Source organism: Bos indicus, chromosome 2 (assembly GCF_029378745.1).
Source record: "Bos indicus isolate NIAB-ARS_2022 breed Sahiwal x Tharparkar chromosome 2, NIAB-ARS_B.indTharparkar_mat_pri_1.0, whole genome shotgun sequence".
NCBI classification, from domain to species: domain Eukaryota; kingdom Metazoa; phylum Chordata; class Mammalia; order Artiodactyla; family Bovidae; genus Bos; species Bos indicus.
This window is the reverse complement of record NC_091761.1, coordinates 1,376,857-1,448,945: the sequence shown is the minus strand read 5'-3', so window position 1 is coordinate 1,448,945 and position 72,089 is coordinate 1,376,857. Positions and strand designations below refer to the sequence as shown.

General features: G+C 42.2%; 1 protein-coding gene across 1 annotated transcript; it reads right to left on the bottom strand.

Annotated features, from left to right (window-relative positions):
• Window positions 1-40,436: 40,436 nt before the first annotated feature.
• Window positions 40,437-48,436, bottom strand: AMER3 (APC membrane recruitment protein 3). The gene is made up of 2 exons (XM_019984819.2): window positions 48,041-48,436; window positions 40,437-43,472 (listed from the first exon to the last, which is right to left on the bottom strand). Exon 2 carries the CDS (start codon window positions 43,452-43,454, stop codon window positions 41,031-41,033), a length of 2,424 nt encoding a protein of 807 aa, XP_019840378.2. The 5' UTR covers window positions 43,455-43,472; window positions 48,041-48,436; the 3' UTR covers window positions 40,437-41,030.
• Between the last annotated feature and the right edge of the window lie 23,653 nt (window positions 48,437-72,089).

Sequence of the window (72,089 nt, the reverse complement as noted above, 5' to 3'; positions counted from 1 at the left end):
TTGACACTGTGTTCACAAGAACCTTTAGATTCAGGTGAAGAAATAACATGGAGGGTCATGCTGTTCCTGTCTGTGTGGGTGTGTGATGGTCCCTGGCTCATGGCCCTGGGGACCTGTCCATGTCCACACAGACAGGATTAGGGCCAGCCCTATTGGCCTTCTACCAGCCACTCTCCCCAGCGCCCAGACCCATACCAAGCTGCACTTGACCTGCGTCAGTAGCCCATTTCACAGATGAGGAAACAGAGGCTCAGAAGTAAAAATCATCCCCTCTGTTGTAGGAGTGATAGGCTTAATATTTCATCCCAGGTAAGACTGACTTTCTACTGCATGAATAGAGGATGAGGGTTGTATTGTGAACCTACTGGGCTCAGCTCATGAAGAGGGGGCTTCCCTGGGGATGCAGTCAAGTCAAGGGGCATGGCAGGGCCTCAGCATGCATGTGCTGCCAGAAAAAAGGCCCAGGGCAGGTCCTCTCCCCTCACCACTGGAAAGGCTGCCAGATAGAACAGAAGGGATGTCAGGGCTGGGGTCAGTGTGTGCTTCAACCCCAAGTCTCTTGTGGCCTCAGGAAGATTCCAGCCTCTGTGGGATCAGGTTTCTCACCAGGGACCTGTAGGTGGAGGGGGGCCTGAATGAGTGTATGAGGGAACAGACATGAAATAGGGCCCCTGGGTGCTTGACCAGTCACTGCCCTGACACTGTGCCCAGGCAGTCATCCCGGGAGACTGGCTGATCAGCACAGTCCACACAGCTTTGCCTGGTGAGGCAGGCATACACCACACAGCATGGAGGCCATGGGCGGACCCACAGGCAGCCACTGTCTGGCCAAGAGGTGACAGCAGGGGCTCCATCCTCAGGACTACTGTAAGTCCTGCACAGGAACAGCCCAGGGAAGGTCCAGTGAGGATGTTTCCTTGGTCCCTCAACAGCCAGACCCCAGACTTCTTTGGGGGCAGGATGGCCCAGGAGCCTGCCCATCAGAAGCTCCAGTGGCTTTCATCAGTGGGCAGCCTCTTTCCCTGGTTACATTCTTCCCCTACACTCCTCCCACCCTTCCCTCACCACAGCAACTGCTCCCAGGTGTGGAGAGTGTCCCTGGAACCAGATGTGAACAAATACTTACTGTAGTTGTTGAGTTTCTTGGGTTTCTTATCAGGTGGCCAAGGGCACATTCCAGAGTGTGGTCTAGGAAAACTGCTCCAGTGTTAACTTTACTCACACAGTCAAAATATTTTTGAACCATGCATGTAAGTGTTCACATACCAAGCAAGTCTCTGCAAAACCAGGTGGTGTCCCAGTTTAATTCAGTCCAGACACTCAGTTCACTTCAGTTCAGTTCAGTCACTCAGTCATGTCCGACTCTTTGCAATCCCATAGACTGCAGCACACCAGGCCTCCCTGTCCATCATCAACTGCCAGAGTTTACTCAAACTCATGTCCATTGAGTCAGTGATACCATCCAACCATCTCATCCTGTCATCCCCTTCTCCTCCCACCTTTAATCTTTCCAAGCATCAGGGTCTTTTCAAATGAGTCAGTTCTTCATATCAGGTGGCCAACATATTGGAGTTTCAGCTTCAACATCAGTCCTTCCAATGAATATTCAGGACTGATTTCCTTAAGGATGGACTGGTTGAATCTCCTTGCTGTCCAAGGGACTTCAAGAGTCTTCTCCAACACCACAATTCAAAAGCATCAATTCTTCAGCGCTCAGCTGTCTTTATAGTCCAACTCTCACATCCATACATGACTATTGGAAAAACTATAGCCTTGACTAGATGGATCTTTGTTGGAAAAGTAATGTCTTTGTTTTTTAATATGCTGTCTAGGTTGGTCATAACTTTTCTTCCAAGGAATAAGCATCTTTTAATTTCAAGGCTGTAGTCATCATCTGCAGTGATTTTGGAGCCCCAAAAAATAAAGTTCTGACACTATCTACCCATCATTCCATTCCACTAGGCAGGGGCTCAGTCTCACTGAACTGCCCCTCCCTCTTCAGAGGACAGTTGCAAGACCAGACTGTCCCCATGGTGCTGACACACTGCCTACAAATTGACGTGCCCACAACTCCTTCCTTGGGTTGGATGATTTGCCAGAAGGATGGCAGAACTCAAGGAATGCAAGCTGAATCCCATACTTCTGGGATTTTTATGGAGGTGTGACTGAATATTAATTCCATTTCCAGTCCCTCTCTCCTCGGGAGAATAGAGGATAGGGCCAAAACTTCCAAGCTTTTAATCATGGCTTGGTTTTTCTGGTATAAGCAGCACAGTCTTGGAGCCCACTCAGATTCACTTCATTAGAAGACAAATCTCTCCTATCACTCAGGAAATTCCAAGGGATTTAGGAGCTCCATCTCAGGAACAAGGAGCAGGGTCCAATCCATATATTACTCAGCTGTGTCCTCCACAGCTCCCCATCCTCACCTCAGGAGTGGGCATCCCACGAGAACCAGGCTGGCTGCTCTTGCTCACCTTTGTCTGCCCCCACCCACAGCCTCTGAGGCTGGTACATCGGTCCCTTTTGCCACACCAGTCAAGGTGGGGAAGAGGCTGAGGTGGACGTGGCCTGATCAGCTGCATCTGCCCCACACAGATGATCTTGACCCCATGCCACTGCAGCCTCCACCATGGGCCTCCAGCCTGCATGTGGGCTCCCACGCCCCAGCCAGTGTGTCCTTCAGAAGCACAGGGCTTGCTTTTCCTCCTGAACTGAGCTCTCATCTCAGGAGCTGCTGCTGGGGCAGACTCAGCCACCCTGGAACATCCTCCCAGGTGCCAAGACTGGCCCTGCAGGTGGAGAGGGGCAACCACTTGGGGCAGAGGCTGGCTTCTTCTGTCTAGGATTTCCAGGAGTTGAGATGCATAGAGCCTCTGGATTGTGGCTCTATGGTGGTAATGCCTGGGGAGAGAGGAGATCAGTGAGAAAAGATGGGGAGGGGTTTCAGCTCTCTGGGGAGCAAGGCTCAAGTTCTGGCTTTGGCCAAGGGAGATGGGGTGACCCAGATGGGCTTGGGGAGACCCAAGTTTAGGAGGCCCAGGTTAGGGTAAAGAGACACAGACATGGAGGTAAAACCATGCCCACTGGCCACTGGTCCCATGCAGCAAGGCCTTCAAAGGGTGAATGGACCACAGGAGCCATCTGTGTTTTGACAGTCACCAGAGACAGTGTGCAATTTGGGGTGTGGAAGGAAAGCAATGCCATGCCCTTTTCACACTCACAGAAGGGTGCAAGTTCTCACAAATGCTGGCGTCCCCTCTGGCTCACCAGGCTGTGGGCAGCAGCTCCTGCCAGACCCTCACTAACTTTGGGCCAGAGGGTTCTCCCCCAGAGAAGGGCACCAGTTTTGCCCACAGGATGCCAATCATACACATTGGAGCTTTGGGTTCCAGCTGGTCCCAGAAATTCCAGTGGATTCCTGCTCCCCTTGCTTCCCCCCTGCACACCCATTTCCTCCCTACCCACTGACTGTAGGCTTCCACTCGAGGGGCACAGACACGAGCCTTACAAATGCTGATCACCCAGCTTCAACCAGGCAGGATCACACACCTAAAATCAGCCCTGATCCCCTCAAGTGGTTCTGGTCACTGTCTGCCCCTCCCTCCACCTGCCACAAAGCCCCAGCAGACTCCAGTGTGCCTGAAGTCCTAAGCCCTGAAGTGAGAGGCTGCCTGATAAGTGCAGCTCAGACACATAATTACTGTGCAACCTGGAGCAAGTTGCTAACCCTCTCTGTATTTCAGTTCCCTGTGAAACAGGGATAATAGTAACACTCCCCTTATAGGGCAATTGTGAGAATTAAGATAGACAATGGATCTAAAGGAAATGTTCCATATATGTTAGCTACATAATTACTTGGGCTTCCCAGGTGGCGCTAGTGGTAAAGAACCAGCCTACCAGTGCAGGAGACAGAAGAGACACGGGTTCAATCCCTGGGTTGGGAAGATCCCCTAGAAAAGGGCATGACAAGCCTCTCCAGTATTCTTGCCTGTAAAATCAGTCCATAGGGTTGCAGAGTTGGACACAACTGAAGCAACTTAGCACACATGCAAACTATTCCTTACCTTTACCTGAAGTAACAGTCTTCTCCTAAGACCCCAGTAGGGCCTGGAGTTGGTAACTGACCCAGGTTGAAAAGCCTGTGTGGAGGGGCCTCTGTTTCCAGTGTCTGCTGTCTCTTGGAGAGTTCCTTTTCTGACTCACAGAGGCAAATGCCTCCTGAGAGTCTGGGAATTCAAGCTGAAGCTCCAGGCTGAAGGCGCTCTCTTATGGCTCTGGCAGAAAATTTGTCCTTACGAGCAATGGCCCCGGACCAGCTTCCTCTTTCTGTAAGGAGAGTTGACAGCCAGCTGGGGGGTGTTTTCTTTTGCCCACAGTATGGTCTGTTCATTCTGCAGCTCCCAGCAAGAACATTGCTTTTTCCAAATTGTGCATGCTTTTCAGTGAGTGCACAGGCCTTCCAGCTGTTGAGCAGAGGAGGAAAAGAGCCATAATGACTTTACTTCCCTAGTCTAACTGTGATTAGAAACTTTTCTAAACATGTTAAGAAACTGAAGGCGCTTTTGGCAAAAAAAAAAAAAATACCAGCAGCCTGAGGTGTTGGGCAAAGTCACCCAGCGGCAAAGCAGAGGTGATCAGATGGCCTGCGGGTTGGGGGCTCATTTCCAGCCTGCTCTGCCCAGACCCCACAGGTGACCACAGGCCCTCTAATCAGGCAGTTCCAGCAGGGGTAGGTGTCAGGAAGTACCAAAGTCACCTGACTGTACTCCTGGGCCCCTAGACATTCACGCTAGCACTTGTCTGGGTCTGCCACATGGGCAGGGACTGGTGAGGGACAGGGTGGCAGCTGGAAGGGATGCCTCCTTTCTCTGGACCCTGCTTAAGTCTGAGTTCTTGCTAATAAACACAGCTCAGGGGGCTTTCGACTTGGAATAGATGCCTGTTTCGTGGGCTTTCCCAGCACATGTGGCTCCACCCTGAGCTGGGCTGGGTGTCTCCAGGACTGGCAGAGAATAGCTGGGGCTATCCTTGGACCCTGACCACCAGGCATCTCAACCCTTGGCCCCGACCTCAAAGTCCCTCAGAAGAACCTGGTAGAGCTACACAGCCCTGGCCTGGAGTCCCAGCCCCCTACTTTGCACTTGCTGCGTTTTCAAAAAGGGACAGCATATCAGTCACAAACAGTTGGGAGGTGCATGGGAAAAGATGGTGTTGAGTGTGTGCATTGATTTGTTCAACACCTGTGTGACCTCCGGGGAGGAGAAAGGGGCCGGAAGTTGAATTAATCATCAATGACCAGAGACATTATCAATTATGCCTATGTAAGAAGGCTATGGTTTTTCCTGTGGTCATGTATGGGTGTGAGAGTTGGACTCTGAAGAAGGCTGAGTGCCAAAGAATTGATGCTTTTGAACTATGGTGTTGGAGAAGACTCTTGAGAGTCCCTTGGACTGCAAGGAGATCCAACCAGTCCATTCTGAAGGAGATCAGCCCTGGGATTTCTTTGGAAGGAATGATGCTAAAGCTGAAACTCCAGTACTTTGGCCACCTCATGCAAAGAGTTGAATCATTGGAAAAGACTCTGATGCTGGGAGGGATTGGGGGCAAGAGGAGAAGGGGACGACAGAGGATGAGATGGCTGGATGGCATCATTGACTCGATGGATGTGGGTCTGAGTGAGCTCTGCGAGTTGGTGATGGATAGGGAGGCCTGGTGTGCTGCGATTCATGGGGTCGTAGAGTCAGGCACGACTGAGCGACTGACCTGAACTGAATGAAGTTTCCAAAAAATGAATCACTGAAGGATGAGGTTCGGAGTTTCTGGTTTGGTGAACCATCTGGGGCTCTGCGCCCAGAGAGGCCAAGGGACCACCCTCCTCCTTCCCATCTGCATCGTGTGCACCCCCCACCTGGCTGCTCCTGAGCTGTCTCCTTTTATAATAAACTGGTTTCTAGTAAGTATTGTTTTCCTGAGTTCTTGAAGACACTCTAGCAAATGGTTGAACTTGAGGAGAAGGTCTTAGAAACCTTTGATTTACAAATGTTTGGTCAGAGTCACAGGTAACAGCCAGACTTACGACTGAGGTCTGAAGCAGCAGAAAGTCTTATGGAACTGAGCCCTTGACCTGCATAGAGTCCTCACTAACTGCAGGTAGATGATATCAGAATTGAATTAAATTGTAGACACTCAGCTGGAGCTACAGAGAATTGGTGGTTGGTTAGAAAATCCCACACATTGGATGACTGGCATGGAGTGTTGTGTGTCAGAAGAAGGCAAAGGAGGAGCAGAGCTCTTTCCTTTCACTGCCCAAAGGTGGTCTGCTACTGCTGCCCCAGAGGGATTCATTCTTTCCTTCTGCAAAACCAACCCCAGTGTTCTCCACATAGGAAGCCTAGGACAGCTTCTAATAAGGCTCTTTGCATTCAATATTCTGCATGTCTGTGATGAGGACTGCTGCCCAGGACAGTATAGGAGATGAGGGGCTTGCATGGAACAGGGAGTCACCAAAAATGTTTACAGAATAACGAAGACATTCACATCAATGGATTCTGATTCTGAGTATGTGAGGCTGTGTTTAGTTCCCTGAGCCCTAGATCAAACACTGTGGAATTTTCCAGCTTTCCTGAGGGGAATGAAGGGCAAGGCCTAGAAGCAACCTTGTTCTGGCACTGACTTAGCATTCAGGTCACTGAAAAGGCAGCAGCAACCCTGGAGGCCCAAGGAGGAGGCAGCAGAGCCCAGCCAGGGGCAGATCACAGACATGGAACCAGGGCCATGATCATCGACTCCCACTAGAAAGTTCTGATGCTGATCTGGGAGGCTCCTGGTCCTGCTTCATAATGAAAGTGACCTCCTGTCCAGTCTTAACAAAGTGCCTCTGACTCCTGCACGCCACACAAGACAAGGTTTGGAACAGGAATACAAGGTGTGTGTACCCTCTGCCATCTTACTTTCAACTTTTTAAACCCCTGGGGTAGGTTTTAGGTGTATCTCTTATAAGCAGCATACAGTGGTTTTCTCTTTTTAAAAATCTAGTGTCTTTTAACTGGAACATTTAATCCATTTGCATTTAATGTAATAAATTACGTTCTTTCTTCTGTTATATATATTCTTATTTTTAGTTGTTACCCTGAAAATTATAACATACCTTTTAAAATCATCAAAACATAATGTTAACTGATAACATTACTCTCCTCCTAGATAATGAAGGATCTTAGAACTTAAACTCCATTTACTCTTCTGCCAACAGTATCTATCATTGTCACGGGTGTGAATTCTTCAGTGTTTTAAATGCCTCAGACCATACTATTCTTGTTTTATGTAGTTCGTATTCGTGTAGACCCACTCGTGCCATTCCCACTGCCTTTCATTCCTTTCTGCATCTCTACTTGGGGTGATTTTTTTCCTGTCAGATAGTAATTTCTGAATTTCCTATAGTGTATGCTTGCTAGAGGAGAATTTTTATTTTTGTGTATCTGATGATGTCTTTATTTCACTACCATTCTTAAAAGAATGCTTTTAACTGGCATAGAATTCCAAGTTGACACTTATATTCTTTCAGTACACTCTACTGTCTTCCCGTGTTCACTACTGCTGTTGAGAAATCTGTCACTTTAATTCCTGAAGGTCATCGATGTATTTTTTTTCTGCTTTCTTTTAATGTCTGTTCTCTGCTTGGTTTTCTTAAGTTTCTCTATGATGTGTATATGATTTTCTTTTTGTTTATCCTGCTTCATACTGATTAAACTTCCTGAATATGATTCACATTATTAATGAATTTTGGTAAATTCTGCCTTTATTTCTTCAAATATTGCTTCTGTCCCATCTCCCCCTCTTTCTTTCTGCTAGTCCAGTAAAATGTTCATCCTACCTTCTTATTGTATCATCTTCTGTAATTTCCATTTTCTTGCCTCTCTGTTATATTAGTTTGGAAAGTCTTTTTGTTGTCGTTCTCTTTTTCCTCTGTATCTTAAGTCTTTTCTCTCACAGCAATTTAATTTTCAGCTGTTTTTTTCTGTCCCTGGTTCATCTTGTTGCTCTTGGTCAGTTTAGATACAGGGAACTGAGTCATCCTTACTTCTCAACTTGTGGTACACAGAGTGCCACCAGTATGGTAAGAACCTTCTCTTATTTATTTTAAATTATTAGAAATTATTTTAAGTTATTTGTCCCTTTCCCTTGAATACTTACTCTCCTTCCCTCAGTTTGTACGCAACTGATAGCATATATTTAAAATATGTTCTCTTTCAGTTCAGTTCAGTCGCTCAGTCATATCCGACTCTTTGTGACCCCATGAATCGCAGCATGCAAGGCCTCCCTGTCCATCCCCAACTCCCAGAGTTCACCCAAACTCATGTGCATCGAGTCGGTGATGCCATCCAGCCATCTCATCCTCTGTTGTCCCCTTCTCCTAACTGCCCCCAAACCCTCCCAGCATCAGGGTCTTTTCCAATGAGTCAGCTCTTCGCATGAGGTGGCCAAAGTACTGGAGTTTCAGCCTCAGCATCAGTCCTTCCAATGAACACCCAGGACTGGTCTTCTTTAGAATGGACTGGTTGGATGTCCTTGCAGTCCAAGGGACTCTCAAGAGTCTTCTCCAGCAGCACAGTTCAAAAGCATCAATTCTTCAGCACTCAGCTTTCTTCACAGTCCAACTCTCACATCCATATGTGACCACTGGAAAAACCATAGCCTTGACTAGACGGACCTTTGTTGGCAAAGTAGTGTCTCTGCTTTTGAATATGTTATCTAGGTTGGTCATAACTTTTCTTCCAAGGAGTAAGTGTCTTTTAATTTCATGGCTGCAATCACCACCTGCAGTGATTTTGGAGCCCAGAAAATAAAGTCTGACACTGTTTCCACTGTTTCCCCATCTATTTCCCATGAAGTGATGGGACCAGATGCCATGATCTTCGTTTTCTGAATGTTGAGCTTTAAGCCAACTTTTTCACTCTCCACTTTCACTTTCATCAAGAGGCTTTTTAGTTCCTCTTCACTTTCTGCCATAAGGGTGGTGTCATCTGCATATCTGAGGTTATTGATATTTCTCCCGGCAATCTTGATTCCAGCTTGTGCTTCTTCCATCCAGTAAAAGTTTGTAGATTTACAAAAACAGATTTGGTGAGTGTCAAAGAGATTCAATGCACTAGTAGAGTAATTTCATTTAGTTATATTCCTCAGTTACTGACATTACAAATTTGTGCTTTGAAGATATTGTCTATTTCACATAGTATTTATTTACTCCATATATTTATTTTCCATATATTTTTCCAAAAAGTGAAATAAATATTTCATTTATTGGAGAAATATATTATTAACTAAAATTAAATATACGGAGTAAAGGAAATCTATGTAGGGAGAAGACCAAAGGCCTTGTAATATCTATGATCCCAACAGAGACACACACATGTATATGTATTTATATGTATTATTCTATGTGTGCATACGTAGCACTGAGTTTACTGAGTTTCACTGAGATACAATCCACATCCATATAATGTGCCTTTTTAAAGTGCACAAGTCAGTATTTCTGGTATATTCACAAAGTTGTGCAATTGTCATCACCCTCTAATTTTCAACTTTCCCAAATGAACCACTTCTTTCTTCTCTCCCCAGTTCCTGGCATTGATTTGTCTATCTATCTCTCTGGATTTCAGCAGCCAGTTCTGCTGCTGCTGCTGTTGCTAAGTCGCTTCAGTCGTGTCCAACTCTGTGCGACCCCATAGACGGCAGCCCACCAGGCTCCCCCATCCCTAGGATTCTCCAGGCAAGAACACTGGAGTGGGTTGCCATTTCCTTCTCCAATGCATGAAAGTTCTGAGTACTTCACATAAATGGAATCCTGCAGTGTATTGTCTTGTGTGACTAACCGGCTTCTTCCACTTAGATAATGTTTTCAGGATGTGTCTATTTTGTAGCTTGCCTCAGCGCCGTCCCTTTCTATTTCTGGTGGTTCTCCAGTGTTTGGACACACCGTGTTTCCTGATGTGCTCATCGGCTCATGGATGTTGGCTCATTTCCATCCTTTGGCAATGTTGACTAACGCTGCTGTGAACGTTTGGGTACAAGTTTCTGTGAGGATATGTTTTCATTTTCCTTGGGTATAGCTCCAGGAGTAAAACTGCTGGCCAAATGGTAGGTCTGTGTTTACTATTTTCAGGAACTGCCCAGCATCTTCTCTGGACATGATCCACAGGGAGCAGGTTTGCTCTGAATGGAGCTCTGCTACGGTTTCCAACTTCAGGAGGGCCCCCAGCAGGAATAAGAGTAGTGGGGACTAGGAGCAAGTTAAGGTCTTGGAAAAAGGGCTATCAGAGTAAACCCTTGAGGCAAAACAAACCTGAGAGCTGAGAGACACCAGGGAGAAACATGTTCCAAATCTTTAAGAAAATGGCTAGGAATTTGGGGTTATGATTCTAATCCATTGCTCTCGATCTTTCTTTGAACCCATGCACTCCCGTTGGAAATGGAGTCTCAGTGTGGCTTGCAGTACGTCATCTGAAAGCAGAGAAGTGGGTGTGTCCACGTGGGTGTGTGTGAGGGGGCAGCAGTTGAGAAAGTTCTACTGGAGGACTGTCCCCACTTGCTTGAGTGGTGTTCTCCTATCTAGTGGAGAATTACAGTGGGACTTGAGGTTCTTCACAGAAACACCCAGACCTCCTCTCTCTTGGGGACGACATGGAGAAGTCTGCTTGGTGCTGCCCTCTACCTCAGCCTTCTGCTTCTCTCTCTGCCCTCCTCCTCCTTCTCAGGTTCCAGCCTAACCCAAGCATGTTATAGTGGCATTGCCCTCACAAGCAGGGACTTCTGCCAACGAGGCATTGTCTGTCAGGTGCCATCATGTTCAAGCTCCATCAGACTTTTACTTTTCTTCCAATGGTCTGAGTTGATGTTTGTTATTTGCAGTTATGAATCCATGCCTAAAACAGTAGCCATCTCTGTGTGTGAGTCTCCAGGTGGGCAGATGAGTGCAAGTTTGTTACATGCATAAACATGGATGTGACAGAATGTTCTTTCACAATGGCTCATGTGTATGTGGGTGGAAGGGGTAGGGTTTCTCAAGGTGTGGGAGTGAGCCTGGGGGCTTTGAAGGGAGGGGGAAAAGGAGACTTCCTGTGCATCAACCAAGGGAGTCCAAATCCCAGGTTCAAGGGCCAGGGAGGTGCCATGAGGCACTCTCCCTCATTACTGGCCCTGTCTGGGTGTGGTCAGCTTCCACCACCATTGTCAGTCACATCCTCTCCTTGGCAGTGAGCTTATGCTGGTGGAGGTTGGGTGTGTCAGGATATAGCTAAGACCTGACCTCATGCTCTGCCTCTCAGCTCCTTCCCCCAGAGCCTGACTAGACCTGTCCTCTTCAAACATCAGATCTTTTCTTCTACCCACTTTTCAGATTCAAAGAATGCTCTTAGTACTTCTGCTGGTCTTCACTGTGAAACTCATGATGGGATGTGGTTCATGTAGGAGAAAGACTGCCACAAAGAGTCTCCCTGCACTACCATCACCCAGCAGGGTCTAGAATTCTGCAGTTAAAGACTTTAATACGTTGAACCTTGGAGGATGTGAGGTTTTCATTAAATTAAAGGGGTGGGGAAAGCTCTGGAGCAGAGAGATCCGGGTTCATGTCTGGATATTCCACTTACTCACGTGTGACCTTGGGGAACTCACTTACACTAAATTGAGATCCTAGTAATTTTCATTTGGTGTAGTTTATTGCTGTATTAAATGAGAGAAATAGATGACACATCTAGCAAGGTGTTTAGCACAGGTAGGTGCTTGATGAAGAGGCATTCCTTCCCAGTAGAATGCCGGGCTCCTGAGAAAGGTAACATCAGTCCTTTGTTGGAAATCAGCAGAAGATAATTTGTGAAAAACAGGCAAGGAAAGTACCATGGCAGAGGGGAGGCTACAAATTCTCTGTTCTAATCTTGCTAGAGGAAGCCTGCTGTCCTCCAAGCAGACTCTGAACAACATAGAGAATTTAAGAGACTTCATTTTTTCACTCATTCACTTATTCATTCTTCAAATTAACTAATAGTATTGAGTACCTACAACAAGCCAAATGCTGTACTAAGTCGGGGGGAGGTACGAGGATCACTGGGTCTCCTTGGGATCACAGTCAGCAGTCGTTACATCCAAAACACACATGCAGATGCAATTCCTAAAGCATATGCAAATAATGTAGATTTTACTGAAGTTTTTATAAGTGCACATTAGATTATACCACACATGAAAAGCAAAATTTGTGAACATCGCTTTTAATATATTCCACTCTCTCTGGCACTTACCACATTATGCCTAGCTCCTCTCTCTCTTCACAGCTGTCCTCTTCCCATCTCCTCCTCATTCCAATGGCACCCATTTCCTGATCTCACTATTACACCCTACACCTTGTAAACAACTTTATTGAGATATAATGGACAAACCACATAATTCATCTTAGAATTGTGCAACTGTCACCATAGTCTAATTCTACATTTTCTTTCCTTCCCACTCTCCAGAACACCATAGTCTTTAGTGTTTCTCCAAATGCCCACCCCACTCCTCAGTCCTAGGAACAACCAATCTACTTTCTGTCTCTTTGGATTTCCCTATTCTGGACATTTCATGTATGGATCATATAATATGTGGTCTTTAAAAAAAATGTTAAGTTGTGATTAACAAAAATCCCCATTAAAATTATCATCTCAACCATTTTTAAGCATATAGTTAGTGATATCTATATCATATTGTGCAACTAATTTCTAGAAGTTTTTCAACTTGCAAAACTAAAACTCTATACCCATTGAACAACAACTCCTCATTTCCCCCTCCTCCCAGCTCCTGGCCACCATTATTCTACTTTCTATGAGTTTAACTACTCTAGGGGCCTCATATATTCATACAGTATTTATCTTTTAGCGACTGGATTATTTCACTTAGCAAAATGTCCTCAAAGGTCATCCATGTTGTTGTGTGTGACAAAATTTCCTTCCTTTTTTAAAAAATTAATTTATTTATTATAATTGGAGGATAGTTACTTTACAATATTGTTGTGGTTTTTGTCATACATTGACATGACTCAGCCATGGATGACAAAGGTTGACAAATTTTTCTTTTTTAAAATAAAATTTTTCTTTAGTCTGTAAAACTTTTTTTAAATTTTATAGTGAAGTATAATTAATTAACAATGTGTTAGTTTTAGGTGTGCCACAAAGTGATTCAGTTATACACACACATGTGTTTATTCTTTTTCCAATTTTTTCCCACTTACATTATTATAGAATACTAAGAGTTCACTGTGCTATAAAGTAGGTCCTTGTTGGATTTCTATTTTAAAAATAATAGTGTGTACATGTAAATCCCAAACTCCCAATCTACCTCTCCCCCAAACCTTCTCCCTGGTAACCATAAGTTTGTTCTCTAAGTCTATTTCCATTTTGTAAGTCAGTTCATTTGTACTGACACATTTTTATGTGTGTGGTTTTGTTGTTGTTTTTGTTTTGTTTTTGCTGTTGCTTAGTCATGTCTAACTCTTTCTGACTCCATGGACTGCAGCATGCCAGGCTGCCCTGTCCTTCACCATCTCCTGGAGTTTGCTCAAACTCATATCCATTGAACTGGTGATGCCATCTAATCATCTTGTCCTCTATCCTCCCCTTCTCCATCTGCCTTCAATTTTTCCCAGTATCAGGGTCTTTTCCAATGAGTCAGCTCTTTGCATCAGGTGGCCAAAGTATTGGAGCTTCAGTTCCAGCATCAGTCCTTCCAATGAATTTTCAAGTTGATTTCCTTTAGGACTGACTCGTTTGATCTTACAGTCCAAGGGATTCTCAAGAATCTTATCCAACACCACAGTTCAAAAGCATCAGTTCTTCAGTGCTCAGCTTTCTTTATAGTCCAACTCTCACATCCATACACAACTACTGGAAAAACCATAGCTTTGACTGTATGGACCTTTGTCAGCGATGTAATATCTCTGCTTTTTAATACACTGCCTAGGTTTATCATAGCTTTTCTTCCACGAAGCAAGAGTCTTTTAATTTCACAGCTGCAGTGATTTTGGAGCCCAAGAAAATCAAGTCTTTCACTGTTTCCATTGTTTCCCCATCTATTTACCATGAAGTGATGGGATGAGATGCCATGATCTTAAAGTTTTCTGAATGTTGAGTTTTAAGCCAGGTTTTTCACTCTCCTCTTTCACCTTCATCAGGAGGCCCTTTAGTTCCTTTTCACTTTCTGCCATAAGGGTGGTGTCATCTGCATATCTGAGGCTACTGATATAGTTCCCGGCAATCTTGATTCCAGCTTGTGCTTCATCCAGCCCAGCATTTCTTATGATGTACTCTGCATATAAGTTAAATAAACAGAGTGACAGTATACAGCCTTGATGTACTCCTTTCCCAATTTTGAACCAATCCATTGTTCCATTTTTTATATTATATGATATTTGTTTCTTTGCCTGACTTACTTCATTTAGTATGACTGCCTCTAGAGACATTCATGTTACTGAAAATGGAATTATTTCATTCTTTTTAATGGCTGAGTAACATTCCAGTGTGTATATACGCTCATCTTATCCATCCATCTGTCAATGGACATTTAGGTTGCTTCTGTGTCTTCTCTATTGTAAACAGCACTGCTATGAACATTTGAGTGCATTTATCCTTTTGAATCTAGATTTTCCTCTGATATATGCCCAGGAGCAGGATTACTGGATCATAAGATAGTTTTACTTTTACTTTTTTACAGAACTTTCATACTATTCTCTACAGTGCCTGCAGCAATTTACATTCCCACCAACAGTGTAGGAGTATTCCTTTCTCTCCACACTCTCCTGAGTATTTATGTTTGTAGACTTTTGATGATGGTCATTCTGACCAGTGTGAGGTGATATCTCATTGTAGTTTTGATTTGCATTTCTGTAATAATAAGCAATGTTGAGAATCTTTCATGTGTTCGTTAGCCATCTGTATGTCTTCTTTGCAGAAATGTCTGTTTAGGTCTTTTTCCCACCCTTTAATTGGGTTGCTTTTTTTTTATGGTATTGACTTGTATGAGCTGCTTGTATATTTGAGTCAGTTCTAATGAGGTAGATGAACCTAGAGCCTATTATACAGAATGAAGTAAGTCAGAAAGAGAAAAACAAATATTATACTAATGCATATATATGGAATCTAGAAAGATGATTCTAATGAAATTATTTGTAGAACAGCAGTGGAGACACAGACATAGAGAACAGACTTATGGCCGTGGTAGCGGGAGGAAGGACAGGGTGGGATGTATGGAGAGAATAACATGGAAACACACATTACCATATGTAAAATAGATAGCTGGTGGGAATTTGCTGTATGACTCAGGAAACTCAGACTGGGGCTCTGTAACAACCTAAAGGGGTGGGATGGGGAGGGAGGTGGGAGGGAGGTTCAAGACGGAGGGGACATTTGTACACCTATGGCTGATTCATGTTGATGTTTGGCAGAAACCAACACAATACTGTAAAGCAATTATCCTTCAATTAAAAATAATAAAGTAAAAAAAAAATTCAGTCTTAAATTGAAGAAAGAAAGGATAACCACTAGACCATTCAGGTGTGACCTAAATCAAGTGGATGTGATGAATAGATTCAAGAAATTAGATCTGGTAGACAGAGTGCTTGAAGAGCTATGGATACAAGTTCATAACATAGTACAGGAGGCAGGGACCAAAACCATCCTAAAGAAAAGAAATTCAAGAAGTCAAAATGATTGTCTGAGGAAGCTTTACAAATGGCTGAGGAAAGAAGGGAAGCAAAAGGCAAGGGGGAAAGGGAAGGATATACTCAACTGAATGCAGAGTTCCAGAGAATAGCAAGGAGGGATAAGAAGGCTTCTTCAATGAACAATGCAAAGAAATAGAGAAAAACAATAGAATGGGAAGACTAGAGATCTCTTCAAGAGAACTGGAGATATCAAAGGCATATTTCATGCAAGGATGAGCACAATAAAATACAGAAACCATAAGGACCTAACAGAACAGAAGAGATTAAGAAGAGGTGGCAAGAAAAACACGGAAGTTTTTAATGACCTGGTTAACCATGATGGTGTGGTCACTCTCCTACAGCTGGATATCCTGGAGTGTGAAGTCAAGTGGGCCTTAGGAAACATTACTATGCACAAAGTCAGTGGAGATAATAGAATTCCATTTGAGCTATTTAAAATCCTAATAGTTGATGCTGTTAAAGTGCTATGTTCAGTATGTCAGCAAATTTGGAAAACTCAGCAGTGGCTACAGCACTGGAAAAGGTCAGCTTTCATTCCAATCCTGAAGAAGAACAATGCCAAAGAATGTTCAACTACTATGCAGTTGCACTCATTTCACATGCTAGCAAGGTTATACTCAAAATTCTTCAAGCTAGGCTTCAGATGTACATGAATCAAGAATTTCCAAAAGTACAAACTGGGTTTCAAAGAGGCAGAGGAACAAGAAATCAAATTGCCAACATTCACATTCATTGGATCATGAAGGAACCAAAGGAGTTCCATAAAAACATCTATTTCTGCTTTGTTGACTATACTAAAGCCTTTGACTATGTGGATCACAACAAACTGTGGAAAATTATTAAAGAGATGGGAATAGAGACTATCTTACCTTCCTGATAGTTCTAGAAGCAATAGTTAGAACCAGATGTGGAACAACTGACTGGCTCAAAATTGGGAGAGAAATATGACAAGGTTATATCTTGTCACCTTACTTATTTAACTTCTATGCAGAGTATATCATGTGAAATGCTGGGCTGGATGAATCACAAGCTGGAATCAAGATTGCCTGGAGAAATATCAACAACTTCGGATATGCAGATGATATCACTCTAATGCAGAAAGTGAAGAGGAACTAAAGAGACTCTTGTTGAGGGTGAAAGAGGAGAATGAAAAAGCTGATTTGAAACTTAACACTAAAAAACTAAGATCATGGCATCCAGTCCCATAACTTCATGATGAATACTAGGGGAAAAAGTGGGAACAGTGACAGATTATATTTTCTTGAGACCCAAAATCACTATGGATGGTGACTGCAGTCATGAAATTAAAAGACACTCGCTCCTTGGAAAGAAAGCTAGGACAAAACTAGACAGCATATTAAAAAAGCAGAGACATCAGTTTGTCAACGAATGTCCATGTAGTCAAAGCTATGATTTTTCCAATAGTCATGTATGGATGTGAGAAATAGACCATAAAGGAGGCTTAGCACCAAAGAATTGATGATTTTGAATTGTGGTGCTGGAGAAGATTCTTGAGAATCCCCTGGACTGCAAGGAGATCAAACCAGTCAATCCTAAAGGAAATCAATCCTGAATATTTATTGAAAGGACTGATGCTGAAGCTGAAGCTCCAATACTTTGGCCACCTGATGCGAAGAGCCTACACAATGGAAAAGCCCCTGATGTAGGCAAGATTGAAGGCAATAGGAGAAGGGGATGACAGGGGATAAGATGTTTAGATAGCTTCACTGACTAAGTGGACAGGAATTTGAGTAAACTCAAGGAGATAGTGGAGGACAGAAGAGCCTGGTGTGCTTTTGTTCATGGAGTTACAGAGCTGGACGTGACTTAGTGACTGAACATCAACAGCAAACCTTATGGGAATTCCCTTATATATTTTCTTTTTATTTTTGCTATTGCTTTTAATATTTTTCTTTATCTTTATTTTTTGTTAATTTGATTATTATTCTCTTGGTATGTTCCTTTCTGTGTTTATCCTACCTGAGACTGTCTGTGCTTCCTGGAGTTGGGTTACTGCTTCCTTTCCTAGGTTAGGGAAGCTTTCAACAATTATCTCCTAAATATTTTCTCAGGTCCTATCTCTTTCTGTTCTTCTGGGACCCCTGTAGTATGAATGTCGCTGTTTGTTTGTTGTCCCTGAGGTCTCTTAGACTGTCTTCATTACCTTTTGTTCTTTTTTCTTTATTATGTTCTGCAGTAGTGATTTCGACCATTTTATCTTCCAGGCCACTTATCTGTTTTTCTGCCTCAGTTATTCTGCTATTGATTCCTTGTAACGTATTTTTAATTTCGGTTTTTGTATCCTTTTGTATTCCATCTCTGTTTGCTTGTTCTTTAATTCTTCTAGATCTTTGTTAAGCTATTTTTTATGTTCTGGATCTATGCCCGTATTCATTTTCTGAGATCTTGGATCATCTTCACTATTATTACTCTGAACTCTTTTTCTAGTGGATTGCCTATTTCCCTTTCAGTTAGTTTTTCTTCTGGGGTTATATCTTGATCCTTCATCTGGAATATATTTCTCTGCCGTCATATTTTGTTTACCTTTCTGTGATTGCAGTCTCTATTCTGCAGGCTGCTGAGTTGTATAGTTTTTCTTGCTTCAAAGTCTGCCCTCTGGCGGATGAGGCTGTTTAAGAGGCTTGTGCAGGCTTCCTGGTGGGAATGACTGGAGCCTGCCCACTGGTGGATGCAGGTGGATCTTGTCCTTCTGATGAGCAGAGTCATGTTAAGACATGTGTTTAGCAGACAGGTGTATGCTCAGGGAGACAAAGCAGCCCACTTGTTGGTGGGTGGGGCAGCGTTCATGCCCCGTGAGCTGCTTGGCTTGAGTTGTTCTAGCACTCTAGGACAGCTAGAGTTGTTGTTGTTTCCTTCCTTCCTGGCAAGGAAATGGCAGCCTCCAGGAGGCTCACAGCAGTGAGTACTACCCAGAGCTAGCACCACCACTGTCTTTGTCACCAGCAAGCCAGAGCCACACACCACCTCTGCAGGATCCCCTCCAGTACTAGCAGGTAGGTCTGGCCCTCTCTTTTATGAGGTCACTGCTCTTTACTCTGTGTCATAGTGCACAAACTTTACACATGACCTCAAAGAGTGGAGTTTCTGATGTTCCAGTCTTGTGGAATCCCTACAGTCAAGCCCTGCTGGCCTTTTTAGCCATGTTTCCTGGGAGCTCCACCTCTTTTTCCAGACCCCAGGCTGGGGATTCTCATGTGGGGCAGCTCAGAACTCTCACTCCTATGGGAGAATGTCTGTGGTGTAATTTTTTCCCAGTTTGTGTGTTGTCTACTCAGTGAGTATGGGATTTGATTTTGTCATGACTGTACCCCTCCTACCATCTTGCTGAGGTTTCTTCTTTATCTCTGGATGTACAGTATCTTTCCTGGTAGGTTTCAGTGTTTTCTTTCAGTGATTGTTCAGTAGTTACAGTAAGTCCCCTACATACAAATGAGCTCTGTTTTGAGAATGTGTTCATAAGTCCAATTTGTTCATAAGTTTAACAAAGTTAGCATAAGCCCCCAACTAACACAGCCATATAGTACATAAATGCTGTAATAGGTTTATAATACTTTTCACACAAATAATACATAAAAAACAAACACAAAAATTAAAGAAAACACTTTTAAGCTTACAGTACAATACCTTAAAAAGTACAGTAGTACATTACAACAGCTGGTGTTCAGGGACTGGCATCAAGTGAACAGGCAACAAGAGTTACTGACTGGAGGAGGAAAAGGGGGCAGGAGATGGTAGAAATGAAGATCTTAAGCAATAGGAAACAGAGGGCAAACTACAGTTTCGCTCATGCTTGACATTGATGGCCAAGTTCTGGTTCCTTGATGGATTAAGTTCTATCCACACTCTTTAAAAAATGATCCAGTGATGTCTGGGTAGAAGCTTTCTTTCTTGTCATTGATGACACAGTAGCACTGGATTGCATTCTCAATGGCTACTGCAAGCTTCCTGTCCTGTTCTCGGTTCAGGTCCTATGTCTCATAAGCTAACAGTGCCTCCTACATAATCTCCTTGCTATTTCCTACATCATGAATCTCTTCAGTTTTTCAGTTACTTCTTCCTCTTGTCTCTTTTCATCCTTTCTCTGAACATGTTCACATCTTTGAAACTTCACAACTTGAAGGTTTGTATATAGAGGACTTAACTGTAGTTTTATTTTTGATGTTTTCAGAAGAAGAGGTGAGCTTATGTTCTTCTATACTGTAATCTTGTACGCTTCTCCCTTAATCCAAAATTTCCTTCTTTTTAAAGGTTGAATTAGTATATATTAATATATAATGGAATGTGTGTATGTGTGTGTGTTAGTAGCTCAGTTGTGTCCAACTCTTTGCAACTCCATGGCCAGGCACCTCTGTCCATTGGAATTCTCCAGGCAAGAATACTGGAGTGGGTAGCCATTCCCTTCTCTGGGGAATCTTCCTGACCCAGGGATCAAACTCAGGTATCCTGGATTGCAGGCAGATTCTTCACCATCTGAGCCACCAGGGATGCCCATAATGTAATATACACATTGTGGGGAGAGAGGAAATTAGCCAAGATGGCGTATTCAGGCTCTCTTGCTCCATGTTTCATAAATAATAACTGTAACATTGATATCACTTATAGCACTGTGCATACATGTCACGAGGTGCTCGCTTAGTCACAGGTTACTTTGTGTGGTTCGCCTGTAGGAGCCCCACCATGAAGGCCCTGATTACTGCTGCATCATGGCTGTGTCTGTTGGGTCAGCCACAAGACGAGAGAATATAGCATGTCTACTGCTGCAGCTGCTGCTTCAGCCAGGAGAAAGTACTATTATGGCCACTGTGCCATCCAGGAGAGAGTTTGCATTGTGCTGGGTTATGCTATGGCTGCTGCCACAGCTGCTGCATCAGCCAGGAGAGAATAAATGTGTCTGCAGTTCCTATGGCTCCTCAAGTCTTCTTCTAGCCTCTTAGCTCGCGCCTTGCCTACCCCAAATTCAACAAACAGTGCAAACAGTGTGAACAGCAAGACAATTGGTACTGTGAACAGGATCAGTGATACAATTAATGTAGTTGGCAGGATACCCATCAGGTAGAGGAGCCTGAGGCTCTACTGAATGGAGGAAGCCAGTGACCACCAGATAGTGTGTGGTACCATGTGGCTGTAATCCTCTCAGCATGGACTCCGCTGGAAGACTGGGAGGCAGTGGACGGTTAGCCAGGGAGCATTGAAAAGATGTTACAGGTGCTTTGCTGAACAAGGTGGCACTGACTGCTGCTGGCACCATGGATTTTCCTGACTGCCTTGAAGGCAAATATGTATAGTGCCCTACACAATGGTACACTGGTACACAGTATGCAGAGACACTTGGAAGAACTAGAGCAAAGTATATCAGCATTAGATCAAGATCCCCGTGGCCATGAAGAACCCAACATCTCTGACAGTGAGGTGGTAAGTGACGATAAGGGGAAACCTTGGCAACTTGGCTTCTGTGACTCTGGGACACGGGTGGGCCTGGCACCTATGGGGGTTTTGCGGGTCCTTACTGAGAGAAGTAGAGGGATGCATGTGAGATGTCATTTTGAAAGTGTGAAGACCCTGGAGGGGGACCTGAGCTGGCAGGGGTGTCCAAATAATCCGAATAGATGTTGGTCCCATCTGGATTAGGCAGATGCAACCGTGGGCTGATTTGTACGAAGACAGGCTGTGTCCTGTGATGTGCTACTACCCTCGGACTCTTGCAGATTTAGAACAGTGTGAAAGCATTTGGAATTTTGTGGGTTGGCTGTGAATGCCACAAATATCCCCTCCTTGAAGGGATGGGCCCAGTGCCTGTAGGGGGTTTTGTGGATCCTTAATAAAAAAGCCTCATGGGTGGACCTGCCTCTGTGGAGGCTTTCCTGTGATTTCTAAGGACAAACAGTGGACTGGACCTGTCCATGGAAGATAAAGGCACTCCACGTGTGGTGATTGGCTCTTCTAGCCCCATGAGGGCAAGGACTGCAACATGAGTTCCAGGTGATACCCAGCGTTGGGTTTTGTTATGTATTGGGGATGTAACTATTTGTTGCTGTAGGTACTGCTGTTGCAAGATGTAAATCCAAGGGTCAGTGTTACTCACCAGGGGAATATCACAGAAGATGGACTGCACGTAGGATGTGAGGCGAGAGACCCGGAAGCGGGCTGGAGTGTGGGGAGAGAGCGAATTGGCCAAGATGTCATGTTCAGGCTCTCTCTCTCCCCACATTTTCTAAATAATGACTGTAACAGCTGAGATCGTTTATACCACTGCGCATGTGTATCACGAGGTGCTCGCTTGGTCATGGGTTACTTCCTACAGTATGTCTGTAAGAGCTTCACCATGAAGGCCCTGATTACTGCTGCATCAAGGCTGTGTCTGTTGGGTTAGCCACAAGAGGAGAGAATATAGCATGTCTACTGCTACAGCTGCTGCATCAGCCTGGAGAAAGTACTGTTATGGCCACTGTGCCAGCCAGGAAAGAGTTTGTATTGTGCTGGGTTATGCTATGGCTACTGCCATGGCTGCTGCATCAGCTAGGAGAGAATAAATGTGTCTGCAGTTCCTGCAGCTCCTCAAGTCTCCTTCCAGCCTCTTAGCTCGTGCCTTGCCTACCCTGGTTTCAGTGATCAGTGTGAATAGTGTGAACAGTGAGACAATTGGCACTGTGAACAGAATCAGTGATATATATATATATGAATACACTTTCTTCATTCATTTATCTGTAAAATGACATTGAGTTGCTTCTACCTCTTGGCTATGGTGAACAATGCTGTGCAGTGAATTTGAGTGCTTGAGAGCTAAGTTGCTTCAGTTGTGTCCAACTCTTTGCGACCCCTCCAGGCTTCTTTTCCCATGGGATTCTCTAGGCAAGAATACTGGAGCGGGTTGCCATGCCCTCCTCCAGGGGATCTTCCCAACCCAAGGATCAAGCCTGCATTTCCTGTGGCTCCAGCATTGCAGGCAGATTCTTTACACTGAGCCAATGAATATGGTTGTGCAAATATCTGTTAGAGATATTTGCTTTCAATTCTTTTAGATAAATACCCATAAGGAAGTTTATTGGATCATTTGATAATTCTATTTTTAGTTTTTTGTGTAACTTCCATACTGCTTTCCAAATTGGCTGCACCATTAAAATTCTCATCAACAGTGTACAAGAATTCCAATTTCTCCATATCTTCACCAATGTTCTCATTATCTTCTTTTTAAAAAATGACCATGGATGTAAGGTAATATCATATTGGGGTTTTGATTTGCATTCTCCCAATGATTATATTTCAACCACTTTCTCATATACCTGTTTGTCATCTGTATATTTCTTTTGGAAAAATGTTTATTCCATTCCTGTATCCATTTTAAAAGCAGATTGTTTTTGCTATCGAGTTGTACAGTTCTTTATATATAAATATAAGATACATAAGTTTCAAATATTTTATCCCATTTGCAGGTTGCACATTCACTCTGTTGACTGTTTCCTTTCATGCAAATAAGTTTTTAAAAATATATATATATATATTTTATTGAAGTATAGTTGACTTACAATATTTCAGGCGCACAGCAACATGATTCGGTTATACAAGTGCACATATATTATTTTTTAAATTATTTTCCATCAGAGGTTACTATAAGATATTGACTATAGTTCCCTATGCTATACAGTAAACCTTTGTTGCTTATTGCATATCTATTTTTTAATTAGAAATCTAGCATTCTATTAATACTAAGTCAAACAAATGAAATAAAAATGTCATAATTTTTTAGTTAGGCAAAAATTCATAAGTTTTATTATATCTATTTCTTTTCTACTACACTTGATAAAGGCTTGGGAAAGAACATTAAAAAAGAGATGGAGAAATTGGAGAACATAAACTAAATGAAATGGGAGCACTGAATATGAAATTTAAAAAGTGAAACTAAGTAAAAGTAAAAGATCATCATATAGTCCAGTTGTTTATAAACATGACTGCTCATTATAAATATGTTTGGAGCTCTGGAGGAAAAAAACCAATATCTGAATTTTTATATTTTTCAAAAAATTTTCAAGATAATTTTGATATGCATCTGGATTTTACAAAGTGATTACAGGTTTTTCTATTAGATCCTAGCTTTGGTAATATAGAGTTCTACTATTTTTCTGTTGACCAATCATGATACAATGGTATTAAGTGAGTAATATTACATAATCACGATAGTAAAAAATGTTTATCGATTTTCACAATCAATAGCCAGACCAAAAAAAGAAAGATAATTACAATTGCAAGACACAATGGGATAGAATGATTAACTTAACAATATAAAATAATTACATATAATTGGGAGGTCAAGCAGAGTGATGTGGTAACTGGAAGTGCATACGTGCACATGTTTTCGTCCACCCAGCCAATCTATGTCTTTGGTGGGTGCACTTAATCCATTTATGTTTAAGGTAATGATTAAAATGTATGATTCTATTAGTGTTTTCTTAATTATTTTGGGTTTATTTTCTATAGGTTTTTCCTCCTCTTGTGTTTCCTGCCTAGAGAAATTCCTTTAGCATTTGTTTTAAAGCTGGTTTGGTGGTGCTGAATTCTCTTAACTTTTGTTTGTCTGGAAAGCTTTTGATTTCTCCATCAAACCTGAAGGAGAGTCTTGCTGGGTAGAGTATTCTTGGTTGTAGGTTCTTCCCTTTCATCACTTTAAATATATCATGCCATTCCCTTCTGGCTTGTAGAGTTTCTGTTGAGAAATCAGTTGATAGCCTGATAGGAGTTCCCTTTTATGTTATTTGTCATTTTTCCCTTGTTGCTTATAATATTTTCTCATCTGTCTTTAATTTTTGTCAGTTTGATTACTATGTGTCTTGGTGTGTTCCTACTTGAGTTTATCCTCCCTGGGATTCTCTGTGCTTCCTGGACTTGGTTGACTATTTCCTTTCCCATGTTAGGGAAGTTTTCAGCTATTATCTCTTCAAATATTTTCTCAGGTCCTTTCTCTCTCTCTTCTCCTTCTGGGACACCTATAATGTGAATGTTGGTATGTTTAAAGTTGACCCAGAGGTCTATTAGACTGTCTTTATTTCTTCTTATTCTGTTTTCTATATTCTGTTCTATGTTAGTGATTTCTACCATTCTGTCCTCCACGTCATTTATCCATTCTTCAGGCTCAGTTATTCTGCTATTGATTCCTTCTAGTGTATTATTCATCTCTGCTGCTAAGTCAACTTCAGTCGTGTCCAACTCTGCGACCCCATAGATGGCAGCCCACCAGGCTCCTCTGTCCCTGGGATTCTCTGGGCAAGAACAATGGAGTGGGCTGCCATTTCTTTCTCCAAGGCATGCATGCATGCTAAGTTGCTTCAGTCGTGTCCAACTCTGTGCGACCCTATGGACAGCAGCCCACCAGGCTCCTCTGTCCACAAGTTTCTCCAGGCAAGAATATTGGAGTGGGTTGACCCTTTCCAGGCCTGTGGCCACGGCTGAGTTTTCCAAATTTGCTGGCATACTGAGTGCAGCATTTTCACAGCATCATCTTTTAGGCTTGAAATAGCTTAACTGGAATTCCATCACCTCCACTAGCTTTGTTCTTAGTGAAGCTTCCTAAGGTCCACATGACTTCACATTCCAGGATGTCTGGCTTTAGGTGAGTGGTCACACCATCGTGATTATCTGGGTCATGAAGATCTTTTTTGTACAGTTCTTCTGTGTATTCTTGCCACCTCTTCTTAATATCTTCTGCTTCTGTCAGGTCCATACCATTTCTGTCCTTTATTGTGCCCATCTTTGCATGAAATGTTCCCTTGATATCTCTAATTTTCTTGAAAAGATCTCTAGTCTTTCCCATTCTGTTGTTTTTCTATTTCTTTGCACTAATCACTGAGGAAGGTTTCCTTGTCTCTCTTTCCTGTTCTTTGGAACTCTGCATTCAAATGGGTATATCTTTTCTTTTCTCCTTTGTCTTTTGCTTCTCTTCTTTTCACAGCTATTTGTAAGGCCTCCTCAGACAGCCATTTTGCTTTCTTGCATTTGCTTTTCTTGGGGATGGTCCCGCTTCCTGTCTCCTGTACAATGTCAGGAACCTCCATGCATAGTTCATCAGGCACTCTGTCTACCATATCTAGTCCCTTAAATCTATTTCTCACTTCCACTGTATAATCGTTAGGGATTTGATTTAGCTCATATCTGAATGGTCTAGTGATTTTCACTACTTTGTTCAATTTAAGTCTGAATTTGGCAATAAGGAGTTTATGATCTGAGCCACAGTCAGCTCCTGGTCTTGTTTTTGTTGACTGTATAGAGCTTCTCCATCTTTGGCTGCAAAGAATATAATCAATCTGATTTCCATCTTGACCATCTATCTGGTGGTGTCCATGTGTAGTCTTCTCTTGTGTTGCAGGAAGAGGGTGTTTGCTATGACCAGTGCATTCTCTTGGCAACTCTATTAGCCTTTGCCCTGCTTCATTCTGTACTCCAAGGCCAAATTTGCCTGTTACTCCAGGTGTTTCTTGACTTCCAACTTTTGCATTACAGTCCCCTATAATGAAAAGAGCATCTTTTTTTGTTTTGAGTTCTAGAAGGTCTTGTAGATCTTCAAAAAACTGTTAAACTTCAGTTTCTTCAGCATTACTGATTGGGGCATAGACTTGGATTAGTGTGATATTGAATGGTTTGCCTTGGAAACAGAGATCATTCTGTCGTTTTTGAGATTGCATCCAAGGACTGCATTTCGGACTCTTTTGTTGACTATGATGGCTACTCCACTTCTTCTAAGGGATTCTTGCCTACAATAATAGGTATATTGGTCATCTCCCATTCCAGTCCATTTTAGTTCGCTGATTCCTAAAATATCGACCTTCACTCTTGCCATCTTCTGTTTGTCCATTCCAATTTGCCATGATTCATGGACCTGACATTTCAGGTTCCTATGCAATATTGCTCTTTACAGCATCAGACCTTGCTTCTATCACCAGTCACATCCACAACTGGGTGTTGTTTTTGCTTTGGCTCCACCTCTTCATTCTTTTTGGAGTTATTTCTCCACTGATCTCCAGTAGCATATTGGGCACCTACCAACCTCGGGAGTTCCTCTTTCACTGTCTTATCTTTTTGCCTTTTCATACTGTTCATGGGGTTCTCAAGGCAAGAATACTGAAGTGATTTGCCATTCCCTTCTCCAGTGGACCACGTTTTGTTAGAACTCTCCACCATGACCCATCCATCTTGGGTGGTCCAACAGGGCATGGCTCATAGTTTCACTGAGTTAGACAAGGCTGTGGTCCATGTGATTAGATCGATAAGTTGGAATAAGGCAAAACCAAAGTGAGTCTGAGCTGAACCCACAGTGCCCACAGTAGGTCCAGAGACCTTCCTGTTAATAGAAATATTGAAGGACTTCCTGAGTAAGTAGATTGGCTGATGCTCACAGTTGGGTGAGGGTACTGACAGCTGAGGAAAATGCTCTTACTATCACTCTTTATATGTGTATTTTTGTCATTTTTCTTTTTTGTTTCATTCTATTGTTTCTCTTTTATAATTATTCCTTTAATATTTATTATTTTACTTACTTTTTTGTGCTTTTAATTCTAAATAAATTTACTTATTTTATTTTTTCCTATTTATTAAGTACTTTTTCATTACATTGCATCTTGCACATGTTTTAGATTTTGTATTTTTGCTATTCAACTTTCTAGTGTTTGTTTTCATTTATGGGTTTGTTCATTGGTTTGATTGCTCTCCTCTTCTTTGGTTCTTCTTTTTATTCTTTTTTTTTTTTCTCTTTTCTTTTTGTGAACGTATGTTCGTGGGTTTCTCTGTGTGTTTTTGTTTGTTTAGCTTTGCTTTTACTATTTGTCTTGGGGTTTTATCTGTCCTTTTTGGTTTGTATGTTTGTTCAATTTTTTTTCTTCTTCTTTCTTCCTCTTTCTCTTCCATACTATTTGGCTTGTGGAGTCTTCGTGCTCCAGCCAAGTGTTGTACCTGAACCTCTGAGGTGGAAGACCTGAGTCCAGGATTTGATCATTAGATCACTCCCAACTTCATGGAATATTCATTGGCAAGAGCTCTCTCAGAGGCCTCCATCTCAACATCAAGACCTGGCTCCACTCAAAGTACAGCAAGCTACAGTGCTAGATGCCTCACACCAAATAACTAGCAAAACAGGAGCACAAACTCACCCATTAGACAAGCTTCCCAAAGCAATACTAAACTCACAAACACCCCAAAACACACCGCTGCACATAGCACTGCCCTAAGAGAGACAAGATCCAGCTCTACCCATCAGAACACAGACACCAGTCCCCCCTCATCAGGAAGCCTTCACAAGACACGAGGCCAACCCCACACACTTACGGTAGACTCTACAAGTAAAGGGAACTGTGGCCTTGCAGTCTGCAGAAAAGAGACCACAAACACAATAAATTAAACAAAATGAGAAAGAGAAACATGCAGCAGATGAAGGAAAATGGTGAAAACCCACAAGACCAAACAAATAAAGAGGACAGAGACAGTATACCTGAAAAAGAATCCAGAGTAATGATAGTAAAGATGATGTAAAATCTCAGAAATGAAATGGAGGCACAGATAAATAGAATGAAGGCACGAATTCAGAGGATATTTAACAAGGACAAAGAAGAAGTAAAGAATATACAATCAGCAATAAACCACACAATAACTGAAATTAAAAATACTCTAGAGGGAACCAATAGCAGAGTAACTGAGGCAGATGAATAGATAAGCCAGTTGGAAGATAAAATGGTGGAAATAACAGAAGCAGAGCAGAATAAAGAAAAAAAGAATGAAAAGTAATGAGTCTCAGAGACACCTGGGACAACATTAAGTGCACCAATATTCAAATCATAAGGGTCCCAGAAGAAGAGAAACAGAAAGAATATGAGAAAATACTTAAGATTTTAGTGAAAAATTTCCATAACATGGTAAAGCCACTAGAGTTGAGGAAGCCCAGAGAGGTTTACAGGATAAACCCAAAGAGACATACACGAAGACACATATTAAGCAAACTAACAAAAATTAAGCACAAAGAACAAATGTTAAAAGTAGCAAGGAAAAAGCAACAAATAACATAAAAGGGAATCCTCATAAGGTTGACAGCTGAGCTTTTAGCAGAAATTCTGCAGGCCAGAAAGAAGTGATAGGATATACTGAAAGTGATGAAAGGAAAAAAAAACTACACTCAAGATTACTCTACCCAACAAGGATCTCATTCAGTTTGGAAGGAGCAATCAAACCTTTACATACAAGCAAAAGTTAAGAGAATTCAATGCCACCAAACAAGGTTTACAACAAAGGCTAAAGGAACTTTTCTAGACAGGAAACACAGCAGAAACACAAGATAAAGAAAAGACTTTTTTTTTAAAACCCAAACAATAAAGTAAATGTTTATATGATCATACATGACTGAGCAACTAAAAACATCATACATATAAATAATTACTTTAAATGTAAATGGATAAAATATTCCAACCAAAAGACACAGACTGGCTGAATGGATACTAAAATAAGACTCATATATGTGCTGTTTACAAGGCACCCACTTCAGACCTAGGGACACATACAGACTCTAAGTGAGTGATTGGAAAAAAGATATTCCATGCAAATGGAAATCCAAAGAAAGCATGAGTAGCAATACTCATATCAGATAAAATAGACTTTACAATAAATACCATTGAGAAACACAGGGAAGGATACTACATAATGATCAAAGACCAATCCAAGATGTAGATATAACAATTATAAACATACATGCACCCGACAAAAGAGTACATCAAAATATAAGGCAAATACTAACAACTGTAAAAGGGGAAACTGACAGTAACATAAGAATAGTGGGAACTTTAATACCTCACTCATACCAAAGGACAGATCATTCAGAGAGAAAATAAGGAAATGCAAGCCTTAAATGATACATTGGACCAGATGAACCTAATCAATATCTACAAGGCATTCCACCCAAAAGAAGTAGGATGCACTTTATCTCAAGTGTACATGGAACATTCTCTAAGACAGATCACATTTGGTGTCACAAGTCAAGGCTTGGTAAATTTAAGAAAATTGAAATGGTATCAGGCAGTTTTTTGTACCACAAATGCTATGTGACTGTATATCAGTTCTAGGAGAAATTTTGTTAAAAACACAAACAAATGGAGGCTAAACAATACACTTCTAAAATACCAAGAGGTCACTGAAGACATTAAAAAGGAAATAAAAAATATCTTGAACAAATTACAATGAAAAAACAAATACCCAAAACCTATGGGACACAGCAAAAGCAGTGTTGGAGGGAAGTTCCTAGCAATAGAAATCTACCTTAAGAAATGAGAAAAATATCAAATAAACAATCTAACCTTACACCTAGAGCAACTAGAAAAAGAAAAACAAAATTCCCAAAGGTAGTAAAAGGAAAGAAATGTAAAGATCAAAGCAGAAATAAATAAAAAAGAAAACAATAGGAAAGATTAATAAAACCAAAAACTAATTCTTTGAGAAGATAAACAAATTTGAGAAACTATTAACCAGACTCATCAAAAAAAAGGATAAAGCTCACATCATTAAAATTATAAATGAAAAATAAGTTATAGTAGATGATGCAGAAATGCAAAAGATCATTAGAGTATTATGTGCAACTAAATGCCAATAAAATGGACAACATTGAAGCAATGGACAAATTTTTAGAAAAGTATAAACTTCCAAGACTGAACAAGAAAGAAATAGAAAAAATGAACCAATCAATCACAAGCACTGAAATAAAAACTGTGATCAAAAGTCTTCCAAAAGCCTAGGGCCAGATGGCTTCACAGGTGGTTTCTATCATATTTTTAGAGACGAGCTCACATCTATCCTGCTCAAACTCTTCCAAAAAATTTTAGATGAAGGAAAACTCTCAAACTCATGAGGTCACTATCACCCTGATAGCAGAACCATACAAAGATATCACACACACACACGCACACAAAGAAAATTACAGGCCAACATCACTGAAGAACATAGATGAAAAAATGCTCAACAAAATCCTAGCAAGCAGAACACATATAATATGATCAAGTGAGGTTCATCCTTGGGATGCAAGGATTCTTCAGTATACACAAATCAATCAATGTGATGATGCATATTAACAAATTGAAACTTAAAAACAATATGACCATCTCAATAAGTTCAGAGAAACCTTTTGACAAAATTCAACACCATTTTATGATAAAATACTCTCCAGAAAAAGGGCATAGAAGGAAACTACCTCAACATAATATAGGCCATATATGGAAAACCCACAGCAAACCTTATTCTCAATGATGAAAAACTGAAAGAATTTCCTTTTAAATCAGGAACAAGATAAGGATGCTCACTGTCACCACTGTTACTCAGTATAGTTTTGGAACTCATAACCATAGCAATCAGTGAAGAAAGAGAAATAAAAGGAACACAGATTATAATAGAAGAATTAAAACTCTGTTTGCAGATGACAGGATACTATACATAGAAAACCCTAAAAATGCCATGAGAAAATCATTAGAGCTAATCAATGAATAAAGTCACAGGATACAAAATTAATGCACAGAAATCACTTGCATTCCTATACACTAACAATGAAAAATCAGAAAAAAGAAATTAAGGAAATATTCCCATTCACCATTTCAACAAAAAGAATAAAATACCTAGGAATATATCTACCTAAAGAGACAAAAGACCTGTATGCAGAAAACTATAAAATATTGGTGAAGAAATCAAAGACAACACAAACAGATGGAGACATACATGATGTTCTTGGATTGGAACAATCAATATTGTGAAAATAATAGTACCCAATGCAATCCTTAGATTCAATGCAATATATATTAAATCAACAGCATTTTTCATAAAACCAGAACAAAAAATTTTACAATTTCTATGGAAAAACAAAGACCCTGAATAACCAAAGCAATCTTGAGAAACAAAAATGGACCTGGAGGAATTAACCTACCTAACTTCAGACTATACTACAAGCTACAGTCATAAAAACAATATGGTAGTGGTACAACAACAGAAATATAGACCAATAGGCAGAACACTTGATATAAATCAAGCAAAATGCTCTATGACCCACCTCCTGGAGTAATAGAAATTAAAACAAGAGTAAACAATGGGACCTGATTAAACTCAAAAGCTTTTGCACAGCAAAGTATAAGCAAGGTGAAAAGACAACCCTCAGAATGGGAGAAAATAATAGCAAATGAAACAACTGACAAAGGATTAATTTCTAAAATATACAAGCAGCTCATACAACTCAATACCAGAAAAACAAACAACCCAATTAAAAAGTGCGGAAAAGACCTAAACTGACATTTCTCCAGAGAAGACATACAGATGGCTAACAAACACATGAAAAGATGCTCAACATCACTCATTAGTAGAGAAATGCAAATCAAAACTACAATGACTTCACACTGCTCAGAATGGCCATCATCAAAAAGTCTACAAATAATAAATGCTGGAGAAGGTGTTGAGAAACAGGAATGCTCTTGCACTGTTGATGGGAATGTAAACTAATACAGCCACTATGGAAGATGGCATGGAGATTCCTTGAAAAACTAGGAATAAAACGACCATATGACCCAGCAATCCCACTCCTAGGCATATACCCTGAAGAAACCAAAATTGAAAGAGACACATGTATCCCATTGTTCATTGTAGCACTATTTACAATAGCTAAGCAACCTAGATGTCCACTGACAGATGAATGGATAAAGAAGTTGTGGTATATATACACAATGGAATATTACTCAGTCATAAAAAGGAACACATTTGAGTCAGTTTTGATGAGGTGGATGAACCCAGAGCCTATTTTATGCAGAGTGAAGTGGGTCAGAAAGAGAAAGATAAACATTGTATTCTAACACATATATATGGAATCTAGAAAAATGGTACTGAAGATTTTATTTACAGGGCAAAAATGGAAAAAAACAGACATAAGGATTAGACTTATGGATGTGGGGAGAGGGTGAGCTATATGGAAAGAGAAACGTGGAAACTTAAGTTACCATATGTAAAATAGATAGCCAATGGGAATTTGCTGTATGTCTCAGGAAACTCAAACAGGGGCTCTGTATCAACCTAGAGGGGTGGGATGGGGAGAGAAATGGGAGGGAGTTTCAAAAGGAAGGGGATATATGTATACCTATGGCTAATTCATGTTGAGGTTTGACAGAAAACAGCAAAATTCTGTAAAGCAATTATCCTTAATAAAAAATAAATAATTTTTTTTAAAAAAGAATATAGACTAATAGAATAAGATAGAAACTTGAGAGATAAGCTTTTGCACTTATGGGGATCTTACCCCTGACATAAGAGGCAAAAATATACAAAGGAAAAAAGACAGCCTCTTCAATAATTGGTGCCTGGAAAACTGGACAGCTACATGTAAAAGAATGAAAGTAGAACACTTCCTAACACTATACACAAAAGCAAATTCAAAATGGATTAAAGACTTAAATGTAGGGCCAGAAACTATAAAACCCTTAGAGAAAAATATAGGCAGACCACTGCAGAAGATACATAGCAAGAACCTCTTTGAACCCACCTCCCAGAGTAATAGAAATAAAAACAAAATAAATAAATGGGGCCTAATTAAACTTAAAGGCTTTTGCACTGAAAATGAAACTATAACCAAGATAAAGCAACAGCCCTCAGAATGGGAGAAAATAATTGCAAATGAAGCAACTGACAAAGGATTCATCTCCAAAATACATAACCAGCTCATGTAGCTCAAATCAAATAAATGAACAACCCAATCAAAAAGTAGGAAAAAGACCTAAACAGATATTACTCCAAAGAAGATATACAGATGGCTAACAAACTCATGAAAAGATGTTCAACGTTGCTCATTATTAGAGAAATGCAAATCAAAACAACAATGAGGTTTCACCTCACACCAATCAGAGTGGCCTTCATCAAAAAAAATCTACAAACAATAAATGCTGGAGAAGATGTGAAGGAAAAGGAACCCTCTTACACTGTTGGTGGGAATGTAAATTGATATAGCCACTATAGAGAATAGTATAGAGATTCTTTAGAAAACTAGGAATAAATCTATTATATGACCCAGAAATCCCACTTTCTGGGCATATACCCTGAGAAAACCACAATTCAAAAAGACACATGGACCCCAGTGTTCATTACAGCACTATTTCCATTAGCCAGGTCATGGAAGCAACCTAGATGTCCACTGATGAATGGATAAAGAAGTTGTGGTACATACATATTATGGAATATTGTTTTTGTTGTTTGGTTGCAAAGTAGCATCTGACTCTTGCAGCCCCATGGACTATAGCCTGCCAGGCTCCTCGGTCCTGAGGATTTCCCAGGCAAAAATACAAGAGTGGGTTGCCATCTGTTTCTCCAGAAGATCTCCTTGACCCAGGGATTGAACCTGCGTTTCCTCCATTGGCAGTCAGAATCTCTACCACTGAACCACCAAGGAAGCCCCAAATGGAATATTACTCAAGCCATAAAATGAACAAATTTCAGTCTGTTATACAGAGTGAAGTAAGTTAGAAAAGCAAATATCATATATTAATGCATATATATGGAATCTAGAAAAATGATACTGGTGAGCCTATTTAGAGGGAATAAATGGAGACACAGATGTACAGAAGGAACTTGTAGACACAGCAGGAGCAAGAGAGAGGATAATGAATGGAGAAAGTAGCATTGACATATATACTACCATGCGTAAAATAAATAACTAGTGGGAAGCTTCTATATAACACAGATAGCCCAGCACAGGGAACTCTACTCTATATTCCATATTAACCTATATGGGAAAAGAATCTAAAACAGAGTGAATTTATGCATATGTATAATTTATTCACTTTGCTGTATGCCTGAAACTAATACAGCATTGTACATCAACTATACTCCAATAAAAATTTTTAAATCACATAAAATATTTCAAAATTAATCAAGAAAGTGAAAGCCTTCTACTATGAAAACTATAAAACATAAATTAAAGAGAACCTAAATAAGTAGAAAACAGCTTGTGTTTAAATATTTGAACACTTTATATTGTTCAAATAGCAATACTTTTCATAATAAAGACAGATTCAATTCAATTCCTAAAATTAAATTAATAAATCTTCCAGTCCATGAACATAAGTTATCTTTCTACTTATTTGTGTCTTAAAATTTTTTCAGCAATATTTTATTGCTGAAATATTATTGAAATATTATTTCAATGTATGATTGTTTTGCCTCCTTGGTTATATTTATTCCAAAGTATTTTACTTTTATGCTAAAAATTGTTTCATTAATTTCCTGTTTGGATTGTTCATTTTTAGTGTATTTTCAAAATTTCCAAAATTTCAACTTATATTTGTTGATTTTTTAATCCTTCAACTTTGCTGAATTAATTTATTAGCTCTAGCAGTTTTTTTTGTGGGTCTTCAGAATTTTTTATTTTTAAAATCATTTTGTCTGCAAACAGAAATAATTCTACTTTTCCAATTTGGATGTACTTTATTTCTTTTTCTTTCACAGTTGCTCTGGCTAAAACTTCCAATATGTGTCAAATAGAAGGGTGAAAGTGGGCATCCTTGTTTTATTTCCGATCCTAGGAAAAAGTTTCAGTCTTTTACCATTGAGAGTAATGTTAGCTGTGAGTTTTTAATAAATTCTCTTTATTGTATTGAGGATATTTCTTTCTATTCCTAGTGTTTTGAGTATTTTTATCATGAAAGGCTGCTGCTGCTGCTAAGTCGCTTCAGTCATGTCCAACTCTATGCGACCCCATAGACGGCAGCCCACCAGGCTCCCCCATCCCTGGGGTTCTCCAGGCAAGAACACTGGAGTGGGTTGCCATTTCCTTCTCCAAGGCATGAAAGTGAAAAGTGAAAGTGAAGTTGCTCAGTCGAGTCTGACTCCCAGCGACCCCATGGACTGCAGCCCACCAGGCTCCTCCGTCCATGGGATTTTCCAGGCAAGAGTACTGGAATGGGGTGCCATTGCCTTCTCCGAAAGGCTTCTGGGTGTTATCAAATGTTTTTTCTGCTTGAGTTGAGATGATCACATGCGCTTTTCCTTCAGCTTATTAATGGCATAGTATTACATATTTTGTTTTTCATATATTGAACCATCCTTGTACTTTAGGAACAAAACTCACCTGGTCTTGGTGTGTGTAATCCTTTTACTGTGCTGTTGAGTTCAGTTTGCCACTATTCTGTTGAGAATTTTTGTATCATATATTCATAAGAAATATTGATATGTAGTTTTCTTGTAGTGTCTTTGTCTGGCTTTGGTATCAGGACAGTGTTGGCCTCATGGAATGAGTTACAAACTGTTCCCATCTCTTCAAAGGTTTGTAAGAGTTTCAGGGTGATTGATGTTAAATCTTCCTTGAACATTTGATGGCATTCACCAGTTAAGTCATCTTGTCCTGAGCCTTTTTTTATTGAGAGGTTTTTTAAAAATTACTGACTCAGTCTCTTTGCTAGTTATAGATCTATTCTCCTCAGATTTTTAATTTCTTCATGATTCGTTTCTGATAGATGCATTTTGTCTACTTTTTTCATTAGAACTCTCAGGATATTAATCACTCATTTTATAATCTTTAATGTGATAATTCCAATACCTGTGACTAGTTCTGGCAATCTCTTTGTTCCTCAGACATTGTCTCCTTTTGCCTTTAGCAAATAGTTTTCGGCTGAAAGTCAGAGATTGTATAGGGTAACAGGTAGTGAAGTAAATAGGTTTTTAGTGTGTGGGTTTATGTTAATCTGACTAAGAGGCAGACTATTTCCTTATTTCTTATATAAGCACCAGAGGCTTTGTATTACTGTAATGGGCTTATTTTCCCTCGCTCTGTTTCTCTGTGGCTCCCCTTTCTTCTGATCTTTAGTGAGTCTTTGCCTCATAGCTCTTTTGGTTTTCATCCACAGTTCTTATTACTGAGGCTTTTTAGTGTGGAGATAGGTTTAGATGGAAGTGGGAGAATGTGCCCTTATCTTCTGAGCTTCTAATCAGTCTCAATCTTTTGTAGACCTGTGATGCCAGGGTGGGGTAAAGCCTTCTGAAATGTTAGTTCCTTCTGGCTCACCATTTCTGGTTTTTATTTTGGAATCCTCTTCTGGTTAACTATCCCTTTTTTTCTGTCTTTCTATCTGTCTATGTTTTTCTTAAGTGAGACAGAAAGGCTGGAAATGTCTGGGATTGGGTAGAATTCCCTTCTTTCAGCTTGGAAAAGGCTTCAAAATATTCCCCCTAGGGGGAGATATCCCCCCTTTACATAGGCCTGTTAGGGAGAAGGATATGGAAGGTTTCACAATGGCTATTCTCTCTTTGCCAGGCCCATGAGGGGACGTTTGTCCCCACCCTGAAAATATAGAATGGTCTCTGGAAGAAAGCCATGAATGTATGGGCACCCCATTTACTGCCAAACACCTTATACCTGCCTCCTCAGTCATAGCAGTTTATCAAAATTACTCCCTAAATGCTCCTACCAGTTCTTCATAATCTTGAAGCTTCTGCTCCAGGTCTCAATTGCCTCATTCTCTGGATGTACCTGTGTCTCCAGGCTTCAGAGAGATTATTTGCTCTGTGATCTCATTCTTTGACAGGTCAAGAAAATCATGGATTTTCAGTTTGTCCACCTTTTTCTTGTAAGGAGGAAAATGACAAATTCCAAGGCCTTACACATAATAACAAAAGAACCAACCTCTCCCCTTCCAGAGATGAAGGCATGTAGTATGTTGGTATGAGCATGAAGCTCAGACCATTAACAACACCAGGACCTTAAGATAGTTCGGCACTGGGATGGGGATATGGAAGCAGGATTCACTGGTCATTTTAAAAAAATGCATCTTTTCCTTGTTAAGTTTCATTTTCATAGTTTTGAAGAGGACTTTCAGAGAGAACATTTAGGCAAAAAAGAAGTGCAATATTGTTTGTAACAGCTAAAATGGGAAATTAACTTGAGTATCCATCAGCAGCAGAGTGTCTAAATTACTTGCCGCCTGTAGGAGACTGCTGTGCAAGCTGTTCAAGAGAGTGGAGAACCTGCATGCTGCTGATGCCTGCTAAGCCCAAGGAAGATGTCTATGATACAGTGTGCAGTGAAAAAAAAAAAAAAAAAGGTGCAAGTCATGTGTATTTATGTCATGGGCACAGAAAGGGTCTGAGGACACATCCAATTTCAAGGACAGGGAAGCTAAGGCTCTGCACTTGGCATTGTTTGGATTGCTTGTGGTGAATGGAAATTGATTTTGAATCAAAACAACAGGGGTAAGAGAGGAATTAGAAGAAACTTAGTTTTCATTGTTCTGTATTCGGTGTATCAGTCCTCACTTCATATAAATAAGCAAGTAAACAATAAAATGAAGAGCCAGGAAATGTAAGAAGTACCCCCAATGTAGTTTGCAGGGTCTTCCCCAACCTGTGCTGGCCTTCACCCCCTTTTCCATTCTAGCACCTTCTGCTCACTTCCCCGCCCTCCTGGTCCACCCAGCCACCCCACTGTCAGGCTCAGCTGCGAGGCTGCCTGGATCCCTTACAGCAGCTCCCATTTTCAAACTCAACCTCAGAAGGTTGGAAGGGCAGAAGCACAGTGCCCAGGCGCCAGGGTGAATATCAGTTCCCCCACCACTGTGTGACTCCGGGACAGCTGTGAGCTGGGGACAACTGGACTTTCTTCTCAGGATGTTACTTTACATGGGAAAAACTTTCTATAACTTCCACAGCCATGTGTGAATAGAAGGACAGGAAATTGACCAGAGTTCTGAAAGTGCCCCACACAGAACTCTTCCACACTCATCACTGGGTTAGACACCTGTCCCAGGAGCTGACTCCCAAAGTTCCCCTCTTCCTAGCAGTGGGTCACCTCAAGGACACACTTGAGACCTGTGGAGCCCGGTCAGACTGGCACTGCCTGTATCCCTCTTGCTGGGAAAGGCAGCCTGAGGAGTGGGGTACAGAAAGGGAGATGGGCTGAGGGAACCTTGGCTCACAAAACACGAGAGGAAGACCACATGGCCTCCTTCACTCTCCCAGCAAGATGTCTCGCAGACCACTGCTGAGTCTGCTACTCAGATTGCTGAAGGATAATCTCTGCGGTGCCAGCATTGCTTAAGATCCTCCACAGATTGAGAGCCACTGGGCAGGTAGGTGTGGCCCAGGTCTTTATATCTGCTTCCCTGCTGTTGGGTCACTGTACATCCTCTTTGCCATGGCCTCTGAGTCCTGGGACCACCTTGGTTCATACCCTTCCCAGTACTTCTGGGCTGGGCTGGTTCTTCCACATCTCCACGTGTCACTGTGTCATATCAAGGAAGTCTTCATCAGAAATTCAACCAAGTTAAACCCAACTCTGTTGCTCTCTAGACCCCAGGCCCACAGGCAGCAAGAAATCAGAAAACCATGCACAACTTTTTGGTATTTCATTCTTGCAGCAGTATTTACTGGGTACTCGCTCTGCTCAGGTGCAGTACAAAGTAACAGGGAGGTGTACTTCTGGCACCCAGAGGCCCCAGACATCTGTATCCTGAAAGAAGGAAGGAGTTTAGGCCTTGAGAGGGGTGTTTGCAGTGGGGGCTGCTAAGAACTGGACCCCAGTTGCTGGCTGAGGATGATGTGGGCAAGTCACATCCACACCATGGCCTTGGTTTCCATGTAAGAAACCAGGAAAGCAGCTGACATGCACCACCTGCTCATGTCAAGGCCCCTAAAGCTGTCACTTGTGACAGTCCTAGGACGAAGGGTCAAGTGTGGCTTCCCAGGAATGCTGGCCCTGGCCTTCCGTGTGTCCTGTCTCAATGGGCCTGGTCAGGAGCTTTGTCATGCCCCTTTGAGCCTCCCATTTGCTGCCCTCATCCTCCCATAGCAGGCCCCAGGGAACAGTTATTAATGAGAGCTGCAGAGCATGTTCCAGCCTGAAAACAAGGCCTCGGACAATCAGGAGTGGCCCCAGCCTGTGGTCAGACCACATCTCTCTGTCTGGAATCCCTCCCTCATCACTGGGCCCATGGCACCTCTTCAAGAAACAGGTAGCGGGCTCTGCGGGAAGCCTCAGGCCAGGGGCCCTGACATTCTGCAACAGGAACAGCTCCATAGCTGCCTGTAGCATACTCCCCCCTCTCACCTCTACGAAACAGGGCACCTCAGGCAGGATCTAATCACAGAAGACCCCGTCAAGGAGCTTGCTGTTGGTCTGCTGCCCTGAGGCTGGCCAGACAGACACCTGCCCTTCCTGCCCCACCTTTCCTTTTGTGATTCTGAATGTTTGGTGCTGTGCAAATGTTGTGATTTTTTTGAGGGGTTGGGGGATACAGCTTCATTCAAAAGTGAGCCTTCCTGAAAGAGGAAGCTAGGATGCTGGCAGCACAGAAGGTGGAAATGGCAGTGTGGAGGATCAGACAGCTTCTTCCCCAAGAGCGTCTTGCCACCCACAGATCAGTTAGAGTGCACAAATGAGGGGAAACCATTGTTTGTATGGGGTGTTTTGTGACAGGGAACACCCACTGTTCAGGGTCTCCAGGGTCTGGCCAGCCCTGGCAAGGTTGCACAGGAATGCATGGCATCTGCTGGTTCAAGGCTCTTGCTAAGATGGCTGGTCCTGATTCTGATTCCCTTAGCCCTTCAGGGCCCTTCAGCCCTTCAGCCATAAGTTATGGCTGCTCATTCTGGAGGTGGGGTGAGAATACACTACTGAGCTAACCCCTAGTCTCAAGCTTCTACCCAAGTCTCGGATTCCTCATTCACATTTATTACTCTCAATTCTTGTGCAGACTTATCAGCACAATATGTGCCCTTTACAATATGTACTATTTCCATCCCCAAAACATCCCCATGTCTGTTTAGACACCTGGGTTTAGACTGTTCATTTGTGTGTGTGTGTGAGGAAATCAGTGAGGAACATTTTTGAGAGTGCTGGCAGCTTCACAGTTGTCCTTGGCCCTGGGCTTCCCAGGACCTCTTCTGGCAGAGCTGTTGGGTTTAGGCACAGATGCCTCCATGTTAAAATGCCCCACTCTTCCTGTCTGAATACTGACACTCCCTTCCCCCCAATACAGTCCTCCAGTCCTCACATCAGGAACAAAGGATGGAGATTTGGGTCTTAGACTCTCCTGAATGTGATCCCAAGGATGCAAAACTGTTCCAAAGCTGGGGTTCTGTCATGCTGTCCTGGTAGCCCCTACTTCCTGCTGGTTGCAGAGGATCCCTTGTGATCCGAAAAGCTGCAGTGGTTTTCTGGGCACTTGCAGAGGTGGGGCCCCTCTCACTAGCTGTTGGAAGTGAGGGCCAGAATTCCTGGCAAGTGATCCCAGGCAGAGGCACACTACAAGTCCAGCTGGCCCCTCTGTGCAGCCTGCTCCATTGCCCTTGAGTTGAGCTGCAGGGGCCGGTCCTCCACAGAGACATGGGCCTGGACATTCAGCGTGGTGGGCTCCTCCCTGAGCTGACTCAGATCCAGAATGCTTCCTGGGCATCTCTGGTCCTGTGGGATGTGGAGTGGGTTGGCCAGGGAGGGCAGGCCACAGATGGCAGCCAGGTTAGGGAAGCCATTAGGCTGTTCCTGTTGCAGAATGTCAGGGCCCCTGGCCTGAGGCTTCCCGCAGAGCCCACTACCTGTGTTTTGTCTTGGGGGATGAGCAGCAGGGGACTGGCAGTCTGGGTTGATCTGTAGGGCTTCCACCTGGGCCACACAGCCTGTCAGGGTGAGTTTTGAATCCATGGTGCTTCCCCCAGGACCTGGCCTCCAGGAACCTTGGAAACACCCAAGGTTCCTAGGCAGCCTGGGCTCCTGGGAGCCAGGCCAGACAGATGGGTGTGGGACTTTGTTCTTCCTGGATGTGTTGGATCCCATGGCGGCTGCAGACCCTACAGGGGAGAATGAGCCTTCAGGGTGGCCTTGTGTCCCTCGTTCCCCAGAAACTGGCACACACTCCAGAGAGGGGTCACAGGATGAAGACTTGGTCTCCTGCTTGGCCCCGGCTAGGACCTTGCTCACTCCAGCAAGCAGGCCCTTGGGACCTGAACATGCCCACAGCTCCTTCCTGCTGGGTATAGAGCTCACAGAGATTCTACCTGCATCTAAAGCCTGGGGCCCCCTGCCATCCAGTTTCACTGGACCTAGGCCCATCTTCTCAGAGCCAGCTCCTGGTTTCTCCACCAGTCCTCCTGAGGGAGTTGCCGGCTCTCTGAGAGCTGAGGCAGGCAAGGCACGGAGCTCCGGGCCCCGGCGGAGCCAGTTGATAATGCCCATGGTGATGGCCAGCTCGGTGTCACAGAGCTTCAGCAGGCACTCTTTGCCCCTCCAAGAGCTCTGTAAGAAGCCCTGGCTGAGTAGGTCTGGGCCTGGAACAGGAGCCAGGTTCTCCTCTGCACCAACATGGAAGCTGCACATGGACAATGGGGCTCCCGGTGCCGGCCCCGATGGACTCTCGGACACGCACAAGTCATCATCCAGGCTCGGACTCCCAGGGCCCTCAGCGGGGTCATAGAAGAGCTCATAGAGGGCGTCTCCACTGTAGCTGTCCCGGGGGAAGGCGGCTGTGGGTGTGCCTGGGCTCGGGGCCTCCTTCTTGTCCTCCTCGAGGCCTGGTGAGAAGGAGTCATAGTAGCCCTCGTCGCTCGTGGACACAGACTCCGGCCGCTCACTCTTGGGGGTCCCTGTGTCTGTGGAGCTGGCTTTGGAGCTGCTGTGTGGATCCCTGCATGGGCACAGAGGGAGCTCAGCCAGCCTAGCTGCATCTGGCCTGGGCTGGTCTGTGTCTGATGCCTGGGGCCCTCCCAGCCACGGGCCTAGCAGGGCATGCTGCTGCTGCCTCACTGAGTGATTCACATGGTCCCAGAACTTGGCAAAGTCAGACATTTCATTCTGAGCAGGCGATGCCAGCTGCTCTATGCTGCCTTGGAAGGGGCCCCTGAAAGTCTTGCTGTTAGAAGCCTGTGATCTCTGGGCAGGGCTCGCCAGGCCCTCGTTCAGCTCCAGGGATGGCACTGAGCTCTCATCTGCAAAGATCTCCCCACAGCCTGTGAGTGAGTCAAAGCTCTTCAGTGAGGCCACGTCCTCACACAGGGCCCTGCAGAGGTCAAAGGAAGAGTCGGGCAGGAACTCACTGTCAGACAGGTCCTGGCACTGGCCATCCAGGCCCAGTTCCTCGCCCAAGGGGAGGAAGGCTATGCCTCGCTGCCCTCCAGTCTCTGATGGGCCCTCGGGAGAAGACAAGCCCTCCCCCTTGGTTGAGGGCAAATTCTCAGTCTTGTTTCTGCGGATGTGGAATAGGTTACGAAAGCACTTCTTGGGTCGTTTCAGGGAAATCCTCTTCCTTGGGATACTCTTGGCCACAGCTGGTACGAAGGGCATCTGGGGCACAAAGTGGCGGTAGTCAATCATGCGCTGGCTGCTGGGGGTCCCTGGGAAACTTGCGCTGCCCACCAGCTGCCCTGTAGCTGTGGCTGCCCTGTCAGCCCTGGGCACACTGTCGTGATTCTTGCTCTTCCGAACCAGTTTGAAGGTGGCGCCACAGAGAGCTGCAGGCCCTCCATTGGTGTCTGGCTGGGCTTCCCGATCAGAGCATCTGTTGTATCCTTGGGTGCTGGGACTGACCTGGGGGCCCCTCTCACTGTGGGGCAGCTGCTGCCCTCCCAGTGAGATTGCATCCTCTGTGGTCAGGGCAGTCGCTGCTGGGTCTGGAGGTTTCTCATGGTCAGTCTGCAGGCTAGATTTGATGAAGGTCTTTCCTCTCTTCAGCTCCATGCTGCAGTGTCACCGCTGCTATGGGGGAAAGCAGGAGACACTCAATATCTAGGATGGAGGCTTGTGGTTCTAGAAAACCTGACCCCATACCCCGCCCCCTGCCCCACTCACACAGGCATGGGAGCTGAGCTCTGACATCTGAGCTCGGATCCTCTGTGGAGGCAAGGGGAGGGGGAGATAGGAACAGTCCCACCCCCACACTTACTGCTCCAGCCTTTGTAGATAACTGATACTCCCAGAAGTTAAGTCACATGCTTAAAGGCACAGAGTTGGAGCCAAAATGAGAGCAGACAGGGTCTGATGTTCGTGTACTGTGATCTTGTGACTCACTAAAGAATCCTTTCAAAGCTTGTCTGGGCAAGTTAGCCTACCACATCCAGGCCTTATTGGATATACCAATAGCACCATATCCTTAGGGTATCACGGCCCTTCTGAGTGGATGAAGCAGAGAAGTCAATAAGTAAGTTGCTTCCTTCATGTAAGCAAGAAAGCTGAAAGGAAATCTGCTTCCAGGGCTGGGTGCCATGGGTCATCAGTGGAAGGGGAAGACCCATGGCCCTTCAGGATTGCTTTACCCATCAGGCAAGCAAGGCACAACTAAGCATTTCATGATGCACACAGAGCTTGAGCAGAAGAAGAGAGACAGCAATGTGGCAGAAAGCAAAAGAGAGGAGACAAGCACGAGACCAGGAATAGACAGACTGGCCATACACAGCTCGTCATGTGCTGGAGGATCAGGCGTGTTGTCTTTTGTGCATATCCTAACTGACAGACATTGCTACCTGGAGTGCCATCCAGAGAAAGTTTCTGATGCCCAGTCTGAGCTCAATGGGAAAGAATGCTGGAATCGCTTATTGATGTCTTCCCTGGACTTGAGAGTGGGGAAGTGGTAAGACTGTTAACAAGTTGATCATCGTTGGCACAGTTGGGGAGTCTGGCCTTACCCTGAGTCAATAAAGAGCTATAGAAGTCTTCTGAGGGAGCAGGTGAAGCAATGGCATAATGAATTTGGTGGTCTGAGACCATTTATCTGATGTCTGAGTGGAGGATGGACTAAACCATGAGAGAGGTTCTGAACAGAGGGGACTCACAAGAGGCACTAAAATGGACCAGGTGTAAGGAGATAAGGTCTAGATGGAGGCTGTAACTATAAGCAAAATAAAGAGAGTAAAGCCTTACGAGCTTTCAAAGGAAGAAACATCAGGATTCAGCAACTGAAGAAAGAAAGACAAACAGTCTAGAAACCTGAGGCCTGAATACATGCCATTAGGGGGATAAACACTGAGGCCTGGATGCAAGCCGTTAGGGGGATCAAAAAAGAGGGAAAGCTGAAGTGGAGAGGATGAGAAGTGAATGAAGGCAAGGAAGTGACCTGTGAAAAGAGCTGGTTTGGGGGAGAGAAGCAGTGGTCTAGTTTAAATGTATTACCTTTGGGGTGAGTTTGGAAACCCATGAGACATGAAAAGAAGGCAGTACTGTGTCCGTAATCAAAGGATGTCACCGTCATCAGTGATTGCAGCACTCCAGGAGGAGCCAGTGAGCCCTGAGGAAAGTCAGGATGTGAAAACACAGGGTACTTGCCCCAGATAGCATATCAAAGGAATGATTTCAGTGAGCCCAGACTCTTGCATCTTCCCATACCTAGAAAAGCACCAAATTCCTTAACTTGGGATATCTGGTTTTCTTTCATTAACAATAATCATTTGACACTAATACTACCTGCCCCTTGTTGCAAATCCTCTATATAGCCTGGTTCCCACTCTCGATTCCTTGGAGCAGTTCTCTAATGGTTACTTGGGATGCTGCCTCCTGGGCTTGAAGTCCTAAAAATTTCCACTGAATAAAAGGTAACTCTTTAAAAAAAAAAAAAAACTAAAAGAAGGCAGGGGTGAAGAGCACCCCCTTAAGCCAATCCCTCCATCCTGGTTTACTGGACCTCACAGGTATCCAGCTCTCAGGCTCCATCTGTCTCACTGTCTCCACATGTCCTTGGCAGTGAGGGACTGCCAGTTGGTCTTCTGGCAGTTTGACCAGGGAGAGAGTATAGAGCTTGGGCTGATTTCTTTGGTTCTCCATAGGGAGCACCTAGATTCACTCTCCCTTAGTCCACAATCTGTGAGGAAGGAATAGAGCAGGTGTGCAAGCAAGTGACTCTGTCAGTATGCATGCCTTTCACACCCACTGCCAAAGAGGCTTACCAGCCCCCTCCAGAGAGTCTCAGAAATGCTTTAACATGAGGCCTGGGAAGTGAGTGGAGAGGCTTCCTCCCAGCCCAACTGGCAACATTAAAACCAAAGAGAATGAGAAGAGGTGGCAAAGGTGGCACTGCACAGGCTCACAGGGGCAAATGTCACCACCTCCATCCCACTCCCACCCCTTAACAATGCTTCCTCCCCAGTAGAGGAACACCTGGGACTTTTGACCAGAGGAGAGCAGAAGGAGCAGGCACCATGCAAGGGAAAGTTGCAGAACCCAGGCTTGGCTCTGGGTGTAGCCCAGTTCTTTGTGGCAGGACCCTAGACAGTGGGTCAGCTGTCTTTCTGCCTCCTATTGGGTAGCATGTAGCATGTGCCCAAGCCTTTCCAAACCCGTACCTGCAGACCCCATTCTTACTTCTCCCAATCCTTTGTAGCCCAGCCCTGATGGGTTTTGGGGCACACAGCATAGTGGTAGCCAGGCAGAATGCTTAGCCCATAAGCTTATAAGGGACATACTGCTGTAACCCCATTTAACAAAGGAGAATTTAACATCCAGAAAAATCAATGGATTGGCCCTCACACAGGTGGCAACAGAGCTAGGATTTGAACCCAAGACTGTCTGATACTAAACCTGTGTTCTTAACTGTGATAGACATTATATGAAACAACTCAATTTCCCCTTTATGGGAAATCTAAAGATTGAATAATAAATATGTTTTGTAAGAAATTTTGGAAAGTAAAATGAAAATGAAGATTAAAAGCAAAAGTATAGCTCATGCAAACTTAGAAAAATTGTAACTGAAGGTAGTATAATTTCTATGGCAAGAAATTTTGGAGATATTTATTATGATTATGCAGTTATTTTTCTTATGTTTTAGAAAAACCTTTTTCTTACTGTACTCTCAAAAATAACTTCAACCAGGCATGATAAAGATTATTTCACTGAAATTCAGTGTGTGTTCAGTCCATTCAGTTTCCATGTTAAAATGTTTTACCAGATCCTGACTCTTTGGAAATCTGCAGTCCATATGTGACATGGGTGGGAACTCCCTAAGTGGTCAAAGGATCCACTACCCAACTGGAGTCAGGCTGAGCATCTTTCTTGATAATTTTCAGGGGCACAGTGGGATTTATCTAGACACCCAGGTGCTGGCATTCTCATTTCCTGAGGGCAGAGGCCATATGTGTCCAGGTTCTCAGTTTTAAAAATGCACGTTCTGCTTTGTTGTCTTGTGGCTAAACACCCTCTTAGAAGGGGACCTGATAGATACTCTCCCATTATTTGCCAGCCATGAAGACCAATTTTTAGTTTTTACAGATCACTCTAGTTGTGAATAAGATTGTAAAGTAGAGGCAAAAGGGCAGAGAGGTCAGTTAGGAGCCAGTGGAGGGTCCAGTGGAAAGAAAGTGGTGGCAGAGACTTCCCACATGTGAAAGCTTCCCCTTGAAGCATCTTACACAGAGCATGCACATGCATGTGAACTTGTTGCAAATTGAGAAAATGAAGTAATTTCATTTGCTGCTTTTCTACATTATGACTAACTAGCTCAACTGCCTGGAATTTTCTTTTCTTTTTGGTAAGGTAATTCTACGCTTTTCTTTCATTTTTGAACATGAAAATGATTGCGTATTTCATGGGGCAAAATAAAAACATTGGAGTTACACATATGCAACAGAAACAGTTTGGAAATACAAAAATTTTGGCTAATAGTTTTGTTATTTACCCTGATTTCCCCTGCCCCACCCCCCAATATCCAGGAGATCACAAACATGAAACACAAAGGGGTGAGTGGTGATAAGAGTAGGGGCTTCTGAGGCGAGCCCCACCCAGGGACATCTTGGACATTGGGGTGGAGAGGATATGTGTGGAGCAGTAGTTTTTCTCTGTAATAGGCTACCTTGTCGAAGCCAAAACCTTCCATATGGATGGAGTGAAGGCCATTGTGGGGAGGGACAGTCTCTGTGTTCTGGGGTGGGTGTGAGATTGGGGATAAAGCAGAAACTGCACTGTTTTGAACATTACCAATTCACTCAACCCTCATGTTGGGGAGACAAAGGGACCTTTGGGGACCGAAGGTCCTGGTCCACTTTCTATAACGGAATGTCTGGATATTCCTGGCCTGCCCAGTGGAGAGAAGATGGGCCTCCGGTCTTACTCGTCCGTTCCCAAGACCCCATCCTCGAGAAGGTTTCCCCTTTCCCTAGCTCAGACTGATCATCTCTCCCGGACACCACATCATCTTCGCTGGGCACCAGGGAGTGGACAGAGTGCAGACACTGGTTCCTCCACTCAGCCCGCCCATTGCACGAAAATCGCACAAAAATTCCCCAATCACTCCCTTCCCCCACTCCACGCACGCCTACATCCTCGGGGCTTTGGCGACTTACCGCTGAGGCCGGGAGTGTCGCGGTATGCGGTCTTGGCAGGTCTGGGAGCCGCGCCCGAAACAGAGCTGCGCGATCAGCACCACGGTCAGTTCCCGGCGCCTGGCGCCCACTCAGGACCCGGGGGAGGCGGAGGGCCCGAGTCCTTCCTTCGGCGCTGGAGGCGCTGGGCAGCCGTTCCAGGAAACGCGCCCGCAAGGGTTAACCGCGAGAGAGCAACTAGGCCGGGGCGGGGCAGAGGTGGGCCGGGAGCCTGTCCGCCGCCACCCAGTAGTCTGAGAGGTGACGCGCGCGGGGCCGAATGGGGGCTGCTCTAGCAGTACCTCCGTCTCGCTTTGTTCGTGTGTATTCTGATATCAGCCTCGGTGCTTCTCTAACTCCCCGCAGGGCTGTGATTTTGCATCCCTGAGGCCCAGCCTCTTGTGCACCCCAGACTGACAGTCATCCAATCATGACTGTCGCCCTCGACCATATACTGTATTCCACAGCCACGGTCAGAACTCCTTAGAGTGCGCAGGTGTGGGTACCCCTAACCCCCACAGCCCGCAGCGCCTGGCAAGTTTAACCCCAGCCATCTCGGAAGGGCCTAGCCACGAGTCCTACCCAGTGTTCAGAGAGGATTTGGAAGAAGGGGAAGGCCAGTCTCGAGATGTGGGGCACTCTTCCATGAATCTTCCGTATGGAGTACCTTTCTTGGGCCCCGATTAGATTATTAATGAGAAGTAAGGAGATGCTTCCCTTTCAGGTAGTCACAGCGTGGGGTTGCTAGTACTGTGGGCCACCGAAGTCTTGCAGGAGGGGCGGAAGTGTTTTGAGGACTCTCTCCCCACTGAGCGGAGGGCAGAGGGTTTGCACACCGGATGTAGGAATAAAATATGGATTAAGCAATTCTGGGATGGCTCAGAGAGAAGTGCCAGGAGCATGTGTGAGGGGCGCAGCACGGGACTGGTGGGGCAGGATGCGGGATGTGATGAGGGGACTGATCCCAAGCAGCACAGAAGAGTGCAGGTGGGGAGCTCTGGGAGGAAGAAGTCTTCCTTCTGGGATGAAGGAGTCTTCAGCCAAGGGTTGAGCTGAGTCCCCAGAGAGGTCAGGGATTCGTGGATGATGAAGGCCTTTCCTTTCTTTGAGCATGGTGGACTCCCTCCCTGTTCCTATTTCAAAAAAAACCCTGAATACTACCTTTGGTCTGTGCTGAATTTGTCATAGGGCAGCAGCCTTCTTTAATTTAACTTCAGTCACCTTGAGATTGTCCCACCCCAGTCACCCCATTCAAGAGCTCTACCACACGCCCCTCCTTCAGTGAGGGTCACCAACCACCTTTGGGTGAGGCCCCTTCTTACATTTCTTGGAGTTGAACCATTTTTCTACCCAGTAACTGACTTACTGTTATCCCAGAAGTCCCCCTCCACTCATGTTGATAGTATAGTCCTGAACTTCCCAACAGTTTCTGGCCTTCAAAGGTCCCTGAATCAGTTTACACCCTATTAGGTAAAAACAAAGGTGGATCTGTGCCTTATCACCAAATAACCTTGAATCATGTGTCGGATCCCCTAGGCTCCACAGTCCTCACCAGTTAAAGTTAATAAATATTTGTTATTGTTGAGTTGCTAAGCTGTGTCCCACTCTGCAACCCCATGAACTGCAGCACACCAGATTCCTCTGTCCTCCACTCTCTCCAGAAGTTTGCTCAAATTCATGGCCATTGAGTCAGTGATTATATTTAACCATCTCATCTTATGCTGTCTCCTTTTCCTCCTGCCCTCAATCTTTTCCAGCATCGAGGTATTTTCCAATGAGTCAGCTCTTCACATAGTGTGGCCAAATTGCTGGAGTTTCAGCTTCAGCATCAATCCTTCCAATGAATATTCAGGGTTGACTTTCTTTAGGATTGACTGGTTTGACCTCCTTGCAGTCCAAAGAACTCTCAAGAGTCTTCTCCAGCACCTCAATTTGAAAGCATCAATTCTTCAGTGCTCAGCCTTCTTTATGCTTCAAGTCTCACATTTGTACATGACTACTGGTAATAAAATAAAGATCTGTACAGTCAAAGCTATGGTTTTTCCAGTAGTCATGTATGGAGAGTTGAGAGTTGAACCATAAAGAAACCTGAGCACTGAAAAATTGATACTTTTGAACTGTGGTGTTGGAGAAGACTCTTGAAAGTCCCTTGGACTGCAAGGAGATCAGACCAGTCAATCCTAAAGGAAATTAGTTCTGAATATTCATTGGAAGGACTGATGCTGAAGCTGAAGCTCCACTACTTTGGCCACCTGATAGGAAGAGTTGACTCATTGGAAAAGATCCTGATGCTGGGAAAGATTGAAGGTAGGAAGAGAAGGGGATGACAGAGGATGAGATGATTGGATGGCATCACCAACTCAATGGACATGAGTTTCAGCAAGCTCCAGGAGACAGTGAAGGACAGGGAAGCCTGGCATGCTGCAGACCATGGGGTCAAAAAGAGTCAGACATGACCGAGCAACTGAAAAACAACAACTGGTAATAAACATTTAGCCTCTCCAACTATGGGCTCCCTTCTTCCAAATTACAGCATTACAAAGACTTTTTATATTCCTTAAACTTGTCACTTTTTGATTAACTTCTTCCAATGAGTGATAATCGATCTAGTCAATGCTCTGCTTGCCACCCTTTTGTCAGTGAGAGCTATTCTAAGCCATCTACTTCCTTCTTTTAGAGAGTTTAAAAACATCTTTGCTTTTGGGTATTAAAAACCCCAAACCAAAACAAACTGTATATATATATATATACACACACAGATACATATATGTATGTATACATAAACATATAAATAACATAAATATGTATTTATATGTAATAAAAACTATATAATTATACATGATATAAAATATATTTATATATAAACAACCTATATGTATATGTAGTAACAACAAATTGTGGAAAATTCCTAAAGAGATGGGAATGCCAGACCACCTTACATGCCTCCTGAAAAACCAGTATGCAGGTCAAGAAGCAGCAGTTAGAATTGACCACAGAATAACAAACTAGTTCAAAACTGGGAAAGAAGTATGTCAAGGCTGCATATTGTCAGCCTGCTTATTTAACTTATAAGAAGAGTGCATCATGCAAAATGCTGGGCTGGATGAAGCATAAGTTGGAATCAAGATTGTTGGGGAAAATATCAATAACCTCAGACGTGCAGATGACACCACCCTTATGACAGAAAGTGAAGAGGAATTAAAGAACCTCTTGATGAAGGTGAAAGAGGGGAATGAAAAAGCTTTCTTAAAACTCAACATTCAGAAAACTAAGATCATGGCATCTGGTCCCATCACTTCATAGCAAATACATGGGGAAACAATGAAAACAGTGACAGACTTTATATTCTTGGTCTCCAAAATCACAGCAGATGGTGATTGCAGCCAGGAAATTAAAAGATGCTTGCTCCTCAGAAGAAAAGCTATGACAAACCTAGACAGTGATTAAAAAGCAGAGACGTTACTTTGCCAACAAAGGTCCATATTGTCAAAGCTATGGTTTTTTCCATCAGTCATGTATGGATGTGAGAGCTGGACCATAAAAAAGAATGAGCACTGAAGAATTGATGCCTTACAACTGTGATGCAGGAAAAGTCTCTTGAGAGCCCTTTGAACCGTAAGGAGGTCAAAGGCTCTTTGTCCAAAGGGTTTTGTCGAAAAGGCTGATCCTAAAGGAAATCAGTCCTGAATATTCATTGAAAGGACTGATGCTGCAGCTGAAGCTCCAATACTTTGGCCACCTGATGTGAAGAGCTGACTCACTGGAAAAGACCCTGATGCTGGGAAAGATTGAAGGTAGGAAGAGAAGGGGATGACAGAGGATGAGATGGTTGGATGGCATCACCGACTCAATGGACATGAGTTTGAGCAAACTCTGGGAGATACTGAAGGGCAGGGAAGCCTCTCATGCTGCAGTCCATTGGAAGGCAAAGAGTCAGACTCTACTGAGTGACTGAACAACAACATAGTAAAGAATTTTCAAAAGATCAAAAATAGAATGAGAAAATGCAAGAAATTTTTAACTAATTTAACAAGGACCTAGAAGAAATAAAACATAAGCAACCAGCAATGAACAACACAATTACTGAAATTAAAAATACTCTAGAAGGAGTTGTTGATTTAAAAATATGCACAATATAAGAGTCATGAGTTTTATTTGGGGAAAAATGATGGCCAGAGCCCAGGGGATAGTACAGATAACTGAGAAACTGGCCCAAAGAGGTAGTTGGGGAATGTCAATATATGTGATTTTGGTGAAGAAGGAGTTCATGCAATCAGGCACTTATTTTACAAAAGGTTTTCTGCTAATCGGGAGAAGCTGATGTTGCCATGTAGGGATTTAGCGCTTTTCTAGATATGAGGAGACACAAACATTGTGATTATGAAAGCAGTTCCTGGAAATATCTAGCTATCTAAAGACCTGTCCCACTAGTTTACCAGAAGGACAATTGTGCTCACTCTCCACCCTGAACTTCCTTCAGGACATGTTGCAGGTCAATAGCTGCAGCAGCACAGGAGTCAATCTCCAGAGAGACAAACGGCAAATGCCCTTGGCAAGCACCAATTTGTAGTTGATAAGGCCCCCCTCATAGTCATAAATTTGACCATAATTTGGGAGGCATTTAATGACCATTTCATCCCATGTTGTTAGGATGGCTCATTCCTAGTTCTGAAGAAGGTTTTGCTGATAGGCCACTCAATGTGCTATAACTGGACTGGGTCTTTAATAGTTAAAGATCTCTGGACACCTGTCTTCTGTCCAGGAAAATATTCTCTCTTATTACATCTTCCCATATCTAGAGTTCCACTATTACAATCATTGATCGTATACAAAACTATATATTTCATCAACCACTGCAAGTCTCCTAGTCATCATTATTTTCATTGAAGACTCAGTTACATATTTGGTCATTGCAAGAAACAACAATCTTGTAAAACTGGCAAATACAAATAATATCATTGGCAGTATTATTAAAGACTTAAGTGAGAATTAAGCCTAGAACTTACATTAGGTGTACCACAGTACATTCTTATGTCATTTTATTTAGTCTATTCTGTACCAATATTTTTTTATTTTTAGGAAAATTATATAAGACTCTTAGCCCAATTTTCTAGTGTTACTAGGTTGATTATTCCAGTATAATTTACTTGTCCCCAGGATAAAGGGGGGGGCCTTAAACCTTAAATGACCACAGACTGATGCTAACCATATAGGTCCATCCCATTATTATGGGAGTTTTCCTTTAAACAGATGAGAGGTTACAGTTTTTGATTGAGACTTAGGTCATCATTCTGACTGAGTTTGAGTGACCTGAAAAGAAAATTTGAATCTATAATCAGGGTCAGAGCAGGTATTATCAATAGGCCATCTGAGAGGGTCCCATCTAGTCATACGAGTAGATAGAACAGGACTATACTCTCATTCTTCTAAAATAAATTTCCTAAGGGTCATCCAATTAGAGCCTTGGAGTGGAGAAATCCACCAAGGTAATTTAGAAGTATTAGATGCAGGTAATTAACCACAAACCCAACAATTGGACTGAGTTTGAAAACTAGCATAGGATGATGTCCATGATAGAAAACATTTGATTTGTGTGTAAAGCCCCAGGAAGTCAAGAAAACATTATAAATTATCATGAGTCGGATCCAGCATCTTGGGCAAACTGTCTACTTCTGATATCTTCCTCTTGCCCTGGTGTAATGTAGTTTCCTCTGATAAAAAAAGTCCTTCCATTTGGATTGGAGACAGTCCCTTAAATTATTTTCCAGTCCTGGTTGCAGGTTGTGAGGCATCCGATCTTTGTCCAGTGACACATTACTGAGATAAGCTTCAGAAACAAACTTAGAGTGTCCTTTAGTAACTCAATTAAAGTTTATGTTAATATAGTAAAGAACTATCCAGGAAATGAGTCTTAGTAGATACAGACCTCCATTAACAAAACTAGGACTTAACATTTATTGAAACATCTTTTTCTCCCTAAGATTACCCTCATTTTTACCAAATATAACCAAATTAAGATGACATTTTTTGAAAAATGTCTGGTCTCAATAAACTTGACCTGATGATTTATATAGCCATAATTGATTATAAATTTTTTTTTTTGCTTTGCTGAGTCTCAGGCTGAACTTTAAATAAAAAACTCAAGGCTAGGAAAGTTATGCCAAGGGCTTATTACAGATTTTGCTTAATAAATTTAGGTGAATTTCTCCCTTCTCATGAGCTCCAAGATTCTTTGAGATTTCTGTACTTGTTAGTGAGATAGCCTTCCTAACTTACCTGATAAAGCTACTGGAAATCTAAGAGTTCCCAGTATCTAGAGGGATCAGAGAGAGAGAAAAGATAAATGTTTTACTTTTGCTTACAAAAGAATAATTTTACCAAATTACTGTAAGTCATAATTAGTTTGAGGGGAAGGTTTTCCTTACATCTAGAAAACATATATTCAAACCAGTAACTATTTCAGATAGAAACCATAAAAGTTATAAGCATATTCACCAGTTCATTAAGTCCTTTTGTTAATTTTTATGAAGCCATCAGGTTTCCCATTAGAATCCTTTAATTTCTTACCCAGTTCAGCATTATGGTCTGAAAGTAAAAAATACATGTTTATCCAAAAGTTCTTTCTATAAATCTTCTTGAAGAGGAAGCATTTTGCAAAACCAATATTATTTATTTATTAAAATAAATAATAAATAACCATAACTGCCTATAATGACAAAAGACTTAAGAAGGCACGTTTACAATAAGGTACCATTTCACGCCAGTCAGAATGGCTGCTATCCAAAAGTCTACAAACAATAAATGCTGGAGAGGGTGTGGAGAAAAGGGAACCCTCTTACACTGTTGGTGGGAATGCAAACTAGTACAGCCACTATGGAGAACAGTGTGGAGATTCCTTTAAAAACTGGAAATAGAACTGCCTTATGATCCAGCAATCCCACTGCTGGGCATACACAGCGAGGAAACCAGAATTGAAAGAGACACATGTACCCCAATGTTCATCGCAGCACTGTTTATAATAGCCAGGACATGGAAGCAACCTAGATGTCCATCAGCAGATGAATGGATAAGGAAGCTGTGGTACATATACACAATGGAGTATTACTCAGCCATTAAAAAGAATACAATTGAATCAGGTCCAATGAGGTGGATGAAACCGGAGCCTATTATACAGAGTGAAGTAAGACAGAAAGAAAAACACCAATACAGTATACTAACACATATATATGGAATTTAGAAAGATGGTAATGATAACCCTGCATACGAGACAGCAAAAAAGACACAGATGTATAGAACAGTCTTTTGGACTCTGTGGGAAAGGGCGAGGGTGGGATGATTTGGGAGAATGGCATTGAAACATGTATAATATCATATGTGAAATGAATCGCCAGTCCAGGTTCAATGCATGATACAGGATGCTCAGGGCTGGTGCACTGGGATGACCCAGAGGGATGGTATGGGGAGGGAGGTAGGAAAGGGGTTCAGGATGGGGAACAAGTATACATCCGTGGCGGATTCATGTTGATGTATGGAAAAACCAATACAATATTGTAAAGTAATTAGCCTCCAATTAAAATAAATAAATTTATATTAAAAAATAAAATAAATAAGAGATACAAAAAAAATCTAAAAAACAAAAAAACAAGAAAAAAATCTGACTACAATATAATTGACAAAGAAACCTGGTTACTGCTGTAACACTTTAAGATAATAAATGGAATCATGACTGATAATATTTTGTCAGGTATCTGAATTTTAGAAACTCCATAGAATTTCTAGGATATCTATATTAGTAACATTTACCATACTATATAACCTGAGGATATTTATTACTCATTTGACAATACTTCCTTGCAATTCAATGTACCAGATGAACCTAATTAGTTTAATATCTCTCTTTGGGATGCTTCAGGGGCCCTTTGAAGCATCCCAAAGTTAGCTATAGGTCAAAAAATGTTTCATTAGAATTTGATTCACTTAGCCAAAGAAACAATAAAAGATTTCAAAGGCAAGTATGGAACAAAACATTTAAGAGGTAAAGAAACATTTAAGAGGTAAAGAAACTGTTATCAAAGGCAGTTCAACATCTGAAGAAAGCTTGTCCTCTTAATACAGAGAAAAGTCAAATTCACATTTTGCACCTACTTACTTTTACTTTACTCAATTACATTTATTTTAAACTTAGTCATTTCTGAGCATGCACAAAACTCTTTTCTCAGGGTCAACTTTCCACAAACTTTTTTTTTTTATCATTTTCTGTACCCATTAATTTGTTCTCCTATCCTGAAAAAGCCACCTGTAAGTCAAACCTACTTCCTTTTCCCTTAACAAAATGAAATTCCATTCATCATACCTTGTTTACTAAAAATACACATCCTACTTTCCTTAAGCAACTATACTCTATATTAGCATTCAATAAATTGGTGAACATAAATACCAGTGTTAATTTCTAAAAACATTTGCTTCCTTATAGAGAACATCTCAGGATGGCATCAAACATACTCATTAATTGTCCAAAACCACTTTAGTTTCTCTGTAAGAGGAAGATACTGTTCAGTAATTGCTCTTATAACAAGATTTTATTTAACTTTTATTAAACCAAGGCACAATGAAAATACTATGCTTAATGTTAATGACCTTTATATTAATTAGATCAACAAACACATTAATACAAGGTATTTAATGCTAACTATTTTCCAGTTCATGTGAACATAAAATTCATTTAGGTTAATTTTTCTTGTATTTAAAGTTGTTTGAGTTGTAAGTGCTTACTTTTCTTAAAGCCAATTAAACCGAGCTCATTTACAAATATCAGCAACAATATCCAAAGACAAACACACATACTGAGACATACATATATCCAAATGGAAACAAGAGATCTCACAGCTTTATTTTCCAAACTTAGTTATGAATCAGATAGCACAATATAAAACTCACTATATTATAAATAACAGTTGGAATAAAAAATGTTTTTAAAGGCTTCTTTTTCTATTTTTTCCCTCTCAGTTTCAGGAATTAGAGATGGTCTAGATAGGTGTCCCTGAAAGCCATAGTCTCAAGGTGCAAGAAGAGGAAAACATCTTCTCCTAGTAGGACAATTTCAAAAAAGTTTTAATCAGTTTTCTCTGGAGTCTAAAGAATATCATGGCCACACTGTCAAAAAATCTTTATTTTTCTGTGATCATAGTTTTATAACCAAAATTTAGACCAGATAGTTCTCAAACTGGCCCTGATAACAAAGGCAGACTGACTAATAAAATGTTCTATCAGGAATTGTCCCTCTGGGAGGTAAGGATCTTATTTTGATCAGCCCCATGCTTTTGATTATAGGGGAAAAGTCCTGAACATAAGGGAACGTCTGTCCATTTTCCCATCCTGTGGCAATAAAGATCTAATATTTTTAGGCCATTTTTCTTGGTCATTGGATCATAAGCTATAGGTTGACAAGCCATTTAAAATTTTCCCCAAGGGGTTCTTAGGTATTGGGTGGTGGTGGAAGCTTAGAGGAAGCACTTCCTATATAAACTGCTCAGGCAGTTTGTACAGATGTCTGCACAATCAAGCCAATCTGTGTGCTCAAACCAAAATAACCAAACCGTACCAAAATATCACCAGCCAAAATTTACACTCCATATAAAACAAATGGCAAAGAGATGCCCAGAAATCAAAAGCCAAACAGAACAAATGGAAAGATGATGCCCAGAAATAAAAAGCCATATGGCATAAATGCCCTAAATATGACTTTCCAGTCCCACTAGACCTGAGTCACTGCTAGTGGCCTTTTTGAGTTCTTATATAATTTGATGTAATTTCTTGTTAGTTTCCTGCAAAGAAGTTACTCTATTGTTTCCTTTTTCAGAATGTTCTGCATACCAAAATAAGCATTTCATTCAGGTTGATCTTACAGCCAACTTTTTCTAACTATGTGCACAAAAACATCAATTTTGGAATATCAAAAGGCCCTCAATTTGGACATTTTAGGTTGAGATCTCCTGTAGTATAACTGCCCCAATTAAGCAGGTACTTGCAAGTATAAGTTTTGTATGTACATAACCCTGGCTGGAGATAGAGGCTGCTTTCTGATGTCCCTCATTTCTGTGTTTGAGAGGCTCTACTTATTTTAAGTTGAACTTGTTGTGGATAAAATTCACTCGTGAAACTGTGGTGAGCCAGTTTGTGAACCTGGCTGTTCACTGTGAAACTGTTTGTGAACCTAAGTCCCTTCACTCCAGAGTCACTTGAGCCCTCTTACACGTCTTAGTTACTCACGTAGGCAGTCTAAGACCACCACAGTGCTCAGATCACTGAATGATAGATTCTTATGTTTTAATTAATGAGTGAGTTTCCCTATGGGATCATTGCATGGTAAGAGGCCTCGGCTTCCACCCCTCCTATAAATTTCTCAGTCACCTGAGTAAGCTGTAACCAGCTGAGAGGAGTTGTGTCCCTTTTCTATGATGTAAAGCTCTCATGTAATATCTTCACTTTTATCCCCCAAAATTCTATTAAGGCAGCCAATTTGAGGAAAAGGATCAGATTAGCCTCTTAACTACTCACTACAGACCACTCAGTCTCCTACAACTGAGCAACCTCAGGATCTTTCAGTTGAGCCCTGCATATTCCTCAGTATCTTTCAACCAAGCCCTGTCCCCAGACCTTTCCACTTAGTGGGTATTGCCTGGTATCTTTCAACCAGCCCACCCCAGTACTTTCCACTCAGTTTCTATACACTGAGTGGGTATGCTCTGGTATATTTCAACCACCCCCACTCCCTGCCCAGTACCTTTCAGCTGGGAGGGAATAAGTAATCTGCTCCACTGCCAAATAAAATTCACGACCATCAACCAATATGGGATATCCTGAGACCCAGGAAAGGCTTGGCCAAATTCATCTGCACCACCTGAGAAGGTAGATGGTGCAAGGGGCTGCTGGTACCACAGCTCCAGTTCCTTGCAGAGTTCAAGGGAAGAAGGGATGTTCACTCTGGGTCCCTTCATGATTGCCATAACTAACTGTAAACTAAAAAAAGATGTACAACTGTGAGTTAAGTTTTATTTGGGGGCAAAATGAGGACTACAGCCCAGGAGATGGTACCTCAGATAGCTTTGATAAACTGGTCCAAAGAGGTAGTGGGTGAGGGTCAATATATGTGATTTTGGTGAAGGGGGAGTTCACGCAATTAAGCAATTATTTTATAAAAGATTTCCTGTTAGTCAAGAGGACCTAATATAACCATGAAGAAATTTAGTACTTTTCTAGATATGAGGAGATGGAAAGATTGTGATCATGAAATCAGTTCCTAAAATATCAAACTATCTAAAGACCTGTTCCACCGGTCTCCCTGGAGCACAAAGTGCCTCATTCTCCACCCTAAACTCCCTTCAGGCTGTGTCAAAGGTAAACAGCTGCAGCAGCATAGGATTAACTCTCTGCAGAGGCATGTCACAAATGCCCTCAGCAAACATCAATCTGCAGTTGGCAGAATAACTGAGGCAGAAGAATGGATAAGTGGGCTGAGAGATAGAAATTTAGAAATAACTGCAAAGGAGCAGAATAAAGAAAAAAGAATGAGAAGAATTGAGGACAATCTTAAAGACCTCTGAGGCAATATTAAATGCGCCAACATTTGAATTATAGCATTCCCAGATGAAGAAGAAAAAAAGAAAGTATACAAGAAAAACTTGAGGGGATTATAATCAAAACATTTCCTAATATGGAAAATGAAATAGAGACCCAAGTCCAGGAAGCTCATAGAGTCCCATACACGATAAACCTAAAGAGAAATATGCCACAAAACATCTTAACCAAACTAACAAAAATTAAACACATAGGAAAACTATTTAAAGCATCAAGAGAAAAGCAACAGATAATATACAAGGGAATACCCATGAGATCAACAGCTGAACTTTCAGCAGAAACTCTGCAGGCCAGAAGGAAGTGGCAAGATATATTTAAAGTGACAAAAGGTAATAGCCTACAACCAAGATTACTCTATCCAGCAAGGATCTCATTCAGATTTGATGATGAAATCAAAACTTTATGGACAGTCAATAGCTAAGAGAATTCAGCAGCATCAAACCAGCCTTACAACAAAAGCTAAAGGAACTCTCCAGGGAAAAAACACAATAGAAGAAAAGGACCCACAGAAAAAAACCCCAGGTTCTTCCCTGGTGGTCCAGTTGCTAAGACTCCAAGCTCCCAATTCAGGGGCCCCAGAATTGATCTCTGATCGGGAACTAAATCTACCATGCCACAACTAAGAGTCTACATGACACAACTAAAAGATCTTGCATGCTGCAACTGAGACCCAGTATAGCCAAAGAAATACATATTTAAAAACCCAAATAATTAAGAAAATGGCAGTAGGGACATATATACTGATAACTATCATAAATGTAAATGGATTAAATGCTCCAACCAAAAGACACAGACTGGCCAAATGGATACAGAAAAAAAAAGATCCATATATATGCTGCCTACAAGAGACCCACTTCAGACCTAAAGACATACACACACTTAAAAAGGATGGGAAAACATAATCCATGTAAATAGGAAACAACAAATAAAGCAATACTCATATGAAACAAAATAGACTTTAAAATAGAAACTGTTACAAGAGATAAGGAAGGGCACTACATAATGATCAAGGAGTCAATAAAAGAAGATATAACAGTTATCAATATTTATGCACCCAACATAGGAACACCTCAACACATAAGTCAAACGCTAACGATACAAAAGGGAAAAGTGACAATAACACAATAATAGTAGGGACTTTAATACTCCACTTATACCACTGGGCAGATCATCCACACAGAAAATTAATATGTAAACACAAATCTTAGGTCACATATTAGACTAGATGGAGCAAATTGATATCTTTAGCATATTCTATCCAAAAACATCAGAAGTGCACACAAAACATTCTCAAGGATATATCATGTCTTCAGTTCACAAATCAAGCATTGGTAAATTTAAGAAAATTGAAATCATATCAAGTATCTTTTCTGACCACAATGCTATGAGATTAGATATTGATTACAAGACAAAAAAAGTTGGGGGGGGGGGTGGCTTCCCTGGTGTCTCAGACAGTATAGAATCTGCCTGTGATGCAGGAGACCTGAGTTCGATTCCTGGGTTGGGAAGATCCCCTGGAGAAGGCAATGGCAACCCATTCTAGTATTCTTGCCTAGAGAATTTCATGGACAGAGGAGCCTGGTGGGCTACATTCCATGCAGTCCCAAAGAGTCAGATGTGACTGGGCAACTCACACAACAGCAACAGGAAAAAAAACCATGAAAAACACAAACATAAGAAAGCTAAACAACATACTTCTAAATAAGCAAGAAGTCCCTGAAGAAATCAGAGGAAATAAAGCAATACCTAGAAAAAAAAAATGACAGTGAAAACACATGACCCAAAACCTATGGATGCAGCAAAAGCAATACAAGCCTACCTCAAGGAATGAGAAAAACTTCAAGTAAATAACATGAACTTACATCTAAAGCAATTGGAGAAAGAAGAACAAAAAACACCCAAAGTTAGTTTAAGTAAATAAATCATAAATATCAGAACAGAAATAAATGATAAAGATATGAAGGCAACTATCAGTTCAGTTCAGTTCAGTCACTCAGTCGTGTCTGACTCTTTGCGACCCCATGAATCGCAGCACACCAGCCCTCCCTGTCCATCACAAACTCCCGGAGTTCAGCCAGACTCACGTCCATCGAGTCAGTGATGCCATCCAGCCATCTCATCCTCTGTCATCCCCTTCTCCTCCTACCCCCAATCCCTCCCAGCATCAGAATCTTTTCCAATGAGTCAACTCTTCGCATGAGGTGGCCAAAGTACTGGAGTTTCAGCTTTAGCCTCATTCTCTCCAAAGAAATCCCAGGGCTGATCTCCTTCAGAATGGACTGGTTGGATCTCCTTGCAGTCCAAGGGACTCTCAAGAGTCTTCTCCAACACCACAGTTCAAAAGCATCAATTCTTCAGCGCTCAGCCTTCTTCACAGTCCAACTCTCACATCCATACATGACCACAGGAAAAACCATAACCTTAACTAGATGGACCTTTGTTGGCAAAGTAATGTCTCTGCTTTTGAATATGCTATCTAGGTTGGTCATAACTTTTCTTCCAAGGAGTAAGCGTCTTTTAATTTCATGGCTGCAGTCACCATCTGTAGTGATTTTGGAACCCAAAAAAATAAAGTCTGACACTGTTTCCACTCTTTCCCCATCTATTTCCCATGAAGTGATGGGACCGGATGCCATGATCTTCGTTTTCTGAATGTTGAGCTTTAAGCCAACTTTTTCACTCTCCACTTTCACTTTCATCAAGAGGCTTTTTAGTTCCTCTTCACTTTCTGCCATAAGGGTGGTGTCATCTGCATATCTGAGGTTATTGATATTTCTCCCGGCAATCTTGATTCCAGCTTGTGCTTCTTCCAGCCCAGTGTTTTTCATGATGCACTCTGCATATAAGTTAAATAAACAGGGTGATAATATACAGCCTTGACGTACTCCTTTTCTGATTTGGAACCAGTCTGTTGTTCCATGTCCAGTTCTAATTGTTGCTTCCTGACCTGCATACAAATTTCTCAAGAGGCAGGTCAGGTGGTCTGGTATTTCCATCTCTTTCAAAATTTTCCACAGTTTATTGTGATCCACACAGTCAAAGGCTTTGGCATAGTCAAAAAAGCAGAAGTAGATGTTTTTCTGGATCTCTCTTGCTTTTTTGATAATCCAGAGGATGTTGGCAATTTGATCTCTGGTTCCTCTGCCTTTTCTAAAACCAGCTTGAACATCTGGAAGTTCACAGTTCATGTATTGCTGAAGCCTGGCTTGGAGAATTTTGAGCATTACTTTACTAGCGTGTGAGATGAGTGCAATTGTGCAGTAGTTTAAGCATTCTATGGCATTGCCTTTCTTTGGGATCGTAATGAAAACTGACCTTTTCCAGTCTGGTGGCCACTGCTGAGTTTTCCAAATTTGCTGGCATCTTGAGTGCAGCACTTTCACAGCATCATCTTTCAGGATTTGAAATAGCTCAACTGGAATTCCATCACCTCCACTAGCTTTGTTCATAGTGATGTTTCCTAAGGCCCACTTGACTTCATATTCCAGGATGTCTGGCTCTAGGTCAGTGATCACACCATCGTGATTATCTGGGTCATGAAGATCTTTTTTGTACAGTTCTTCTGTGTATTCTTGCCACCTCTTCTTAATATCTTCTGCTTCTGTTAGGTCCCTACCATTTCTGTCCTTTATTGAGCCCATCTTTGCATGAAATGTTCCCTTGTTATCTCTAATTTTCTTGAAGAGATCTCTAGTCTTTCCCATTCTGTTGTTTTCCTCTATTTCTTTGCATTGATCACTGAGGAAGGCTTTCTTATCTCTTCTTGCTATTCTTTGGAACTCTGCATTCAGATGCTTATATCTTTCCTTTTCTTCTTTGCTTTTCACTTCTCTTCTTTTCATAGCTATTTGTAAGGCCTCCTCAGATGGCTATTTTGCTTTTAATGGGTGAATTTAACTCAGATGACCATTATATCTACTACTGAGGGCAGAAATCCCTCAGAAGAAATGGAGTAGCCATCATGGTCAACAAAAGAGTCTGAAATGCAGTACTTGGATGCAATCTCAAAAACGACAGAATGATCTCTGTTCATTTCCAAGGCAAACCATTCAATAACACAGTAATCCAAGTCTATGCCCCAACCAATAATGCTGAAGAAGCTGAAGTTGAATGGTTTTATGAAGACCTACAAGACCTTTTAGAACTAACACCCAAAAAAGATGTCCTTTTCATTATAGGGGACTGTAATACAAAAGTAGGAAGTTAAGAAACACCTGGAGTAACAGGCAAATTTGGCCTTGGAATATGGAATGAAGCAGGGCAAAGACTAGTAGAGTTGCCAAGAGAATGCACTGGTCATAGCAAACATCCTCTTCCAACAACACAAGAGAAGACTCTACACATGGACATCACCAGGTGGTCAACACTGAAATCAGATTGATTATATTCTTTGCAGCCAAAGATGGAGAAGCTCTATGCAGTCAACAAAAACAAGACCAGGAGCTGACTGTGGCTCAGATCATGAACTCCTTATTGCCAAATTCAGACTTAAATTGAAGAAAGTAGGGAAAACCACTAGACCATTCAGGTATGACCTAAATCAAATCCCTTATGATTATACAATGGAAGTGAGAAATAGATTTAAGGGCCTAGATCTGATAGATAGAGTGCCTGATGAACTATGGACTGAGGTTTATGACATTGTACAGGAGACAGGGATCAAGACCATCCCCATGGAAAAGAAATGCAAAAAAGCAAAATGGCTGTCTGGGGAGGGCTTTCAAATAGAATACACAGAAGAACTATACAAAAAAGATCTTCAGGACTCAGATAATCATGATGGTTCAATCACTCACCTAGAACCAGACATCCTAAAATGTGATGTTGTCAAGTGGGCCTTAGAAAGCATCACTATGAACAAAGCTAGTGGAGGTGATAGAATTCCAGTGGAGCTATTTCAAATCCTGAAAGATGATGCTCTGAAAGTGCTGCACTCAATATGCCAGCAAATTTGGAAAACTCAGCAGTGGCCACAGGACTGGAAAAGGTCAGTTTTCATTACGATCCCAAAGAAAGGCAATGCCAAAGAATGCTCAAACTACTGCACAATTGCACTCATCTCACACGGTAGCAAAGTAATGCTTAAAATTCTCCAAGTCAGGCTTCAACAGTACGTGAACCGTGAACTTCCAGATGTTCAAGCTGAATTAGAAAAGGCAGAGGAACCAGAGAGCAAATTTCCAACATCTGTTGGATCATTGAAAAAGCAACAGAATTCCAGAAAAACATCTACTTCTGCTTTTTTGACTATGCCAAAGCCTTTGACTGTGTGGATCACAATAAACTGTGGAAAATTCTGAAAGAGATGGAAATACCAGACCACCTGACCTGCCTCTTGAGAAATCTGTATGCAGGTCAGGAAGCAACAATTAGAACTGGACATGGAACAACAGACTGGTTCCAATCAGAAAAGGAGTACGTCAAGGCTGTATATTGTCACCCTGTTTATTTAACTTATATGCAGAGTGCATCATGAAAAACACTGGGCTGGAAGAAGCACAAGCTGGAATCAAGATTGCCGGGAGAAATATCAACAACCTCAGATATGCAGATGACACCACCCTTATGGCAGAAAGTGAAGAAGAGCTAAAGAGCCTCTTGACAAAAGTGAAAGAGAAGAGTGAAAAAGTTGACTTAAAACTCAACATTCAGAAAACTAAGGTATGGCATCTGGTACCATCACTTCACGGCAAATAGATGGGGAAACAGTGGAAACGGTGGCAGACTATTTCTCTGGGCTCCAAAATCACTGCAGATGATGACTGTAGCCATGAAATTAAAAGACATTTGCTCCTTGGAAGAAAAGTTATGACCAACCTAGATAGCATATTAAAAATCAGAGACATCACTTTACCAACAAACGTCCATCTAGTCAAGGCTATGGCTTTTCCAGTAGTCATGTATGGAAGTGAGAGTTGGACTACAAAGAAAGCTGAGAGCCAAAGAATTGATGCTTTTTAACTGTGGTGTTGGAACAGATTCTTGAGAGTCCCTTGGACAGCAAGGAGATTCAACCAGTCCATCCTTAAGGAAATCAGTCCTGAGGGTGAAGGATTGATTATGAAGCTGAAACTCCAATACTTTGGCCACTTGATGGCAAGAACTGACTCATTTGAAAAGGCTCTGATGCTGGGGAAGATTGAAGGTGGGAGGAGAAGGGGACATGGCATCACCAACTCAACAGACATGAGTTTGAGTAAACTCTGGGAGTTGGCAATGGACAGGAAGGCCCTGCATGCTGCAGTCCATGGGTCACAAAGAGTCGGACACAACTGAGTGACTAAACTGACTAGCTGAGTAGCCTTTAATGATCCTTTGTATTTCTGTCTTGTCAGTTTTAATTTATCCTTTTTCATTTTTAAATTTACTAATTTGAGTCTTCTTCCTTTTTTTCCCGAGGATTCTGTCTAAAGGTTTATATTTTTATCTTCTCAAACAACCGACTTCTATGAATCTTTGCTATTGCTTTTTTCATTCCTATTTCATTTATTTCTGTTCTGATCTGTATGGTTTCTTTCCTTCTACTGACATTGGGGTTTTTTTATTCTTCTTTCTCTAGTTGCTTAATATGTAACATTAGATTGCTTATTTGTGACATTTTTTTTTATGTTTCTTGAGGTGAGATTGAATTGCTATAAATGTCCATCTTAAAAGTGCTTAAAAGTCTTTAAAGTGCTCTGGCTACACCCCCACAGGTTTTGGTTCTTCATGTTTTCTTTATCATTTGTTTCTATGTATTTTTTAATTTCCTCTTTAATTTCATCAGTGTTCTCTTGGTCATTTAGCAGCACACTGTTTACCCTCCTTGTGTCTATTTTTACAGCTTTCTTTTGTAATTAATAACCTCTTAGCATTGTGGTTGGAAAAGATGCTTTGGACAACTTTAATTTTCTTAAATTTTCTGAGGCTTTTGCCCTGCCCTGCGTGTGTACTCTGTTTCAACTAATAAATTCGATACAACCTGAAAGAAGACAGTGTTTTATTTGGTGGGAATGTTTAGACTTGAAGCCTGTGAGACAATATTTCACATAGTCCTGAAAAAGTTCTCCAAGGAAGCTGGAGAGGGAGTCAGGCTATATACAAGTTTGCAGCATTGTGGCAGGCAGTCTGAACAATAAAGATTATTTTAAGTAAGGAAAAAATAAATTAAGGAATTTAGCATTCTTTTATGTATGGGAAGATGCAAGAATATGGAATTGTTGGTCTTTGCTATCACTTGTATCTAAACTCTCTGGGGCCAGCATCTAGTATATTTACAGAGATATTTTTCTCTTTCTTAAATTCCCTTAGAACCTTCCTGCTCACCACAGAGGGATGTAATCGCTAACGATTTTATCATCCTTAACTTTCTCGTGTAGGGAATGGTGTTGCTCATCTGCATGATTCAGAAATTCATATTGGATGGCCAAAATTGTGGATAGCTATTGTTGCCGCCAAAATCTTGGCTTTCTCTGCCCAATGGAGCTGAATAAGAAACTATGGAGACAGTGTTTGGAGGAACTCGGAAGATGGCTTTAATCCTCAAGCTGGCAGAGTAGAGAACAAAATAGGCTGCTGTCTCAAGAATTGTGCCTCTCTCTAGGGATTCTAGGGAATCCTAGAATCTGATTCCCTAGGGAATCTAGGGGATCATATAGTTGAGGTTTGCGGTCAGGGTTGGAGAAAAAGAACAAAGGTGTGGGGATTCTATATTCTTTCTTTTTGCATTGTTTCCAGTCATTAGGCCAGCATCAGGTAGCCTGGGTGTGGCAGTCAGTCCTGGTAATTGGGTCCATTGTCCTTTGTGGATGACACTGTGACTTTCTTTCTGCAAGGCAAAAAGAGAAAAAGAAGAAAAAGAAACTACAAGGGATGGTTTCCAAGAGTACCATAAAGTTAAGCATCAATATATGGTTAGCTTAAAGGAAAAAGAGGGAAAAACAAACTACAAGGGGTCGTTTACAAGGAGAGAGAGTACCATAAAGTTAAGCATCAGTATGTGGCTAGCATAAAATTAAAAGATGCAGAGTGTGGCCCATTGAGAGTTAGAGGGCGATAGATGTGGGATGTAGTTTACATAACAGGTTAGTCTTCCGAAAAGAGGAAACTTAGTTATCAATGCAGACTGTAGATCAGGAACATGTAAAATAGAGAAGGACTCAAAGTGCAAAAGAGAAAAAGGAAACTTTTCTTAATTCACTGCAACATTATGATATTCTTATTTATTGATATGGCAGGAGACATTCCATTTCGTATCTGCATGTCATAGAGATGGGCTGAAAATTAGGACTGTCTCTGCTCTGAGCCCAGCAGAAAGCCCATCCCAGACTCTGGCTGTCATTGTTCTCTTTCACAGGTCCCTGTCTTATAGTGCAAAATCCCAGGAAGAGGGAAACTCTTATATGACAATCCTTCAGTAAAAATCTGGCTGGGAGCGCAACCCTTCCAATAGCCAGCAATAGGCAACAGCTGGAGGGAAGCAAAAAGTGACTAATTTCCATGATGAGTGAACTGCTATATGTTAAAGAATTTGCCTTACTGTTAGACCAACTCAAAATGCCCTGGCCGCCATGGGGATGACCTAGTCAAGGGGATGACCTAGCACTACCTGTTCCTGGCTAGTGACCCCAGAGCCTTAAAATGCTCTGTCCCTTCCATTTTCTGCATTCATTACGGGTCAGAATGGCCTGGCCTGTGGGCCTTGTAGGGGCCACTCACCACGTGCTGACACAGGGCAGATGTGCAGCACAGGTTAGTCATCTACATGTCACTTTGGAAACAAGTCTTCACATTTGTGTCATTTCAAAGGCATTGGGATTCTGGGACTCTCTGTGTTCTGGGACTGGTCAGAAGGTAACATCCAAGAAGCTAGAGCTAAACAGAAACTGTGGAAGGCTCAATGCAAACAGATTCAAACTGACAGTAGATGGACCCCTCGATCCTGCCCCCAATGGAGAGGTAAGCTAAGAGTGACTGCACACCACCTCCCTGTGGAGCATCCACTGTATGCACAATCTCACAGGAAGCAACCTTAAGCTGCCAAACTGGTTTCAGATGAGAAATGGACCCAGCGAGGTTGTGTCTTGCCAAGTCTCACATTTTGAGGAGACTTAGGATTTTTCCCTAGACATGCAGAGTCCTCATTGCTGTGTCCCCCTGAGTTGCCAGAGGGATAGCAGTTACTCACTGTGCTAAAAGGCTGAGATCAGTAGGCAGTGAATGAAGTACTGAGATACTCCCAGCAGAGCTCCCACCTCACAACTGTTCCCACAGACAACAGGACAGCCAGTTTGGAGGAGATTATCTAAACAGGAGCTTTTAGTTTATGACGTCCCTCAGCCTCTGAGCGTGTCACCTGACCAGGCTGCAGAACTGAAGCAGTGGAGGGACTCTCCACCCGTAGGCTCTCATTGTCACAGGCCTGGCTGCATGTGTGTGTGTCATGGAGACACTAGGGAGCTAGCTTTGCAACTACTGGGTGCCACGCACTCTTATACAAATCGCTTCATCTTCAGGAACCCTTCTGAGGATAAATAAATTGAAGCACACATGAGGTCAAGGATTTTCTCATTCCAACCAGCAAATAAGTGGCAGAGTACCAGGTGTGTCTCCCTTCAAATGATGTGTTGTTTCCATCCTTATTCCTACCTTCTTAAGCAGGTAGTGGTACTGGACCCTTCATTATCTGCACTATCCCATCAGCATCTCAGTTAACAGCATCATCATTATCACCATGTCATTATCACTCTTGCTGTCGTAGTCACTCTCATCCGTATGTAAACAACCTCATTACTATCATTATCCTCACCATCACCATAGTCATCTACCATCATCACTATCACCATCACCTTCCTTCGCTTCTTCACCAACTTCACGACCACCCTGACCACCGTCTCGCCATCAGCATGCTGCTTCCATTAAATAAAACTCTCCACTGGTTCCTCATTGCTCTTAACATAAAGACTAAGATCTTTAACCTAACACTTGAGACCAAGAACAGCCCATCCTTGTCCCTCCCTCCCTCTTCAGTCTCTGAACTCCACCTCATTTGCCTCCTGTTGACTCCTTAAATGACACAAGAACCATGCCACCTGGGAACATTATTGCCCACTTTGCAGATCAGCCAATGTCAATTTGAAAGACTCTTCAGGTAAATATCCCTTAGTACCTAGAATGGAACATAGCTCTCTGTTTTATACTCATATATTGCTCCTTATTTTTTTTTTCATATGATTTACCACAATTTGTCTCAGTTTCCTTGCAGGACTCATGTCTAACTTTGCTATCAGAATCAGCTCCATGGAAGTAAGAATTCAGTCTGTCCAGCTCTCCAGCATATTCTTATGGCCAGTCATGCAAAGGGCTCATGTATATGCAAAGCTGGGGGTTAAATGGCTTATTCTTAAGGCCAGTGGACTCAGACAAAGGAAAAAAATAATGAGAAAGCAAGTTTCCACTTGATAGGGGTAGGCAACTAGGAGGCCTGGGACAGTGCAGATGGTAGGAACATTGAGGGGCCACAGCTAACTATAGTAAAATAGCAGGTACAAGGAAACCTGTGTACCCAAGAGTATGAACACCATGATTTTAGGTACTAGGTCTGAACATACAAGCTTGCTAAGACAATGACAAACAGTTTAATACTGCCACCTCGTGGCAAGGCTCAGAGCAACATATTCTTGGAGGAAAGAGAAGGGAAAACCCCATGAAAATGCTAAAAGGGAAGAGAGAGAGATCAAGAGGCAGAGTAAGGGACTCTGGGCTCATCTCCCATCAAAAACACATCAAAACTACAACTACATGTAGAGTGACTCTTGCTGCAATTGATCTATGGACTAAAAGAGCAGCTCTTCTACAACCAAAAAAAAGACAGATCCACATGGAGTCTGGTAGGAAGGGAGGAAAAGGGACACACTTGGGAACACAGAAGATGAAGGGATATCGGGAGCTTGGGATTCCTCCTTGGGAAGTTAGGTGTTCAAGTCACTTCAGCCCGGGGTCCAACCACTGGGCTAACCCAAGGGCTGTTAGAAACTAAGATTCCACTTTTCAAGAGGGCACACACACAGTTGCTTTTTCCCCATCACAGTGCTAAGGCAACATATTGAAAATTGCCTGGTGGTCTCCCAGGGCCACCCCAGTGAAGCTTCCAGCTAGTGTCAAGGTCCTCCCTCTCCTGTTTTTCTCGCATTTCCCTGCACTAAAGCAGAGGCTACTGTTGCCAAGGAGAATACATATACCCGCAAGGAAAATATCTGGTTCTAACCCTTGCCTTGCCTCTGAACAGGCCAGAGGCAGCCAGTGACATCTTGGGATTTGTGAAGTGGGAATGGGGATCCCTGCATACACTCCAGAGGGGGTGAAGCTAGCTCCAGGGCAGAGAACACCAACACCAAGTCCAATATTCCTGATAAATATAGATGCAAAAATTCTCCACAAAATATTAGCAAACAAAATTAAACAATGTATAAAAGTCATGCACCATGATCAAGTGACATTTATTTAGGGATATAAGGATGGTTCAATATCCACACTAATCAATGTGACACAGCATATTAATGAAAGGAATGACAAAAAGTCACATGATGTAATGGAACATAACTCAACATAATAAAGGCCAATGATGACAAACCCAGAGCTAACATTATACTCAAAAGGTAAAAACTGGAAGTGTTCCCTCTAAAATTAGGAACAAGGACAAGAACATCCACTGTCACCATTTCCATTTTACCTAGTACTGGAAGTCCTAGCCACAGGACTCAGATAAGGAAAAGAAATTTAAAAGGTATTCAAATTGGAAGGGAAGAAATAAAACTATTTGCAGATGACACTATGTATGTGTATGTGCTAAGTCACTTCAGTCATGTCCAGCTCTGTTTGACCCTATGGACTGTAGCCTGTCAGGCTCCTCTGTCCATGGGGATTCTCCAGGCAGGAACACAGGAGTGGGTTGCCATTTCGTCCTCCAGGGGATCTTCCCAGGCATTGAATCCATGTCTCTTATGTCTCTTGCATTGGCAGGTAGGTTATTTACCACCAGTGCCACCTGGGAAGCCCAGTTCTATGTATAGAAAACCTTAAAGTCTCTACCGAAAACCTTAAAGTCTCTACCAAAACCCTATTAGAACTAATGAATGAATTCAGTAAAGCTACAGGATATTAGATATATATACAAAAATCAGTTGTTTTTTATATAGTACTAATGAACTATCAGAAAGAGAAATCAAGGAAACAATCCCACCTACAGTCACATCAAAAAGAATAAAATACCAAGGAATAAACAACCAAGGAGATAAAAGACCTATAGTTTGAAAACTATAAGACACTGATAAAGAAAATTGAAGGTGATACAAATAAATAGATATCTTGTGTTCATGACTGGAAGAATTAATTGCACTACAGATTTAGTGCAATA

Coding starts and splice junctions, on each gene's coding strand:
- AMER3 (XM_019984819.2), bottom strand. CDS start 43,454: ATGGAGCTGAAGAGAGGAAAGACCTTCATCAAATCTAGCCTGCAGACT.